The sequence below is a fragment of the Eleutherodactylus coqui genome, chromosome 4 (assembly GCF_035609145.1).
Source record: "Eleutherodactylus coqui strain aEleCoq1 chromosome 4, aEleCoq1.hap1, whole genome shotgun sequence".
Lineage (NCBI taxonomy): Eukaryota > Metazoa > Chordata > Amphibia > Anura > Eleutherodactylidae > Eleutherodactylus > Eleutherodactylus coqui.
In genome coordinates, this window is record NC_089840.1 from 277,515,591 (window position 1) to 277,586,845 (window position 71,255).

Sequence of the window (71,255 nt, forward strand, 5' to 3'; positions counted from 1 at the left end):
GCTCTGTTTCCGAGCGCAAAGCGGCTGCCTTTATGGTTTGCAGGGAACTTCTCAAGATGCATAGCAGAGGAATGGTGACGCTAATGATTGCAGCATCGCCGCTCACCACCAGGGTAGACTGCTCAAAGTTTCGAAGGACCTAGCAGATGTCTGCCAACCAGGCCCACTCTTCTGAAAAGAATTGAGGAGGCTGACTCCCACTGCGCCGCCCATGTTGGAGTTGGTATTCCACTATAGCTCTATGCTGCTCATAGAGCCTGGCCAACATGTGGAGCGCAGAGTTCCACCGTGTGGGCACGTCGCACAGCAGTCAGTGCACTGGCAGATGAAACTGATGTTGCAGGGTGCGCAGGGTGGCAGCGTCCGTGTGAGACTTGCGGAAATGTGCGCAGAGCCGGCGCACCTCTCCGAGCAGGTCTGACAAGCGTGGGTAGCTTTTCAGAAACCGCTGAACCACCAAATTAAAGACGTGGGCCAGGCATGGCACGTGCGTGAGGCTGCCGAGCTGCAGAGCCGCCACCAGGTTACGGCCGTTGTCACACACGACCATGCCCGGTTGGAGGCTCAGCGGCGCAAGCCAGCGGTCGGTCTGCTCTGTCAGACCCTGCAGCAGTTCGTGGGCCGTGTGCCTCTTATCTCCTAAGCTGAGTAGTTTCAGCACGGCCTACTGACGCTTGCCCACGGCTGTGCTGCCACGACGCGCGACACCGACTGCTGGCGACGCGCTGCTGCTGCTGACACATCTTGATTGCGAGACAGAGGTTGTGTTGGAGCAGGAGGAGGAGGAGGAGGGGGGTTTAGTGGAGGAAGCATACACCGCCGCAGATACCACCACCGAGCTGGGGCCCGCAATTCTGGGGGTGGGTAGGATGTGAGCGGTCCCAGGCTCTGACTCTGTCCCAGCCTCCACTAAATTCACCCAATGTGCCGTCAGGGAGATGTAGTGGCCCTGCCCGCCTGTGCTTGTCCACGTGTCCGTTGTTAAGTGGACCTTGGCAGTAACAGCGTTGGTGAGGGCGCGTACAATGTTGCGGGAGACGTGGTTGTGCAGGGCTGGGACGGCACATCGGGAAAAGTAGTGGCGACTGGGAACTGAGTAGCGCGGGGCCGCCGCCGCCATCATAGTTTTGAAGGACTCCGTTTCCACAACCCTATACGGCAGCATCTCAAGGCTGATAAATTTGGCTATGTGGACGGTTAACGCTTGAGCGTGCGGGTGCGTGGCGGCGTACTTGCGCTTGCGCTCAAACACTTGCGCTAGCGAGGGCTGGACGGTGCGGTGCGAGACATTGCTGGATTGGGCCGAGGACAGCGGAGGTGAGGGTGTGGGTGCAGGCCAGGAGACGGTAGTGCCTGTGTCCTTAGAGGGGGGTTGGATCTCAGTGGCAGGTTGGGGCACAGGGGGAGAGGCAGCGGTGCAAACCGGAGGCGGTGAACGGCCTTCGTCCCACCTTGTGGGGTGCTTGGCCATCATATGTCTGCGCATGCTGGTGGTGGTGAGGCTATTGGTGGTGGCTCCCCGGCTGATCTTGGCGCGACAAAGGTTGCACACCACTGTTCGTCGGTCGTCAGGCGTCTCTGTGAAAAACTCCCAGACCTTAGAGCACCTTGGCCTCTGCAGGGTGGCATGGCGCGAGGGTGCGCTTTGGGAAACAGTTGGTGGATTATTCGGTCTGGCCCTGCCTCTACCCCTGGCCACCGCACTGCCTCTTGCAACCTGCCCTGCTGCTGCACACCAGGTGGGGTCAGTCACCTTATCGTCCTGCTGCTCTTCCTTCGAATCCTCTGTGCGCTCCTCCCTCGGACTTACTGCCCTTACTACTACCTCACCGATAAACAACTGTGTCTCATCGTCATCGTCCTCCTCACCCACTGAAAGGTCTTGAGACAGTTGCCGGAAGTCCCCAGACTCATCCCCCGGACCCCGGGAACTTTCCAATGGTTTGGCATCAGTGACGATAAACTCCTCTGGTGGGAGAGGAACCACTGCTGCACAATCTGAGCAGGGGCCCGAGAACAGTTCCTGGGAGTCTTCCGGCTCCTGAGCATGTGTCATTGTAGTGGAGTGAGGAGGCTGGGAGGAAGGAGGAGAAGCAGACAGAGGATTCGGATTTGCAGCAGTGGACGGCGCAGAACTGTGGGTGGACGATAGGTTGCTCGAAGCACTTTCTGCCATCCACGACAGGACCTGCTCGCACTGCTCATTTTCTAATAACGGTCTCCCGCGTGGACCCATTAATTGGGCGATGAATGTGGGGACGCCAGAAACGTGCCTCTCTCCTAATCGCGCAGCAGTTGGCTGCGATACACCTGGATCAGGAGTTCGGCCTGTGCCCACACCCTCACTTGGCCCTCCACGTCCTCGGCCGCGTCCACGTCCTCTAGGCCTACCCCTACCCCTCAGCATGCTGTATTACCAGTGATTTGATTTCACAGGCAGGAAATAAATTGGCGCAAGCCTGCAGGCCAAATATACTTTTCTCCCTTTTTTGTAAAAGGAAAGGCCCACTGCGTCTATTCACTGACTAATAAGTTTAATAACTGTGTTGTGCCCCTGCAAATGTGTCACAGAACTTTAGTGTTGCAGAGTTATTAACTACAGCTGAGCAAGGAATTTCACAGGCAGGAAAGAAAGTGGCGCAAGCCTGCTGTAAAACGTAGCTGGCTGCGCATGAATTTTTTACTATCTCCACCCACCACACACGTACACAGAACGCTGAGGACTGACAGAGGCAGGGCACATAGAATTTTTCCCTTTTTTTAAAAAAGAAAAGGCCCACTGGCACTGACTATATTCAATCAGATAAGAAATCAGTTCCACAGAAATGCAGTTATATGAAGTGCAGCAGAGCGGTGATTTTTCCCAGGAAGGCAGGAAATAAATTGGCGCAAGCCTGCTGTTAAACGTAGCTGGCTGCGTATGATTTGTTTACTATCTCCACTCACCACACACGTACACAGAACGCTGAGGACTGACAGAGGCAGGGCACATAGAATTTTTCCCTTTTTTTAAAAAGAAAAGGCCCACTGACTATATTCAATCAATAATAGAGATGAGCGAACGTACTCGGATAAGCACTACTCGTCCGAGTAATGTGCCTTATCCGAGTACCGCTGTACTCGTGCTGAAAGATTCGGGTGCCGGCACGGAGCAGGGAGCTGCAGGGGAGAGCGGGGAGGAACAGAGGGGAGATCTTTCTCTCCTTCTCTCCCGCCCGCTCTGCCCCGCTCCCCGCTGCGACTCACCTGTCAGCAGCGGCAGCTCCCGAATCTTTCAGCACAAGTACAGCGGTACTCGGATAAGGCACATTACTCGGACAAGTAGTGCTTATCCGAGTACGTTCGCTCATCTCTAATCAATAATATATGTCTTCTGGCCCTGCCTACACAATTCTCTCCCTGTAGTATTACTGCCGGGCGCAATGCTCTGCACAGCCGATTTTGAAAAAAAAAAAAATGCAACACTGCTAACAGCAGCCTGGACAGTACTGCACACGGATAGATGTGGCCCTAGAAAGGACCGTTGGGGTTCTTGAAGCCTACACTAACTCCTAACACTCTCCCTGCCTAACCACCACTTCTGTCCCTGGACTATTAATGCGGGGCGCAATGCTCTGCAGACAGCCGATTTTGAAAAAAAAAAAATTGTGCAACACTGCTAACAGCACCCTCCACAGTACTGCACACGGCTAGATGTGGCCCTGAGAAGGACCGTTGGGGTTCTTGAAGCCTACACTCACTACTAACACTCTCCCTACAGCAGCTCCGGCACCAGCAGCACTGTCCCTCAGCTAACTCACAAGGCATCTGAGGCGAGCCGCGGGAGGGGCCGACTTTTATACTCGGGTGACATCTGATCGCCCCAGCCACTCACAGCAGGGGGGTGGTATAGGGCTTGAACGTCACAGGGGGAAGTTGTAATGCCTTCCCTGTCTTTCAATTGGCCAGAAAAGCGCGCTAACGTCTCATAGAGGAAACTGAAAGTAACCGGAACATCGCGTGGTACTCGTTACGAGTAACGAGCATCCCGAACACGCTAATATTCGCCCGAGCATCAAGCTCGGACGAGTACGTTCGCTCATCTCTAGTCCCAACTCGATTATTCAATTCTGTGCGCAAAAGAATTAGCGTCCAAATTTTATATACGGAATGTAATTTTCTCACTTTCCGGTGTCATAGAAACGTGAAATTTGGCAGGAGCATTGATTATGTCATAATTAGGAAAAGCTAATGGGTCCCAACTCGATTATTCAATTCTGTGCGCAAAAGAATTAGCGTCCAAATTTTATATACGGAATGTAATTTTCTCACTTTCCAGTGTCATAGAAATGTGAAATTTGGCAGGAGCATTGATTATGTCATAATTAGGAAACGCTAATGGGTCCCAACTCGATTATTCAATTCTGTGTGCAAAAGAATTAGTGTCCAAATTTTACGTACGGAATCTAATTTTCTCACTTTCCGGTGTCATAGAAACGTGAAATTTGGCAGGAGCATTGATTATGTCATAAATAGGAAAGGCTAATGGGTCCCAACTCGATTATTTAATTCTATGAGCAAAAGAATTAGCGCCAGAATTTTATGTACGGAATGTAATTTTCTCACTTGAAATTTGGCATGAGCATTGATTATCTATATATATAAAGCTGAAAGCCCTCACTGACTCACTCACTCACTGACTTGCCAAAAGTTCTCCAACTTCCCGATGTCGTAGAAACATGAATTTTGGCACGAGCATAGATTTTCTCCAAAATAGGAAAAGTAATTGGGTCCCAAATCGATTATTCAATTCTAGCGCAAAAGAATTAGCGTCAAAATTTAACGTACATAATCTAAATCTCTCACTTCCCAATGTCATAGAAACTTAAAATTTGGCACGGGCATTGATTATGTCATAAATAGGAAAAGCTATTGGGGCCCAACTCGATTATTCGATTCTATGCGCAAAAGAATTAGCGTCCAAATTTTACATACGGAATGTAATTTTCACACTTTCCGGTGTCATAGAAACGTGAAATTTGGCAGGAGCATTGATTATGTCATAATTAGGAAAAGCTAATGGGTCCCAACTCGATTATTCAATTCTGTGTGCAAAAGAATTAGCGTTCAAATTTTACGTACGGAATCTAATTTTCTCACTTTCCGGTGTCATAGAAACGTAAAGTTTTTGCAGGAGCATTGATTATGTCATAAATAGGAAAAGCTAATGGGTCCCAACTCGATTATTCAATTCTGTGTGCAAAAGAATTAGCGTCCAAATTTTACGTACGGAATCTAATTTTCTCACTTTCCGGTGTAATAGAAACTTAAAATTTGGCACGGGCATTGATTATGTCATAAATAGAAAAAGGTAATGGGTCCCAACTCGATTATTTAATTCTATGCGCAAAAGAATTAGCGCCAGAATTTTATGTACGGAATGTAATTTCCTCACTTGAAATTTGGCATGAGCATTGATTATCTATATATATAAAGCTGAAAGCCCTCACTGACTCACTCACTGACTCACTCACTGACTCGCCAAAAGTTCTCCAACTTCCCGATGTCGTAGAAACATGAATTTTGGCACAAGCAGAGATTTTCTCCAAAATAGGAAAAGTAATTGGGTCCCAAATCGATTATTCAATTCTAGCGCAAAAGAATTAGCGTCAAATTTTAACGTACATAATCTAAATCTCTCACTTCCCAATGTCATAGAAACTTAAAATTTGGCACGGGCATTGAATATGTCATAAATAGGAAAAGCTAATGGGTCCCAACTCGATTATTCGATTCTATGTGCAAAAGAATTAGCGTCCAAATTTTACGTACGGAATGTAATTTTCTCACTTTCCGGTGTCATAGAAATGTGAAATCTGGCACGAGCATTGATTATGTCATAAATAGGAAAAGCTAATGGGTCCCAACTTGATTATTCAATTCTATGTGCCAAAGAATTAGCGTCCAAATTTTACGTACGGAATGTAATTTTCTCACTTTCCGGTGTCATAGAAACGTGAAATTTGGCACAGGCATTGAATATGTCATAAATAGGAAAAGCTAATGGGTGCCAACTCGATTATTCAATTCTGTGCGCAAAAGAATTAGCGTCCAAATTTTACGTACGGAATGTAATTTTCTCACTTTCCGGTGTCATAGAAACGCGAAATTTGGCACGAGCATTGATTATGTCATAAATAGGAAAAGCTAATGGGTCCCAACTTGATTATTCATGTCTGTGTGCAAAAGAATTAGCGTCCAAATTTTACGTACGGAATGTATTTTTCTCACTTTCCGGTGTCATAGAAGCGAGAAATTTGGCACGAGCATTGATTATGTCATAAATAGGAAAAGTTAATAGGTCCCAACTCAATTATTTAATTATAGCGCAAAAGAATTAGCGTCAAAATTTTATGTACATAATCTAAATCTCTCACTTTCCAATGTCATAGAAACATGAAATTTGCCATAAGCATTGAATATGTCATAAACAGGAAAAGTTAATGGGTTCCAACTCGATTATTTAATTCTAAGTGCAAAAGAATTAGCGTCCAAATTTTATGTACATAATCTAATTCTCTCACTTCCTGATGTCATTTTATATAAAGGAAATGTCGCATGGTTGCCTCCCCGTGGTGTTTCCTGGGTAACTCAGAGAACTATGCAAAATGGTGAACATATGTTTTTCCGGTATCTCTAAAGAAACCACGACTTCATAAGATTTTCCGTTTGAACACCAGATAAACACCAGTATCTAACTAACTCGGGCGAAGCCGGGTATATCAGCTAGAATATATATATATATATATATGTATATATATATAGCACCCCACATGTACATTACACACATATACATATATAGCACCCCACATGTGCATTACACACATATACCTATATATCACCCCACATGTACATTACACACAAACACACACACATATATATAGCGCCCCACATGTACATTGCACACATATATATAGCACCCCACATGTACATTACACACACACATATATAGCACCCCACATGTACATTACACACACACACACACACACACACACACACACACACACACACATATATATAGCATTCCACTCTCTCTACATAGAATTTCTTGTTCCAATAGAAATCTTTAATCTCCCCTTCTGCATCTGCACATAGTAAGTTACAAGCTGACATAGGAGCTGCTCTTCGGTCGCATGTCTGAGCCTTCTAGAGAACCTCCTTTTCTGGATTTCATTGATACCCAACTAGGTGTAGTCTCCAAAAGAAGCCAAATAAGTTTGGCTAATTCATCATTTATCACATCCAAAAGGTGCATCAGTCAATGACAGAATATACCCAGAGCTTTGCTCGATAGTGTATATATCATTTGATGCAGCAGTTACTTGAGTGTGTAAGTTTGGTAGGGGGACACTATTGAATCCGAATTTAGGCTTCTCCTGGTTCATTCTGAGAGCTTTTGTTTGGTAGGGTGTTATTGGGAGGGGGTCATATTTTGCTGATCAGTGTTTGTCTATGGGTTGCTCGACCTTCAGTTTGGTTTTGGAGTGGGTGGTGAGAGATGTAGCGGGCACTAGTTTGCTTATCTACTATTTGGACAATTTTCTATGTTTGCACCTGACAAGTTCGTAAGTACATTCTACTCTGTTATTGACTATACAATAGGTGGCATAACGTTTTAGAGTTTCATTAGCTATTAGTATAAACTCCAAGACACCAACCTCTGGTAGCTGTATGCAGTCCTCTGCAGTCCCTGGAATGGTTAGTCTGACATATGGACTGATGGTAATAGATGGCTGCAGATCAGGTAAGGTTAAATAGTAAATCAAGGTGAGTTTCTTTTCAGTTGTTGGAATGGCTGGGAGCTACATTAGAGGGTATTTGTTACTATGTTTGAGGTAGTTTTTATTTCGCTTGGCTTTTTCGTTAGCTGGGGGAGATCTTTGGGAGAATGATGTAATCTCCTTTGGTGATCGCATTGAAATTTAAGTTTGAGAAAACAACCATGAAATGTGTCCAGTATTGGGAATTTCGTACCGCTATGCGGCTTGTGCTTTGTGTGGGCGTTCACTGTTTTTTGCCAACATGTGGCCACTGTATTTAGCAGCCATGCAGCTGCGGCTAGTTTTCTATAGAAGTTTTTTTTTCGGAGTTCCTCCAAGGCCAACCGGACGTGGTTACGATGTTCTTTCAAATTGTCCGAAAAAATAAGGATGTCATCAAGGTGGGCCACCACAAATTGATCCAATAGGTCTCAAAATACATTGTTAATAAAATGTTGGAAGGTGGCAGGAGTATTACACAGTCAGAACAGCATGACTAGATATTCAAAGTGTCCATATCTTGTTCTGAAAGCCGTTTTCCATTCACCCCTGGGGTGGATCCGCACTTGATTATATGCACCTCTGAGGTCCAATTTAGTAAAGATCTTTACTGCCCGCAGCCTCTTAAGCAGTTCTGGAATTAACGGGAGAGGATAGTGATTCTTAGTAGTCATCTTGTTAAGATCATGATATGCATGGTCAAATAGTAGAATTTTTTTTAACGAAGAAAATAGACGCTTCCGCCAAGGAGGAAGAGTGCTGCATGAAGCACCTTTTAAGATCTTTATCCAAATATTCCTGAAAGCCTTTTAATTCTGGTTTAGAAAGGTTGTAGATATGCCAAAACAGAATAGAACATCCTGGGAGCAGCTCAATAGGACAATCATACGGCCAATGAGGGCGCAGTTGATCAGAGTGCTTTTTGCTGCAGACATCGTTGAACAACTAGTATTGTGGTCACAAATTCTTGTTTTCTAGGGGGCACTCTTGAGGTCTTGACCCTGACTGGGCGTGGGCAGTTTGGATTGACAATTCTTCTTACAACGCTCTGAGGGGAAGTGATAGTTCTTGATTCCCAGTTGATGGTCGGGTTGTGAGTTGAGAACCAAGAAATTCCTAGGATGACTGGAAATTTTGAACAGGAGATAAGATAAAAATGGATCATCTAATGATGCTCTGGCTCTATGTGAATATTCACTTCACTTGTCTCCTGAGTAACAGACCCAAAACCAATGGGGATCCATCCACCGTTTCCATGTGAACGGGTTCTGTTTTATCTCTGGTTGCAATATGGTTGTCCAAGCATATTGGCAGTCCATGAATTCCCTCTTGCTTCCAAATCTAACATGGCAACATGGCAGTGCCTAAGATGTTGCGGCTCCCCATAGTTATCTTGATAGGGATAATGAAGTGGGGGGGATGGATTGTCTTTTTGGGCAATGGATGGGATGGCTGGCAGAGCAGTATCCGGTCTTTTCGGGATTGCAGGTGGAATTATGGTCTTGGCATGCGTTAGAGCGATGGTCCTCTGAAACTTATTAGGGTAGTTCATAATATAATGGCTAGACCCTCTGCAATGCAGGCATAAATTCTCAGAGTGGTGCCTCTCTTTCTCTGCTATTGAGAAGTTTATGGATAGTCTCAATCTGCATTGCTTGAGGTGAAGAGTCCGTCCTTGGTGGGTAGACTGAACAAATAGGATGGGTGGTATCCGAATAACTGTAACTTCTCCTTTCTTTCTCTTTGCACAGCGGTTGGATGCATCGAACACTTGATCCATAGGCAAGATAAAGGTGCGAAGGTTATCAAGGAAGGTGCTGTCAATTTCCACATAAGGAGAGGCCCAAGCAAGTACTTCACTTTCCAGCAGGTTAATAATAAACATCACCTTTTTTCGGCCATTGGTAAACTCCACGGGTCTCATGTGGAAGTAAATGTGGCATTAGTTGAGAAACCTCTGTATCGGCAGCGGTCCCCATCAAATCTGGATGGTATGCCGACATCAGCATCTAAATTGTATAACTCATCTACCTCTTTTTCTAATGCCGAAACGTTCCCCTGATACATGCCACAGAACTCTTGTAATTCCATGACTTGTTTCCTTAGGTGGCTACAATGGACTTAATTGTGGGCATGTTTATTCTGTCATGAGTCTAGCGCAGGACTGGAATCTCGTGTTGTGGCCACTTACTGGAGGGTAGTGTGGTCCAGGATTAGCCGAGGTCTGGTAAACAAGATGGTGGTGCAATACAGCAGGTTTAGGCAGAACAATATTCAGGTGGTATAACCGAGGTCTGGTACACAAGATGGCGGTGCAGTACAGTGGGTTTAGGCAGAATAGTCAGGCAGTATAGCCGAGCTCTCATACAGAGGATGGCGATGCAGTACAGCGGATTTAGGCAGAAGAATAGTCAGGTGGGATAGCCGAGGTCTGGTACACAGGAACAGTCTTCTCTAGTAGGGAGCAGGTAAAGATGGAGCAGGTTTATAGGCTGAGGTACTGAGCACAATAAACACACAAGGCAGTAGGGAAGGGGGCCAGGTTTATATAGGAGTCTAATTGGGGAAGTACAAGACACGAGGTAGACTAGACAGGGAAGACATGGAGCCAAGACAAGGAACGGGGAACACAAGAGTAGGAATCCAGGGAGCTATCCTGCATGCTGAATAGCTCAGTATGAAGGGCTACGGCTCGGGGTGCAGGAGGTGGCAGGTCCTGACACATGGCAGCCATGGGCCTCCTTATTAATATGGCATGGTGAGAGGCATCATGGGAGGTGGAGCAGTAGTGGAGGACCCACTGGTCTGCTTGTTGCTGCTTGTATCAGACATGATTATATGCCGCCACAGACAGCTCAAACAGACAAAATGGCAGTGTCACTTATGTGGAACAAAACTGAAGAGAGGTGACAGAGGAGCACGGTGGGAATGCTGGGAGAATTCTAGTAGTGATAACCGATCGCAATGATAAATAATCAATATTTAGGGCTCTCTACATGTACATTACACACATATACATAGTAACATAGTATGTTGGGCTGAATGAAGACAATGCCCATCTAGTTCAGCCTGTTTCAACCTTCCTACCACCCTGTTGGTCCAGAGGAAGGCAAAAATAATCCCAACAAGCCAATTGAGCTCATTTAGAGGAAAAAAAATCCTTCCCAACTCCATAATGGCAGCCAGAGTAATCCCTGGATCAACATTTGAAAGTTCCTACCTGACTCCATGTAAGGAGAATCTATGTGTTTATCAAAGAGAAGACCCTCCCAGATTTCGTATAGAGTCTGGACCCAGGAGAAATACAAATCACACCAGCCTGTGCGGTATCAGATGATTTCTAATTTATTCTAAGGTGTATGCAGTTTATATACCATAAATGACATCACAGGAAAAAGTACATACCTCCAAGATTAATAAGAATATATGATAGGCTGAAACTAAAATGATTAACATAAGTTACATTTTTTTGTTCAAAAAGTATTTTATTCCGGATTTTCAATTTAGAAAACATACATTTAACTAAGATGAGCACAATTAATGTAATATGGATTATTGTCAAATACTTAAAATAAACGTGCTTTTACAACAAATAATTGAGTATGTTCTCATTTTTCTCATCTCTCCTATGGCAGATCTTCGCTGCCCAAACATATTAACTCTTAAACCAAGACAAGGACAGGACTAACAAACACATATAACTGGGGAGAGGGGGGGGGGTGGGATGGTAGAAGGTGGGGGGGGGGGGGGGAGGAAGGGAACGGGTGGATTTCTGGAGAGCGGTCAGGGGTGCTGGAGTAGATCACGGGGGGGGGGGGGGCACATCCAGGTTCTGGGACGCCCCCATGTTTTCTATAGCCGTCCCGACTCCACCCAAGTTTTAAATTTCTCAGAGGTTCTAAAATCGATCCACGTCTGCCAGGTATGGTAGAAATTCGCCTGGGTGTCGCCCTCCTCTGCCCCCAGCTCATCAAAGCGCATGAGGTCGTTTAGTTCCTCCACCCACATTGCTCTAGAAGGAGATGTCGTGGTTTTCCAGAGTCTGGGAATAACTCTTCTGGTCGCGAGTATGAAAAACTTAATTTGCTTTTCTTTACATTCTTAATTGGGCCTGGGAGGACTGAGAGCAGAGCCATCTCCTGAGTTAGATTTAATCGAGTCTTGCAGATGAAGTTATATAGCTCTATCGTTTCCTTCCATAGGTCAGCCACTCCGGGACAGCTCCACCAGATGTGGGACATATTTCCTCTGCCTGCCTTACATCGCCAACAGCAGGGTGATGTCTGCGGGAAGATTTTGTGGAGATGGTCGGGGGTCCTATACCATTTGGATAGAATTTTAAAATTTAGGTCCTGGGCTTTACACGCCGGGGACAATTTATGACACAGGAGCCAGGCTCTCTCCCACTCCTCCTTTGGCAGTCCACGCCCCAGTTCTCTCTCCCAGGCCTCCACATATGTAGGTTTCTGGGCCTCTGCCTCTCGATCCAGCACCATCTTATATATAGATGAAATCCTATGTCTCTGCGGGGTCGAGGACACCGCCATTTGTTCGAAGGGGGTGAGGGAGCTCGTGAGGCTCACCCGAGGGACCAGGGACCCCACAAACCCTCTTAGTTGAAAGTATTGTAACCAGGCGGCAGGGCGTGTTTCCCCCTCTCCCAAGATCTCAGACAGGGTCTTTAAATTCGCGTTGGACATAACATCTCTAATTCTCGGCATTGGTGAAGTGTGCATACCTAGTATTGAAGATCCATCTAGCGTTGTCTTAAATTGGGGATTGGATATGAGGGGGGTTAAAGGCCCCGGCACTGAGACTAATCCATTTTTTTGACCAAAGTCTGCCCAGGTCCGGCATAGCTGATCAATAAACGGGGAGATGTTGGGTATTGCATTTATCAGTTTAGGTGGGATCCATGCTACTCCCCGCAGGGTTCCCGGAACCAGAGCGTGTTCCGCCGCTACCCAGAGCTTCTGGTTGTCCTCTTTAAGCAGGTCTAAAATACAATTTGAGAGGCATGCTTTGTAGTAGAGGGTAAAGTTGGGTAGCCCCAACCCCCCTTTTTCCTTTTGTCTGGTGAGTAACGAGAAGCGCATACGTGGCTTCCTTCCTCTCCACATGAACGCAGTAATCAGGGTTCGGAGGCGTTTTAAGTAATAGTTTGGTAGTTTTACCGGGACCGTCTGGCATAAATACAGAAATTTCGGGAGGGAGTCCATTTTGATAACATTGACCCTACCACTCCAGGACAAGAACAGTGGTTTCCATCTGTTGAGATCCTTTTCCAGCTCCGTCAGATATGGGAGAAAATTAAGTTTAAGGGTCTGTGTGGTATCTGACGGGAGCTGAATTCCCAGGTATTTTATTGAGGAGTGTCTCCATCTGAATGGAAACTGTGTCTCCAACTGTGTTGCCTCAGCTTGTGGCAGGGTCACGTTCAAAATCTCAGATTTTTGTGCATTTACTTTGTAATTGCTTATTCCGCCAAAACGTCTAAACTCCTCCAGGACCACGGGAAGCCCAACTCGTGGATTGGACAGATACAAGAGCAGGTCGTCCGCAAACAACGCCATCTTATGCTCGATGTTCCCTGTCTGGATCCCTCTGATTGAGTCGTTTTGGCGGAGCGCATTTGCTAACGCTTCCATTGTTAGCACATAAAGGAACGGGGAGAGGGGGCAGCCCTGTCTAGTCCCATTAGATATTTGGAAGGCATTCGACAGGGCTCCATTAACTCTGATTCTAGCAGAGGGATTGCTATATAAGGACATAATTCGGTCTTTCGTCTTCGGTCCCACCCCTATTTTATCCAGTGTGGCCGAGAGGAAGTGCCAGCTGACCCTGTCGAATGCCTTCTCTGCATCGACCGCCAGGAGGCACAGAGGTTCCCCGGAGGCCTTTGCCCTGGCTATCAGTGATAGGGATTTTACCGTGTTGTCCCTAGCTTCTCTGCCCGGGATAAAACCCACCTGCTCTCCATGAATCAGTAGTGGGATGGTGTTTTGCAAGCGTGTGGCAATCATTTTCGCGAATAATTTAATATCTATGTTGAGGAGGGATATGGGTCTATAGTTGTCACAAACCGAGGCGTCTTTCCCCGGTTTGGGAATAACTGAAATGTGAGCTATTAGGGATTGTGGCGGGAAGGAGCACTCCCTCCCCACCGCGTTGAAGGCTTTAAGAACTAGAGGTGAGATCTCTTTTTGGAAGGCCTTGCAAAACCTGGCTGTATAGCCATCTGGCCCAGGGCATTTGCCTACTTTTAGTTCTTTGATGGTTTCTTCGAGCTCACTCACGCTGAAATCTTTGTCTAAGCTCCCCGCTTCTTCTGTTGTCATTCTTTTGGGGGCATTAAGGGTCAAATATGCCTCTGTCTCTCCGTCTATACTTTGATCTTCACGCTGTGTTGAGTCTTTAATATTGTATAGTTTGGAATAATACTTTTTAAATTCCTCAACTATGTCCTTTGTTGCGTGTACATGTCTTCCCCCCTCTGCCTGTATTTTGGTGACATGTGCGGGAGATGTTCTAGGGTGGAGGGTTCTAGCTAGCCAACTTCCACATCTATCTCCGTATTCAAAGGCCCCTCTACGTAACTTGTCTCTATATGCTAGAGAGCGTTGATCAAGGATTTTAAGGATCTGCTGACGTATGGAGGAGATTTCCGCTTTAAGAGTGTCGCTTTGGGATTTTTTGTTGGCCTCCTCTTTGGCTTGTAAATGTGAGATAAGTTTACGTAGGCTCGCTGAGTTTTCCTTTTTAAGCCTAGTTCCATGGGAGATTAAAATTCCCCTAATGACGCATTTTAATGCCTCCCACTGGATGGGGGCCGGTGTTTGGTCGTTTTTATGGGTCTCTATGAACCCTGCGATTGTTTCTTTAATGTCGGTGACACACAAGTTGTCTCGGAGCAAGTTGTCGTTAAGCCTCCACGAGGTGTTTCCCGGGCGGCCCGCACGTTCCATGAACCCTCCGTATACCGGAGCGTGATCGGACCAAATAAAATCCCCCAGGGAGCACCTTGGGGACCAGTCCAGCAAGTCCTGCAAGACCAGGAGCATGTCAATGCGGGTGTACGTGTTGTGGACTGCCGAGTGAAACGTGTAGTCCCTGGTCCCTGGGTGAAGGATCCTCCACAGATCCACTAAGTGTAGATTGTTTAGGGTTTTTTTAAGTAGATGTAGTGCGGATCGGGGTACAGAGGTCCTACCTGATGAAGAGTCCATCTCTGGGTTCAGAACCAGGTTCCAATCTCCGCCCAGGATAATTTTGGATCCACTTGCAAATTTGGCTAGGGTCTTCAGCATCCCGACGGCGGTTGACACCTGCTCCTGATTAGGGAGATAAATGTTAGCCAGAGTAAATATCTTATCATTCACTTCTAGTTTTAGAAAGACAAATCTGCCCTCTTGGTCTATAGCGGTGTCAATCACACTGTGTCTAAATCCTCTGTGTAAGGCAATTGATACGCCTCCTGCTTTTTTCGTGGGGTGGGGGCTATGGTACCAGGTGGGGTAGAGTCTGGAACTGCATGATGGAACCCAGTCTATTTTAAAATGCGTTTCTTGGAGCATAACTACCTGTATTCTTTTCTGGTGGAAATGGCGCAATATCTGGCTCCTCTTCTGAGGGATGTTCAGGCCCTTGGCATTATATGTGCTGCATGTCAGGTCAGCCATGTTTATCCTCAAAAGGGAAGGGCCCTTCCATTTGGCTCTGACCCCTTTCTCCAGTAAGGGGGGACTTGGGAAGGAGGGGGAGGGGAAACACACAAGGTAAATCATATAAAATCAAGAACAAGGTCAAATAAACATTATCAAACTGAAAATCTATCCTCACACGATAGTTAGCGAGGGCTAACCGAGCCTTCGCCATAAGCTATATTAGCAAGAACTAGCAGATTTACGGGTTGTCGCTCCCAACCCCTATGACTCTGAACTTTTAGTATTGCTGTTGAACCTCAAAACCCCCGTGGACCCCAAGAAAGTCCCGAACTAGCTTTTCTTCCATCCGTTTCTCCTCTCTCCGGTGTATGCGTGGCCTGTGTTCGGTGTGAATTCTGTCAGGTTGGTTTAAGTCCCTTGGGCCCTTGGGGTTCTCGGCTCTCACCTGGCCTCTCTCTTCTGCGGCGAGCTCTACTTTCCACTGTCTGCCATTCGCTTCTTGGTGGTGGAGTCGGGAGGGAGGACGGCTTGGGCCAGTCCGGTAGAGACACTTGCGGTAGCTCAAAGGTACCTAGGAAGTTGGGTAGGTCGCCCAGACCTCTGAATATGGCTGATTTGCCTCCTTTGTTGGCGTGAAGCTGAAACGGGAAGCCCCACCTGTACACAATTTCTTTTTCTTGGAGTAATGTGAGCAGTGGCTTCAGGGCCTTTCTTAGTTGGAGGGTGCGACGTGATAAGTCCGTCAGGATCATTAGCGGGGCCGCTTTGTAGGACAAGTCGTTGTCTTTTCTCGCTTGTTGGAAGATTTGTTCTTTCAGCTTGTAGTAATGTACTCAACATATAATGTCTCTCGGTCTTTTTGGATCGGATGATTTTGGGCCTAGGGCCCGATGAATTCTGTCAATCTCCACTTCCGATTCCGGCGGCCTTTGTAGGAGCTTGTTAAAGAATTCTCTTGCCCATTTCTCCAGCTGGGTGTTGTCAACTTCCTCCGGAAGACCTCTAATTCTTAAGTTGTTCCTACGATGACGGTTTTCCAGGTCGTCAATCATATGAATAGTTCGGAGATTTGCTGGGAGTGCTGGGAGAGCTCGAGCGCGTGATCATTCACAGTATTAGAGACTATTTCTTGCTCCCCCTCTATCTCTTCTAATCTCTGTCCCACATGCCGGATATCCTGTTGTAGGACTGCAATGTCCTTTTTATGCGAACTTTCCATCTTTTGGAAGAGGTCGTTTATTTCGTTCTTGGTGGGAAGCGCACGAAGATGTTCCTTCCAATCCCATTCCTCAGGTGGGGTGTCAGGTCTCGGGTGGTGGGAGTTGCGGTTACTTGCGGTTCTCCCCTGTTTCACGCTGGCAGGCATCACAGTGCTCATGGTAAGCTCTGGTGATGCAGGTGTGGGCGCTGGTGGACTGGGGCTATCTGCGGCCTGCGTCTCCGACACTGTCTCCCATCTCCTGGAGCTGCTTATATTGGTCCCTTTCTGCATAAGTCTCTGTGGCAGGGGCTGCTGCGGCTGGGGGGGGCTGCCCTCTCCTTCACTACTGGGTTGCAGGGCCCTCACTCCCCTGACTACTTCTGCCTGGGGCTCTTCTGATTACCCTTCCTCTGGGGTCTGGGGTGGGTTATGGAGCTGCCTGGCCGGGTGCATGTGGGCTGATGGTGTGGTGGAACAGCTCTTACCCCGTTCTGCCGCCGGCTTCTCTTCCTCTGCTGCCGCTTGGTCCGCCTGCTTACTCCTCTCTGCTGTTCCTGTTGAGCGGTCCTCTCCGTGGTGTAACGCGGGGGACTCGCTCTCTTCTGCCGCTCTTCTTACTGAGCCGCCAGCGGCTCTACTTCCGGGTTTGCCCTCCTCTCCTCTGTCGGCGGTGCCATGTTGGCCGCGGCACCGCGCTCCCCACTGTCTCTCATGCCGCGGAGGAAGCCTTCCAGTCCTCCCCTCAGGTGGGTCGGCGTCCTCTTGGGATGGTCTTGTGTTATTCTTCTCACCATCTGCCTGGTGAGAGGGGTCTTGGGGTCCTCTTGGGTCGGGTTCTGGTGCTTGGGGCCGGGAGCGATGTGAGGAAGCGTCTCACTCGCTCATCTGCTAGCCACGCCTCCCTAAGTTACATTTTTTAAGGTGTTACTATAAAATACAATGAGACCGTTATGAGTTCAGTGAAAAGGAGTGCAAGAGGGGGTCTGAGAGACTGTCTTATCTTCTGTCTGTCCCAGCACCATGCACAGCTATAGAAAGCTTTTGTTTAACCGCTTCACTACTTATACTAGCATCATCCTATATTCTTCTAGTCTACAATCCAATAAAAGAACAATTAAGTGATACATTGATCTACAATTTTCTTAACACTCCAAGGCCTGGATCAACAACCCGCTGGTCATCTAATGGCTATATCCTGTAATATCATAGCACTCTAGAAACACGACTAGTTCTCTCTTAAACTTCTCTATGGATTTTGCCATCACCACATCCTCAGGCAGAGAGTTCCACAGTCTCACTGCTCTTACGATAAAGAACCCCTTTCTATGTTGGTGATGAAACCTGCTTTCTTCTAGACGTAGTGGATGCCCCCTTGTTACCGTCGCAGTACTGGGTATAAACAGATCCTGGGAGAGATCCTTGTATTGTCCCCTCATGTATTTATACATAGTTATTTGGTCACCCCTTAGCCGTCTTTTTTCCAGAGTAAATAATCCCAATTTTGATGCCTCTCTGGGTATTCCAGTCCCTTCATTCCATGTATTAGCTTAGTTACCCTTCATTGAACCCCCTCCAGCACTGTAACATCTTTCCTAACCACCGGTGAACAGAACTGTACACAGTATTCCATGTGGGGCCTGACAAGTGCCTTGTATAGTGGGAGGATAATGTTCTCGCCCCTCGCCCCTATACCTCTTTTAACGCACCTCAAGACATTACTTGATTTTCCAGCAGCTGACTGGCATTGGTTGCATCTCCCTTCGTGTACATTATACACTTATATAGCTTCCACTGTCTCACACATGCGCTTGGTTCTGCACTTCCGTCCCACACATGTACTTGGCTTTGCTCCCCCGTTTCACACACGTGCTCAGCTCCGCTCCTCCATCTCACACACACTCGGCTCCGCTCCTCCGTCTCACACACGCTCGGCTCTGCTCCATCCACTCTCTGAATACATCCTCCCACAGCAGAGTCCTGCATCCACTGAGCGGAGAGACCTGGTCATGTGACCACTTGTCTCCTCCCACACACTGATCACATGACAGTGACATCATCACAGGTCCTGTAAGCACAGAACAACCCCACGGCTCCTGTCCAGCTGCAGGTAGAGGTATGTGGGGTCACAGCTTCCCCTTGTGGAGACCCCGGAGAGGTGCAGGAGATGAGCGGCCATGTAATGCTCCTCTGGGGAGTCTGGGATGTACATAGGAGATGGTACAAGGCCTCTGCAGCGCCCCCTATTGGCAGGCCTGTAACATGACTGGGAATAGAAGCCTCCGGAAGGCAGAGAACATCTCCAGCTACAATCAGGATTATTCGGCCTCCACTACAAATTCGCTTTCTACAATCCGTACAAAATCCCCCCAGAAGAATATAAATAAGTGACACAACTGATAGAACGAGCGCTTTCCCCAAATCCCCACAAAATGCCCCTTTTTCTGCCTCCTGCGGCCCCAGAATCCCCCATGAGGTCTTTAGTCCTGGGAGCCCCTTCTGCTGAGCGGCTGCAGACGGACAGCAGCTTCTGCCGGCGCTCCGGAGGAGTCTTACCCCGTTCCTCGCGGCCGCCGGCTCACTGATGCTCTGGGGTTTGGGAGGTGCAGCCGCCGTCTCGTCGCTCCAGAATCTTCCGTCTTCTGAAACCAGTAAATCCCCCAGAACTTCTCGGCTCGCAGCTCCCGGCTGGATGTGCTGTTTGTAGCATTTAGCGGGAAGCGCTGGACACGTTTTGGCCGCCCGATCCTTCTTCAGCGGCCGGACTCCTACAAATCACTGGGGAAGAAATAGCGGATAACATGTTGTATCTGCATAGCGTCATAAATCCCCCTGGTTAACCCCTTCCTGCTCCGGGGCTTATATGTACACACTGGGTGAGAAGGGGCTCCTGTGATTGAAGGAACAGTTACACCCTATGGATGGTGCCGGCTCAGAAGTTGCTTCCCCATCATCCGCAGCTGAAGCCAGCTACAACTGACTGCTGGCCTCAGCTGCAAAAGCCGGGATCGGTGAGAACATCAATGCCAGCAGTTAACCCCTTACATGCCCTGATCAATGTTTTTAAACAATCACTTTTTTATTGTATAGTAAACTTATAAAAAGCATCAGAAAACACCTGATCCAGGTAACTAATGAGCTGTTGGACTTGCAGGTCCTACGGGATACATAGTTATCGCCAAACTTTAGAAGAAAACAGGAAAGGGAAGAGGAGAACCATTAACGAGAGGACTTACATGAATGAGCTAAGTTGAACGTGACTCTTGGACATGTGTTATTCAGCATTTTTATGCTAGCTTTGTTTCTCTTGCTATTTTTACCAAGGCGACCAGAATTTCAAAAAATTATCTCTTGTACCCGACTCCCAGGCAGCGATTTCCACAAAGCAGAGCAGCTATGGCATCCTATCTCTCCATTGGGCGTCTGATGGGACCTCTTTCTGTCTCCAGTAGAGTAGGATGAGGAGTTTCGTAGCCAGAAGGTTTTAATGCTTGGACATTTCCACTATGTGTAGGATTGTCCCCCCTTGTGCTTCGCACCTCCAACAGATATCAGACTGTGTAAGATTACCTCTGTATAAAGTGGTGGGTGTTTTGTACCAGAATTTTATAGGAGTTCTCCTGAATGCGAACGCATCTAGAGAATCCATGCAAATCATTCAATATTTACTTAGCTTCATCTTTGCTGAATTTGGCACCCAGGTTTCTCTCCCATTCGCTGAGGAACCACAGTTTGTCAGAAGAGGATTTTAGAAGAACTTTCCTTGTATGGGTGTGTTACTCCTTTCTTGGGTTGGGTCAGGAGAGAAAGATAAATCTTGAAGCAGAGATGGTCTCTTACTTTTCTGTGACAAGTCTTCTGGAATTTCCTCAAAGAGTTGTGGCTGTCCACTGCTCCTACAAAATTGGGTGGGCTGTTAGGGATAAGTGTGTTATTTTGATTTAAGTTAGTTATTTTGGTACCTTTAATGATGTTATGGATTGCTAAGGCATTAAGTTTTGACCATGAGGCAGTTGTGTTTAGTGGACTATTAGGTAGAATGGAGGGAATCATTGAGGCAGGGGTCATTGGAAGGAGAGTAAGGTGATCTAACGACACCAGGAGTAGGAATCTTAAGACCTTAATCGTGCCTCTTGTATTTGGGCTAAGTACTTGAGATTTCCTTGGGAAGGAATCATTGGACCATAGAAGAAATTGATTATCTGGTCCAAATAAGGATTTCTCTAAATTGGTCAGGGGTAAATCTGACTTGGGGTCTACCAAAGAAATCCATCTGGATATGTGTATCACATTATAACATAAATGTAAGTTTGGAAGGCCAAAAACTCCTTTAGGTCTTTTTTGCGATATGTGCTCAAAGGCTTAGCGTAGCTTGTGATTGTTCCAGACAAATTTCCTAAGGAGTTGATGTATCTGGGAGAAAAATAAGCCAGGCACTTCTATTGGCCTCTGAGACTTCTCCAGAGCAGTACCTGACCTACCCCAAACTATCCGGGCAATCCCTGACACACAAAACCTCAGGCACTAAAAATGCACCTTTTCAGAGAGGCATACCATATCCCCTAAACCAAACCCCTCTGTACTCTGCCTGATAACATGCTCCCTGTCCTATTGATTGCAATCCCTGCTAGCCACAATCAACTGCCCCCTGCAGTCACAATTTGACCATTGTCCATGTGTATAGCATCTCGCACTCTACAGCTTGCCATATCTTGCACAGCTCCAGACCCTTTACCTTCTGTATCGCCTCATTAAGCAAAGTCGCTAGAAAAATCTGTAAGGCTGGTTTCACACGGGCGACAAAATCGCATGATTTTCTTGCGATGCAACAGTGCCACAATTCGCATGTATGTAAAGACCATGCTTTCCGATAGGTACCTTCACATTAGTGATGTTTTGTAGGCTTGAACATTGGGGGGGGAAAAAATTGTGGGATGCTAAGCATTACCACGATTTGCAATATTTTGTAGCCCATGTTTCCCTATGGAGCCTTCCTATGTGTTGCATCGCACAAAAACGCGGTTTTTGTGCAGTGCGATGCAACTTTTATAACGGGAAATCCTACCGTAAAAGCCCTAAACTAAGCCCTAGCTGCATAAAAAAAGAATACATTCCCCCTCAGGCACTGTCAGCTCCCCGTGTGTCTCCCCTGAAGCATCAGCAGACTTGCTTGGAGTTTTCTGTCATCACTTCTTGGATTGGAGGTTCAAATTCCCCACCTCCAGGAAGTACTGGCTGTGATTGGTTCTAAAGCACCGCGGCTAAGCCAATGAGAGACAGCGCCTGAGAGGTGATGTATTCTTTTTTTTTTATGCAGCTAGGGCTTATATTGCAAGTCCCCCCCCCCCCCCCTCCGAAAATCCCGGCAATATAATGCTACAAAGTCGTTCAAATTTGTAGCACCATGTGCGACACGAAATTGCAATGTTGCCACGAGAAAATGCAGCAATATCTCACAGAGCACCAATGCAAGATCACTGTAGTTTTCTAGCGGCGATATCGCGTTGGCCATGTGAAAGAGGCCTAATGCTTGGACACATCAGTGGCAAAAGAAGGCCTAACCACCAAAGGACACAATGGCTTGATACTGTAAAAGCTGATACTGGCATGGATATCAACCAACTGAAAGAAGCAGCACAAAACCAAAAAGCATGAAGAGAGCCTTTAGAGTCGCTGAGCATCCGGAAACGGCTAACAACAACAGCAAGCTTTAGGAGGTTTAGTTGCTGGAGCTGAGTTTTAAGAAGGGTGTGTAATTCACGGCAAACAGGAGAGCAGGGTTAGAGGTTAAGACAATACCCAAATACTTAACACTTGAGGGGCCATCTGAAGGCATAATGCGTCTGCAGCATTGTAATGGTGTAGTCTGATTCTGAGAAGTTCAGAGCTTCTGATTTTAAAGTTTTTGGCAAAAAGGTCAAAAATCTCAAGATTAGCTACTGTTATAGATGTTGGCGTGTGGTCTGATATTGTAATCAAACCAATGTCTGCTGTGGTGACGTTTTGTATAAATTTCCCTAAAATTAAAAAATAGTCAATTCTGTGGAAAGTGGAGTGAATATGCGAGAAGTAGGGGTGCTCTCTCGCTTCTGGGTTCAAATTCGTCGATGTATCTTGAAGGTTTTTGCGGGGTCTAAGAAGTATTTGAGGAGGTGTCTGTTGAAGGTTCAATTGCCAAATTTAAATCCCCTCTGACTACCACCAGGCTCTCTGCAAAATCTGTGAATCTAGCGTGAATATGGACTAACCAAAGGATCTGTTTTTTTGTTTTGGGGCATAAAGATTGGCCAAAGAAACTTTTTTATGGGTGATCGAATCCTTCAGAAAAATATATCTGCCGTTGGGGTTCATTTCTGTAGGTGTAGGTAGAGAAGGGATATTTTTCCCAATTGCTATCAAGACACCTCTTGATGCTGAGGAATGTGTGTTGTCGGACCACTGATTAAAATTAAAAGTAGGAAGTTTGGGTATATGATGAAAGGGAGTCTCTTGAAGAAACAGCTCCTCTGAATTGAACTTCAGAAGCAAAAAAATGTGGTTCTCTTTTTGGAGGCTGTTCATCCCTCTGATATTTAAGTAAATGTAATGGCAGCCATAGTATAGTGAGTATGGTATGCTTTTATACAGGATATCCATTAGTGTCATCCAAAGCCCTAGGCAGTCTTTCTCGCTGTGAAAACACTTATGTACAAAATGTACCACATGTTGTGATGAAGTAAGGAAGTTGCGAATGCCCAGGCAGAAGGTTAAACAGATCTGAGAAGAACCCCTAACCAACACCCCAAATGGAATCGGGAACATGGGGTAGTCCGTAAAGCTCCATATCCTGCCTGCGTATGTGGGTGGATGTGCACTATAGTGAGTGGGAAAGCCCCAGAGACTTTACGATTGTTTAGTTTATCAAATTGTGTAAATTCTAAGATACTTAATAAGCATTTTCTAACAGACCGTAGGCACTTATAGCTAAAAACCTGCAAGTCAATCAGTTTAAATTACAGTTACATGAGGAAGTGTAGTATTGAAGGTATAGCTGCATCCCGCCACTTGTGCTGCCTCTAGGCACCACCATGGAGCAATGGGTCTGAGGGTATGGGTACATTGCTGATAGGAGGCCAGGCAACTGAGAAAACCTGGGTCCGCCCATTGCCCATCTAGCAGGACAAGGCAGGACTACACTGCAGAGAAGCTTCCTAACTTACAGACCTGAATGTTGCTCTGTCAGCTGAGGTCTCCTCCTTCTCTGAATTTGAGGGATGTCACCGGAGAAGATATGTGGTCACCTCTAAGGTCTATGGGAGGGAGAAATCAGGACGTGGCCCCAGCCGAGGAGAAACAAGGTAGTAGCTAGAAAGGAATAAAACTGTTAGTTAATAGTCTATCTATGTTTTCGGGTCTTGGTCCTGGTATTAAGTTTCCAATTCTCCGGCTTTTATAATTTTGGAATCTGGTGTTGGATTTGGATTGGCATCCATGTGGGAATGTCAAGTGGAGGGATACCCAGTTTCTTCCAAGTGATTTGAAGGTCATCTGGAAATCTGATGGAGATCTGTTAACCGTCCCTAAATGTGACTAGGCCAAACAAGAAGAGCCATTTCACGGGAAGCCTCCTTGCAGAGCCTCTGTCAGGGGTTGAGTATGTGGCTTTTGGCCAGTGTATATGGAGCGATATCTTGGTATAATAAACTCTTGTTGTTTTCTAATAGAATTTCCTGACATTCGCGGGCCTTTTGAAGAATAGCTGAGGTGTCCACGTAGCTAGGCAAGCCGCAGATGACATCTCGGGGTGGTTCTGAGGGTGAGGGTCGAGGGCCCTATGGATGCGCTCAATTATGCTGTGAGCTCTCTGCTTCCCCGGTAAGAACTGGAAAATTTGTGAGGCAGCAAATGTAAAAGTTTTAGTTGCTGTGGTTTGGGGAAGGCCTCTAAAGCGGATATTTTTCCATCTGCTTCTGTATTCTTTGTCTTTCAATGATAACAGAGCTTGGTTTATATGGTCTTATTGTGCTAGTAAATTGATCTGGGATAGCTTTACTGTGTCGTAGGAGTTCCTGGTAAGAGTTCTCCAATTCTTTGACTCTTTGATCAATATGTTTGACATCCAGTTTAATATCAGCGAGCTCTATCAGAAACGGGAAAAGGATTGGGCCAATATTTTTATAATAAATGAGCAGGAAATTGGGCCATGGTCTAGGTCTTCATTTTGCTCGGAAGTAACTGAGGTGCATTTCATGTCTGAGTCTTCCAAATCCTGATCAGGTATGTCCGACTGGCCTGGGGTTAGTTCTCCATGTCCCTTGCTTCTGGACAACTGCAGGATGTCACAGGATGGAGATTTACAATGTTTTTGTAAAAAAAAATTAAAAAATTCAAGCTGCTGGACTCCACATGAAATAATAAAAAATAGAGTATGTTCATCTCTACTCAGCCCCCCAGGGCTGAGTAGAGATGAATTCCTGGCATCAGTGCTAATATCCTCGGTGGCATGATGCCAGGAGCTTGGGACGATGATGCTGTGGACTGTGGTTGCAGCAGTCACCTGACTTTCGCCACACGGTATAACTGTAAGCGAGCACTGGGGCAGTGGTAGCCACTCAGCTACATCCAGCGAGGTTGAGTAGGAGTGAGTATACTCTATTCTTTATTTTACGTGGGGCCCAGCAGGTAGAATATTTTTTTTTTTGTGAAAGTGAGTTTCAGTTGACCATATTGCAGACATATTTCCGCATTTGTGATACGGACGTGTGTTCCGGCCGACCATGGGTTTGCGAACCTAAATCAGAGCATCATAGGTCCCAATAATGCTCCAAGGTTGGATCAATAAACCCAGCAGTAAAAATCACATTATTTGCTTAGTTATTGTATTTGTCATCTTTAGGTACATGCACATGGATGGGATGGCCAAGTGCTCACGATTTGGGGCGCAACTTTTTAAATGTCTGTGCGTATGTATCCTCAGAGCAGAATTACATTGGCGCATGCAAGATTGGTCTACTTAACTCTGACCGATATGAACTTATAACCTGCATTCTTGCCTGTGAGTGCGATGTGTGTTTTGTGTAAAAAGGCAGCGCTGCACATGAGATGTTCACATGTGTGAAAATAACACGTTGTTCAAATAGTAAAAATGTAAAAACCACCGTGCCTCATATAAACATCGCTCAGCACGCCAGTGTGGTGCAAATTGTTTTAGTTCCATAGAAAATAATGAGCGATATCACCCAAAATAGGAAGGTGCTGCGATCTCTCTATCTCTAACTTTTGGTCCAAGAATATAATACTCGCTTGTGTAAATTAACCCATCTAAATTTTTTTTTACATGGGATTTCTATGCATCTCGCAACGCACAAAAAATCGTACTGAAAATCGCCCATGTAAATACACGCATAGGCTGTATTCACACGAGTGCAAATCTTGCGCAAGTTCTGTGTGTTGCAAGATGCACAAAACTCGTGCAATGCTCCGAGGTAAAACGTAGCTGCATGTCCTATTTTTTTCCCTCGAAACAGATTGCCCATTATTTTCGATAAGACAGTAAAACACATCGCATGCAAATGCAATATGATGTTTTCCACTGAAGGCAAGGAGAAACCCTTGCCGATCCTCTGACCCACACAAAACAAACGCCGGATTGTTCATGCTTTTGCATGAAAAATGCCTCGCATTGGCGTGAAAAACACACATTGGCAAGCATGATATTGAACCGTATGAATGTATTCATAGCAGTAATACAGAGATTTGGGGTGGTTTACATTGTCTCGTCTTCTCTCCATTCAGGATCCTCGGCTGATATCTTCTATATCAGATAATATTCCTGATTGACCCAACAAGGATGGATAGGAAGAGGGACAAGAGGGCGGAGAGTATATTCACCCTCACCCTAGAGATACTCTTCCAGCTTACAGGAGAGGTGAGAAATTCTGGGGATGACGTCACGTTCCATCATTCTTATCTCTGTCAGTCTCTGGTCACATCTGCCGATTCATCATAAATGTCGGGAAAATAATAGAGCCGGTTGTTCTGGTAGAATGACAGAAACCCAACAGATCTACTATAAGGCAATTGGAGGTTGTTGGGGGTCATTATTGTCTGTCATCTAACAGAACCAAAACTCTGATCATTTTGTTCTTCTGCTCCTGTGACTGAGTAGAACAACGGAGATAATGAACACAGATGTGAGGAGAATCTTACTAATTGTAGGCCATAACTGGAGACATGAAGGACTCTGGGAATGTCTGCAGGGATATTTATGGATGTATCTCCCCATAAACAGGATTACATGGTAGTGAAGAAAACTTCTAGTGATGGCTGTCAGGCACCGGTGTCTGATGGATGGGGAAGACCCCTGACCCCAATCACAGAGCCTCCACTTCATCCCCTGATACTGGAGGAGATCAATGAGCAGAAGATTCTAAAACTCATCAACAAGATGATTGAGCTGCTGACTGGAGAGGTGACGCTGCTGGGAATGCTGGGACATTATACAGTAACGCTATGGTGGTATAAACTGTCTGGGTGATGACGGTATCATTGTGTTGTCAGGTTCCTATAAGGTGTCAGGACGTCACTGTCTATTTCTCCATGGAGGAGTGGGAGTATTTAGAAGGACACAGGGATCTGTACAAGGACGTCATGATGGAGGACCACCAGTCCCCCCCATCACCAAGTAATAGACAGGACTAAATCCACACGGCCTTTATTATTTGTATGTAGAGAATGAATTCAGTGGCTGTCTGTGTTTTCTGCAGGTAGATCCAGTAAGAGAACAGCAGCGGAGAGATGGCCTCGTCCTCTTCTTCCACAGGATGATCAGGTAGATGGAGAGAAGGTCTCATGAAATCTCGCCTCTGGTCTGTAGGACGGCTGGAAAGGTCTTCTGTTCAGTCTTATTACATGATTGATACTTGTGTAATGAGAAAGCTGGAGATGGCAGGATTACAGCCGACCGCAGACATTAGATCTCTGCATCTTATCACTATTTTCTGGTTCTGGAGACTTCTAGTTGTTATAAAGAAGCAACAGGTTGGAGTTATACAGGAGACCTGCAGCTATTTGGCCCAGATCACTACTGCTGTCATGTCATTCCGGCTCCCCATACTAATTAATGACCTTTTCTGGCCATATAAAACCTCCCACACGACTTCTCCAACTGTGTGATGACTTTTACAATATTTATTTCACAGCTGGTGAATCCGGATGAAGATCTGCCCCATATTGATGCTACAGAGACAGATGTGAGGGGGGATCAGCCGTGTAAGGAGGGGATCCCTACAGATGACCCCCCAGGTGAGACTACATGTAGAGAAGAGTCTGTGTTTTCAGCTGTATATTCCCTTATTCAGCCAAAGACAATGTTAAGCATTTTTTTCATTATTCGCTACTCAAAAAAATTAAGGGAAGCATTTCAATCACATGAAGTGTAAAACTTTCAGTCTCGCACATGGAGAATCCAAAAAAGTTCTTTTTTAATCTATGTTAAAAATACGGACACAACCCAGAGAAAGAATGTGCACCCTATGACACTTTTTGGACCAATCTTAGTCTTTAATCACAATATATGCGAATCTTCCCTGAACAACCATTTCTGACAATGAAGTCACTCCACATCATACAATCACAGATCTGTGGGCGGCCCATGTACCAGCCATCTAGTAAAATACCTGCATACACAAATAATACCATCCAGCAGGAAATTAATTGAGACCGGGGATGTATCACTGGATTGGTGCATTGGAAATGTGGTTCTAATATACAAAAAAGGGTCAAGAAGAGAGCCTGGTAACTACAGGCCAGTAAGTCTCACTTCAATAATTGGAAAAATGTTCAAGGGGCTTCTGAGAGATGCAATCCTGAATACCTCAAGGAAAACAACGGTATAACTCCTCATCAGCATGGGTTCATAAGAAGTCGATCATTTCAGACTAATCTGATCAGCTTCGACAATGCAGTAAGTTGTAGACTGGACCTGGGAGAGTCTATTGATCTCCTATATCTGGATTTCTCTAAAGCATTTGACACCATGCCGCATAATAGGCTGATATATAAAATGAGACAGCTCAGTCTGAGCGAAAACATGTGTATCTAGGTAAAGAACTGGCCCTGAGATAGAAAGCAGAGGGTGGTTGTTAATTGGTCATACTCTCATTGGGCCACCATTGCTAGTGGGGTGCCACCGGGTTCAGTACTAGGCCCCATTCTGTTCAATATATCAATGATCTGATAGAGGGGCTGCACAATTAAACATCAATATTTGCAAACGATACAAAATTATACAAGATAATTAATACAAAGGAGGACAATAGGCAGCTTCAAATGGACCTAGATAAGCTGGGAGCTTAGGTAGAAAAATGGCAAGATAAGTTTAACATTGATAAATGTAAGGTTATGCACATGGGCAGGAGAAATGGATGTTACAAATATACACTTCAGTAGTTTGGGCTGTGTGTTGATGAATCAGTCAGTCATTCAGTCAGGACATTTCATTTCATATGTACAAATGTCATAAACTATCAGTATAATTGTAATGTTCAAAAACATTAAAATCTGTTTTATTCTTGGCAGATGACGACACCAGGAGCTCAGAGGGATATTTGATATCAACGGATTGTGAAGTGGAAGATCCTGGTGTCACACAGGATACATATGAAGAGCCTGCCATTATCTCAGATATACCCTCAGTCCTTCACAGCAAAGATCTATCCTCTGGTTCTTCTAAACAGGTTCCATCTTCTGATTCATCACAGACTGCTAAGCAAAATAAAATTTACAGAATGGATGTTAGGCATCAAAGAGTTCACACAGAAGAGAAGCAATATTCATGTTCTGATTGTGGGAAGTATTTTAAACGGAAAGTAAATCTTGTTAAACATCAGAAAATTCACTCAGGGGAAAGCCTATTTTCATGTTCTGAATGTGGAAAATCTTTCACACGTAGATCTGTTCTTATTACACATGAAAGAATTCACACAGGAGAGAAGCCATTTTCATGTTCAGAATGTGACAAATGTTTTAGAGTGAAATCATATCTTGATGTACATCAGAGAATTCACACAGGGGAGAATCCATTTTCATGTTCAGAATGTGGGAAATGTTTTAAGAGTAAAGCAGATCTTGTTAAACATCAGAGGATTCACACAGGGGAGAACCCATATTCATGTCCTGAATGTGGGAAATGTTTTAAGCAGAAAGTAAATCTTGTTAAACATCAGAATATTCACACAGGGGAGAAGCCATATTCATGTTCTGAATGTGGGAAATGTTTTAAACAGAAAGTACATCTTGTTATACATCAGAATATTCACACAGGGGAGAGGCTATTTTCATGTTCTGAATGTGGGAAATGTTTTAAGAGTAAAGCAGATCTTGTTAAACATCAGAGAATTCACACGGGGGAGAACCCATATTCATGTCCTGAATGTGGGAAATGTTTTAAGCAGAAAGTAAATCTTGTTAAACATCAGAGGATTCACACAGGGGAGAAGCCATATTCATGTTCTGAATGTGGGAAATGTTTTAAACAGAAAGTACATCTTGTTAAACATCAGAATATTCACACAGGGGAGAAGCCATATTCATGTTCTGAATGTGGGAAATGTTTTAAACAGAAAGTACATCTTGTTATACATCAGAATATTCACACAGGGGAGAGGCTATTTTCATGTTCTGAATGTGGGAAATCTTTCACACAGAAATGTGTTCTTAATACACATGCGAGAACTCACTCAGGGGAGAAGCCATTTTCATGTTCGGAATGTGGGAAATGTTTTAAGCAGAAATCACATCTTGTTAAACATCAGTATATTCACACAAGGGAGAGGCCATTTTCATGTTCTGAATGTGGGAAATCTTTCACACAGAAATCTGCTCTTATTACACATGCGAGAATTCACTCAGGGGAGAAGCCATTTTCATGTTCGGAATGTGGGAAATGTTTTAGCCTGAAATCATATCTTACTATACATCAGAGAATTCACACAAGGGAAAAGCCATTTTCATGTTCTGATTGTGGGGGATGTTTTAACCAAAAATCAAGTCTTGAGGAACATCAGAGAAGTCACCCAAGGAAGAAACCATTTTGATATTCTGAATGTTTGGAATATTTAACTTGGAAGTCAAATCCTACTGACTATTAAAAAGCTCAAATGGGAAAATCCATATTACGGTTTTGAATTTGGCAAATCTCATCCATTAAACAGCAAATAACTTATCAGGCAATAAGCCATTTTCTTTTATTTAATTGATAAATAACCACTGTGGTTTACCTTTGAGGTACAGGGCAGCCCACCAGACTTATATATGGCGTCACCAATAGGCTGCTAGTCAGTATGGTGCACTACATGTACCAGAAGGTCTGACACCCTGCATTTACTACTCTATGTAGGAGTATTGGGAGGTTGTGTGAGTGGCTGTTTCATCACTGTCCTCCACAGGTGTAATTTACTCCCTAAGGCTGGATTCCCACGAACGTATATCGGCTCGGTTTTCATGCTGAGCCGATATACGTCGTCCTCATCTACAGGGGGGGAGGCTGGAAGAGCCAGGAGCAGGAACTGAGCTCCCGCCCCCTCTCTGCCACCTCTCTGCCCCTCTGCAATATTTGCAATGAAAGGATGGGGGCGGGGCTAAGTTCAGTGAATTAGCCCCGCCCCGCCTCTCCCCATTGCAAATAGTGCAGAGGGGAAGAGAAGAGGCAGAGAGGGGCGGGAGCTCAGTTCCTGCTCCTGGCTCTTTCAGCCTCCCCCCACCCCTGTAGATGAGGTCGACGTATATCGGCTCGGCGTGAAAACCGAGCTGACTCGTGTGAAACCAGCCTAAGGGTGACTACCCACTACCGTTCTTTTTCACTGTGTAATTTGCAGTGTTTTTTTCTCCAGGGGTCTATAGTAATGTTAAAATTGCATCACACAAAATCGTGATTTCTTGGTAAATTGCGATTTTGCTGCCATGCATTTTTAACATTAGAAAGCCCCATAGACACCTGGAAAGAAAAACCGCAGCAAACTTGCAAACGCTAGTGGGTAGTCCCCCTCATTTGGTAGTTTGGCTGTCTGCATGCTGAGGGATAGGTGGTGTACATGCCAGCCCTCCCGTATCAGTAAGTATATGGCCGTTCTCAAAGATTGTTTGTCTGCTTTTAGATTTCCCTTTCAGTGATACTTTTATTAATAAATACTACTAAGAAATCCAACATTAAGTCAAAGCAAAATTACATGTAATACAAGATGATTAAGTCAACTAGAACTCAGATGGCACATCTATACTGTACAATAAGAAGAATATAGACTATTTCACATTAATATATAAACTTGTTACCAATGACTAATAAATGTGTAAAACCTTACATGCTTGTCTTCTATAAATGGTAAGCTATCACCTCAGACCTCTGGAGATGAGAGGGGGAAGGGAGGTGTTATGTGTAGAAATAGTGAAGAGAGAAGTGTAAGGATCCCGGACTTTGTGGGACTAGTTGGTACAAAAAGATAATTTCATTGGAGTTAATCAAATATATTACTATAGACTACAGAGTCTCCCCTCCATCCATCTCATCACTGTAGTTATGTGTATCACAATATACAGGCATGATGTTTCCACTGCTCCTCATCAGGAACAGCCATCAGTAATACCCCAGGGGCAGATGATGCTGGAGGTGGCCACCTTACAAAGAAGATTAACTCAGTCCAGAAGGTACAAATTCTGGAACTGGACCATTTTAGCAGCATGAGTTCAGCGCCGTCTTCTGTTATCAATGACATTGTGATGTAGGAACTCTACCGAGGCTAAAAAGGCCTAAAAGTGTGAAGAAACTGATTGAGTTCCAGGTGCATCCAATTCAGAGTCACTTTACTGCTGCAAAGGCCGTAATACAAAACTAATCTCTCTGGAAGATTCTCCTCGCTCATTACACCATGAGATAGTCAGCAGATGCAGCACCTGGTGTGATTCTATAAAAGAGTCAGCTGGGCTCTGTAGTTCCACCATCAAAAGGAAACACATTGAGGTCTCCTGTGCGGATCACCTACCCTGAGGATGTGTAGAACACAGAGGAGCTCTGCGCCGGGTATCGGGGGAAGAGAGGGTAATTATACTACACAGAGCAAACATGAAGCTCATCAGAATAACAACCATGTAGGACATCGGTTTACTGCCTGGCCCTGGGTCTGACCCTGCTGGCTTCCTCTTCAGTGCAGGATCCTGGTTATCGTGTTTCCTGTTGGTGATGGAACTGCAGAGCCCAGCTGTAGAGAGATCTTATAATACAGGTGATTGAGCGCCCCAGTAATATTTGGGGTTTGAGGCAGCATCGATGCACAATGCATATTTGGATAAATATATCTTTAGCTGCAGTGGAAATATTTGTTTCATCAGCTCTGCTCTCTCCCTGCTATGGGGAAATCCTGAAGCCCTGTGGGGCATCTTCTCTCCTCCTGGAGCAGCTGATGTAGTAAATGGGCAATGTTCGCGCACCTGATGATCGGGTCTTCTGCACATGAAAAATTGCCTGTTCACACGAGTTTTAGCGCAGTATAGGCACAATTTTTTGCACACCTATACTGCACTAAAACAGCGCTCGTGTGAACAAGGCCTAAGTGTGCGGTCCAACACATCAGCAAAATAGTCAGCAGAACTGATATAACTATTCCCATCACCATCATGAAATAAAATGGCAAAATCCTCCCAGTGATTTCCCTCGTGCTCCAATATCATTTATGGTAGTTTGTGCGATTTAGTAGCAGATGGTCAATATTAAGGTCCGTGTTTCTGACAACTGGTAAAATACGTGTTTAATTATCTGTTCAATAGATTATTTTTGCCAAGTTTCTATTTCATGAGCGCCCTGGGTAGGTTTCACAATACATACAAACTTTGATCCCCCTTAGGGCTAATGCCCACGACTGGATTTGTGGCACATGAAACATGGCAGTGTTACACCGCAGCTATTAGGTTGTATTGAACCTAATAGCTCAATGTTCCAAATAGGACTGGGGTTATTTCACGCTGTGGCATGTCCTATTTGCCGCGGGAACACGAGTGGCCGACTTCCATTGTAGCACAGTGGAAGTATAGTGTGAATACACTTCACCGGCCGCGTCACATGACACTGCCGGCGTTTCATGCGAGACTCGCAAAGCAGATCTGGGAGGTGAGTATGGGGTCTTTGGGGGGGCGCCGTGACAGACTCTGCTGCGGTATTCTGCACGGACGCGGGCATTAGGCCTTGGGGAATGAATTTTAAAAACTCCTTTCTTAGTGGATCTCTACGTTATACAGAGAAGCTGCGGGCCAAATTACATGTTTCTGACTCCAGTAGTTTCGGCTCTGCGGTGATGTATCCGTCAGTCATTCTATATATATATATATATATATATATATATATATATATACAGGAGAGGTGCACAGGGTGCCGACAGTTTATTGTTTCCTGCTTGTTGGGTTCTATAGTAGATTGGGGAAGTAATCAATAAAACATTGTGAGGGTATTACACACTGCAATACGCCACTGCAGTGAATGGTGGGCACAAATACGTCAGGAGTATGCAGGACACCTGCTTATCTGTACATCATTTCAGTGAGCCAGTCTACGGTATTTTTTGCATGCGTAAATATGCAGTGTATTTTTGCACCTAAAATACATTACACACATATATTTTATATATATATATAGCACCCCATAAGTACATTACACACATATATAGCATCCCACATGTAGCACCCCAAATATGTGTGTGTGTATATATAATGTACATGTGGGGTGCTATATATATGTGCGTAATGTACATGTGGGGTGCTATATATATGTGCGTAATGTACATGTGGGGTGCTATATATGTGTGTGTGTGTAATGTACATGTGGGGTGCTACATATATGTGTGTAATGCACATGTGGGGCGCTATATATATATATATATATATATATATATATATATATATATATTATATATATATATATATATAGCGCCCCACATGTACATTACACACATATATAGCGCCCCACATGTACATTACACACATATATATATAGCGCCCCACATGTACATTACACACATATATAGCACCCCACATGTACATTACACACATATATAGCACCCCACATGTACATTACACACATATATAGCACCCCACATGTACATTATATAGCACCCCACATGTACATTACACACATATATAGCACCCCACATGTACATTACACATATATAGCACCCCACATGTACATTATATACACACGAACATATATATATATATATATATATATATATATATATATATATATATATACATATATATCACCCCACATGAACATTACACACATATATATAGCACCCCACATGTACATTACATACACACAAATATATATATGTATATATAGCATCCCACATGTACATTACACACATATATATAGCACCCCACATGTACATTACACATATATATATATTTATATATATATAGCACCCCACATGTACATTACACACGTATATATAGCACCCCACATGTACATTATATACACACATATATATATATATATATATATATATATATATATATATATATATATATAGCGCCCCACATGTACATTACACACATACATATATAGCACCCCAACATGTACATTACACACATATACATATATAGCACCCCACATTTACATTACACACAAATACATATATAGCACCCCACATGTATATTACACACACACACACACACACACACACACATATATATATAGTAGCACAGCGGGGGTTAAAGAGCACTCCAAACCGTCACTTTTCTTTACTTTAGGTTTATTTACACAGTCTTTAACAGGCAACATAAACGTAACTGGGTCTCCAGTTAACCAGTAAATGATAGCAACAACAAAAAAGTCTCTGTTCAGGTTTAACCCTCCTCAGTCCGGAGGTAACGCAGGTAAACTCCTCAGCTGAGGAGACCATACAAGTTCTTTAAAGGTGCACAGACCTGTGGATGTCCAGAGCGCAGCTGGTCCGTATGCCCTCGCTCTCTCAGGCTCTTGTCCCAGGGCAGGTGTATCCACAGGGGTCCTGCTGGATGCTTGCAGCGCCTCGTCCACAGTGCCTCGAGGCTCTCACTGGAAGGCACAGAGTACATCCAGTCTGTATCTCCCAGACACACATCTCTCTCTACCTTCCACCTATCTCCTTAAATGGCCGGCTGGACAGGTGGTAAGATCTGGCCTGGAATGGAAGAGGACCGGACTACCTCACAGAGGCTAATAACCTCTGTGACACATACCTTCCACTCCAGACCATTCCCTGTTACATACCTACCCCCTCTGCCCCAAGCCATCCGGCTGAGCACCAACTGCAACTGCACAGTAAATCCTAGACAGGGCATCTGCATTACCATGTAATTTTCCCGGCCTATGTTCCACCTCAAAGTCAAATTCTTGTAAGGTTAAGAACCATCTTGTCACCCTGGCATTATTCCCTTTATTTCTATACATCCACTTCAAGGGAGCATGGTCTGAGATTAGTTTAAACTGCCTGCCCAGGAGGTAGTATCTTGGGGAGTCTAATGCCCATTTTACCGCTAACCCTTCCTTCTCAACTATGGCGTAATTTTTTTCATACGGGGACATTTTCCTGCTTAAGAACAGCACGGGATGCTCTTCTCCGTTAATCTCTTGGGACAATACGGCCCCCAGCCCTACTTCCGATGCGTCCGTCTGGACTATGAACTCTTTTGAGAAGTCGGCCGCTTCCAATATGGGCTGTCGACACAATACCCGTTTTAGCTGTTCAAACGCATGTTCCACTTCTGGTGTCCACTGCACCATTACCGACCTGTTCCCCTTGGTAAGCTCTGTCCGCGGGGCTGCAATCGTGGCAAAATTTGGGACGAAGCATCGGTAGTAGCCCATCATACCTAAAAACGCCCGCACCTGTTTTTTTGTTAGGGGTCGTGGCCAGTCCTGAATAGCTTCCACTTTATTAATTTGGGGTTTAACTAGCCCCCTACCCACTATGTAGCCCAGGTATTTGACCACTTCCATTCCCACTGCACATTTTTTTGGATTTATCGTGAACCCCACCCTCCTGAGGGAGTCTAATATTGCCTGAACCTTGCTGAGGTGGCTTTTTCCAGTCCCGGCTAAATATTATGATGTCGTCTAAATACGCTGCTGCGTACTTCTTATGGGGAGCTAGGATTTTGTCCATCACCCTCTGGAATGTTGCGGGGGCTCCTTTTAGTCCAAAAGGCATGGTCACATACTGGAAACACCCTTCTGGGGTTGAAAAAGCCGTCTTTTCTTTTGCGTCAGCCGACAGGGGAATCTGCCAGTACCCTTTTGTAAGGTCCAGTGTAGTCTTATACCGGGCTGAGCCGAGTCTGCCATCAGCTCGTCAACCCGGGGCATTGGGTACGCATCAGATTCGGAAACTTCATTAAGCTTCCGGAAATCATTGCAAAAGCGCCATTCCCCTGACGGTTTCGGCACTAAGACTATGGGGCTTGACCATCCACTTGTGTATTCCTCAATGACCCCCATTTCAAGCATCCTTTTTACCTCCTGGGACACAACTTCCCTGTGGGCTTCAGGGATTCTATAGGGTTTTATATTGACCCTTACGTTAGGGTCTGTCCGGATCTCATGTTCCAGGACCCTAGCGCGACCGGGTCGGTCGGTAAACTGATTCCTATTCCTCTGCAAAAATTCTTTGCTTTCCTGTCTCTGGGATTTTGACAGGGTTCTGCTATAATCACGTCCTGGATATTACCCTCCGGCTCCGTGACCAAGCAGGGAGAACCCAGTGAATCCCACTCCTTCCAGGGTTTTAACAAATTTACATGGTAGATTTGAATGGGCTTTCTCTTACCTGGTTGGAGGACTTTATAATTGACCGTCCCTACTTTTTCCACCACCTCGTATGGTCCCTGCCACTTGGCAAGAAACTTACTTTCTACGGTGGGGACTAGCACCAGCACCCGATCCCCTGGGTTAAATTGTCTGACTCTAGCTGCCCGATTATAGACATTAGCCTGCCTTTCCTGCGCTTGGAGGAGCTGTTCTTTTACTAATGGCATTATCTTGGCAAGTCTCTCCTGCATTTGGGCCACATGTTCAATGACACTTTTATGTGGGGTGGCTTCACTCTCCCATGTCTCTTTTGCTATATCCAGTAATCCACAGGGTTGTGATGCGTACAATAGGTCAAAAGGAGAGAACCCCGTGGAGGCCTGTGGTACCCCTCGAATGGAAAATAATAAGTACGGAAGCAAACAGTCCCAATCTCGGCCACCCTTTTCTACCACCTTCTTTAGCATATTTTTTAACGTTTTATTGAACCTTTCCACCAACCCATCTGTCTGGGGGTGGTAGACGGAGGTGCGCAATTGCTTAATCCGCAGCAACTTGCACAGTTCCCTCATCACCTTCGACATTAATGGGGTCCCCTGGTCTGTTAGGATCTCCTTGGGAAGCCCCACCCGAGTGAACTTCTGGAACAATTCTTTACTGATACATTTAGAGGAAGTGTTCTTCAGAGGTATTGCTTCTGGATACCTGGTGGCGTAGTCCACGATTACAAGGATATATTGGTGACCTCTGGCTGACTTCACCAGGGTTCCCACCAAATCCATAGCGATTCGCTCAAATGGTATTTCTATTATTGGTAATGGTACCAACGGGCTTCTCAAGTGTGAGATAGAAGCAGATATCTGGCACTGGGGACAGGATCTACAGAAATCCTCTATTTCTTTATGGCACCCCAGCCAAAAAAAACCTCTGTAGAATGCGTTCCTGTGTTTTTTCTGCCCCTAATTGACCGCCCAGTATGTGATTATAGGCTAGGTCAAGGACCGTACACCTATATCCACCAGGTATCAGAAGTTGTTTTATCACTTCATTATATACTTTCGTTACCCGATATAACAATTCATTAATCAATTCAAAATGAGGAAATCACACCTCACCCCCTGCCTCTTGGGGCACACCATTAATCACAGAGATATTTTCTTGTGCATTCTTTAAAGTCAGATCATTAAGCTGTGCAGTCCCAAAATTATCCCTGTTCACCTTAAGGTCAGGTACCTGGGGATCCGGAGTGGGTTCCTCAGAATCAGTCAGTCCTGCAAAGGGAAATTCGTTATGCTGATGCTGAACACCTCCCGTGGTGCTCGATGCGCCGACTCCGCAAGGCCGCGGCACCTCCGCCCACAGTTCCCAAAACAACGGGAAATCCCTCCCAATTATCAGTGGGTAGAGTAATTTGTTAACCACCCCCACCTGGTGTACATAGCTTCCACACACTGTGCCTATGGTAACCTGGGCAGCCGGGTATTCTTTAGTGTCCCCGTGTATACAGACCACCCCCAATCTGCCCCGGGGGTCCAGTCCAGTGGCGATGGTTGAGTCCAGCAATTAAATCATGCTCCCTGAGTCCAGCAAGGCCGACACTTCCACACCATTCACTGTCACTTGACACATCTGTGGCTGGGTGTCTCTGTCCACCCCTGTAGCGCAGGTAGAATGTGCCACCAAAGAACAGTCCCGACTATAGGAGCATTCCATGGGTTCAACCCGAGCTGGACAATGAGCGGCGATATGCCCAGGACATTGGCACTCCCAGCACGTAACGGGGTTGACCGGGTTTCTTTGTACGGGCTCCAAACCTCTCTGGTTCCTTTGCTTCCTTTCTGAAATGGATTTGGCGCTGTCTCTCCGAGCGTCTGCAGGACGACCAGGAGGCCTCACAGCCGCCGCTGTCTCTTCCGCTGCAACATACCGTTCGACCAAGCCCACCAGGTTGTCGATACTCTCGGGATTTCCCTGGGCCACCCATCGTTGGATAGGCCTGGGCAGAGTCTGTATAAACCGGTCCATCACAACCTTCTCTACTATGTGTGTAGGCGAGGAGGTTTCCGGCTGTAGCCATTTTTGGGCTAGGTGCAAGAGATCAAACATTTGTGACCTGGAAGGTTTGTCTTGGCCATACTTCCAGTGATGGACTCGCTGTGCCCGGACTGCCATGCTCACTCCCAGGCGAGCCAAAATCTCAGTTTTTAGCTTATTATATTCCCCGGCATCCTGTTGGGGCAAGTCATAATATGCTTTTTGCGGCTCCCCAGTGAGATATGGGGCTATAACTTCCACCCATTGTTCTCGTGGCAGTTTTTCCCTCACTGCCACCCTTTCAAAGATGGCCAGGTAAGCTTCCACATCATCCTCCGGGGTCATTTTTTTGTAACTACCCCCTTACAGTTTTTAATATGTCCATGCTAGTGGATGACTTCTCCTCTTTTCTTTTAGTCTCCATTAGCATCGCCATCTGACGAATCAGCAATTGATTTGTTTCTTGCTGCTGTGTGCTAGCTACTACTAGCTGATTAATTAACTCCTCCATGGCTATGGTCACAGTTTGTTTTTTTCTCAGGGAGTCTACTACTGTCAGTGCCGTGAGCTGTTTTATTAACTCCTCCAGAGCTATGGAAACAGTTCGTTTTTTCCCCTCGGGGAGTCTCTTAATGCCCGCATCCTCCACCACTTGTAGCAGAGCAGGGGTTAAAGAGCACTCCAAACCGTCACTTTTCTTTTCTTTAGGTTTATTTACACAGTCTTTAACAGGCAACATAAACGTAACTGGGTCTCCAGTTAACCAGTAAATGATAGCAACAACGAAAAAGTCTCTGTTCAGGTTTAACCCTCCTCAGTCCGGAGGTAACGCAAGTAAACTCCTCAGCTAAGGAGACCATACAAGTCCTTTAGAGGTGCACAGACCTGCGGATGTCCAGAGCGCAGCTGGTCCGTATGCCCTCGTTCTCTCAGGCTCTTGTCCCAGGGCAGGCGTATCCACAGGGGTCCTGCTGGAGGCTTGCAGCGCCTCGTCCACAGCGCCTCGAGGCTCTCACTGGAAGGCACAGAGTACATCCAGCCTGTATCTCCCAGACACACACCTCTCTCTACCTTCCACCTGTCTCCTTAAATGGCCGGCTGGACAGGTGGTAAGATCTGGCCTGGAGTGGAAGAGGACCGGACTACCTCACAGAGGCTAATAACCTCTGTGACACATACCTTCCACTCCAGACCATTCCTCTTACCCTGTTACAATATATATATTTATATATATTATATATAGCACCCCACAAGTACATTACACACATATATATAGAACCCCACATGTACATTATATACACGCGCACACACACACACACACATATATATATAACACCCAACATGTACATTACACACATATATATAGCACCCCACATGTACATTACACAAACACATACTGTATATATAGCATTCCACTCTCTCTACATAGAATTTCTTGTTCCAATAGAAATCTTCAATCTCCCCTTCTGCATCTGCACATAGTAAGTTACAAGCTGACAAAGGAGCTGCTCTTGGGTCGCATGTCTGAGCCTTCTAGAGAACCTCCTTTTCTGGATTTCATTGATACCCAACTAGGTGTAGTCTCCAAAAGAAGCCAAATAAGTTTGGCTAATTCATCATTTATCACATCCAAAAGGTGCATCAGTCAATGACAGAATATACCCAGAGCTTTGCTCGATGGTGTATATATCATTTGATGCAGCAGTTACTTGAGTGTGTGAGTATGGTAGGGGGACACTATTGGTGAAGACCGATATTGAATCCACATTTAGGCTTCTCCTGGTTCATTCTGAGAGCTTTTGTTTGGTAGGGTGTTATTGGGAGGGGTCATATTTTGCTGATCAGTGTTTGTTTATTGGTTGCTCGACCTTCAGTGGGTGGTGAGAGATGTGGCGGGCACTAGTTTGCTTATATACTATTTGGACAATTTTCAATGTGTGCACCTGACAAGTTAGTAAGTACATTCTACTCTGTTACTGACTATACAATAGGTGGCATAACGTTTTAGAGTTTCATTAGCTATTAGTATAAACTCCAAGACACCTACCTCTGGTAGCTGTATGTAGTCCTCTGCAGTCACTGGAATGGTTAGTCTGACATATGGACTGATGGTAATAGAGTTGGGACACTATTATATTGGCTGGGCGATGCATCCACTGCAGCCTGGTTGATAAAGAAAGTTAATCCTTTAATAGCGGCTTTGGCTTTTGATTTTAAAATTATGGCGTTGAAGGACGTGACAACATTTCAGTTGACCAAGTCCTGAAGGGCTTCAGATTGGGTAAGGTTAAATAGTAAATCAAGGCGAGATTCTTTTCATTTGTTGGAATGGCTGGGAGCTACATTAGAGGGTATTTGTTACTATGTTTGAGGTAGTTTTTATTTCGCTTGGCTTTTTCGTTAGCTGGGGGAGATCTTTGGGAGAATGATGTAATCTCCTTTGGTGATCGCATTGAAATTTAGGTTTGAGAAAACAATCATGAAATGTGTCCAGTATTGGGAATTTTGTACTGCTATGCAGCTTGTGCTTTGTGTGGGCATTCGCTGTTCTTTGCCAACATGTGGCCACTGTATTTAGCAGCCAAGCGGCTGCGGCTAGTTTTCTATAGAAGTTTTTTTTTTCGGAGTTCCTCCAAGGTCAACCGGACGTGGTTACGATGTTCTTTCAAATTGTCCGAAAAAATAAGGATGTCATCAAGGTGGGCCACCACAAATTGATCCAATAGGTCTCAAAATACATTGTTAATAAAATGTTGGAAGGTGGCAGGAGCATTACACAGTCAGAACAGCATGACTAGATATTTAAAGTGTCCATATCTTGTTCTGAAAGCCGTTTTCCATTCACCCCTGGGGTGGATCCGCACTTGATTATATGCACCTCCGAGGTCCAATTTAGTAAAGATCTTTACTGCCCGCAGCCTCTTTAGCAGTTCTGGAATTAACGGGAGAGGATAGTGATTCTTAGTAGTCATCTTGTTAAGATCATGATATGCATGGTCAAAGAGTAGAATCTTTCTTTTTAACGAAGAAAATAGACGCTTCCGCCAAGGAGGAAGAGTGCCGCATGAAGCACCTTTTAAGACCTTCATCCAAATATTTCTGAAGGCCTTTTAATTCTGGTTCAGAAAGATTGTAGATATGCCAAAACAGAATAGAAGATCCAGGGAGCAGCTCAATAGGACAATCATACGGCCAATGAGGGCACAGCAGATCAGAGTTCTTTTTGCTGCAGACATTGTTGAACACCTGGTATTGTGGTAGCAAATTCTTGATTTCTTGATTTCACTCTTGAGGTCTTGACCCTGACTGGACGTGAGCGGTTTGGATTGAGAATTCTTCTTACAACGCTCTAAAGGGAAGTGATAGTTCTTGATTCCCAGTTGATGACCGGCTTGTGAGTTGAGAACCAAGAGATTCCTAGGATGACTGGAAATTTTGAACAGGAGATGAGATAAAAACGGATCATCTAATGATGATCTGGCTCTATGTGAATATCCAGTTCACTTGTCTCCTGAGTAACGGGCCCAAAACCAGTGGGGATCCATCCACCGTTTCCATGTGAACGGGTTCTGTTTTATGTCTGATTGCAATATGGTTATCCAAGCATATTGGCAGTCCATGAATTCCCTCTTGCTCCCATATCTAACATGGCAACATGGCAGTGCCTAAGATGTTGCGGCTCCCCATAGTTATCTTGATAGGAATAAGGAAGTGGGGGGGATGGATTGTCTTTTTGGCCAATGGATGGGATGGCTGGCAGAGCAGTATCCGGTCTTTTCGGGATTGCAGGGGGAATTATGGTCTTAGCATGCGTTAGAGCGATGGTCCTCTGGAACGTATTAGGGTAGTTCATAGTATAATGGCTAGACCCTCTACAATGCAGGCATAAATTCTCAGAGTGGTGCCTCTCTTTCTCTGCCATTGAGAAGTTTATGGATAGTCTCAATCTGCATTGCTTGAGGTGAAGAGTCTGTCCTTGGTGGGTGGACTGAAGAAATAGGATGGGTGGTATCCGAATAACTGTAACTTCTCCTTTCTTTCTCTTTGCACAGCGGTTGGATGCATCGAACACTTGATCCATAGGCAAGATGAAGGTGCGAAGGTTATCAAGGAAGGTGCTGTCATTTTCCACATAAGGAGAGGCCCAAGCAAGTGCTTCACCTTCCAGCAGGTTAATAATAAACATCACCTTTCTCCAGTCATTGGTAAACTGCATGGGTCTCATGTGGAAGTAAATGTGGCATTAGTTGAGAAACCTCTGTATCGGCAGCGGTCCCCATCAAATCTGGATGGTATGCGGACATCAGCATCTAAATTGTATAACTCATCTACCTCTTTTTCTAATGCCAAAACGTTCCCCTGATACATGCCACAGAACTCTTGTAATTCCATGGCTTGTTTCCTTAGGTGGCTACAATCGACTTAATTGTGGGCATGTTTATTGTGTCATGAGTCTAGCGCAGGACTGGAATCTCGTGTTGTGGCCACTTACTGGAGGGTAGTGTGGTCCAGGATTAGCCGAGGTCTGGTACACAAGATAGTGGTGCAATACAGCGGGTTTAGGCAGAACAATAGTCAGGTGGTATAACCGAGGTCTGGTACACAAGATGGCGGTGCAGTACAGCGGATTTAGGCAGAAGAATAGTCAGGTGGGATAGCCGAGGTCTGGTAAACAGGAACAGTCTTCTCTAGTAGGGAGCAGGTAAAGATGGAGCAGGTTTATAGGCTGAGGTACTGAGCACAATAAACACACAAGGCAGTAGGGAAGGGGGCCAGGTTTATATAGGAGACTAATTGGGGAAGTACAAAACACGGGGTGGACTAGACAGGGAAGACATGGACCCAAGACATGGAACGGGGAACACAAGAGTAGGAATCCAGGGAGCTATACAACATGCTGAATAGTTCAGTATGAAGGGCTGCGGCTCGGGGTGCAGGAGGGGGCAGGTCCTGACACATGACAGCCATGGGGCTCCTAATTAATATGGCATGGTGAGAGGCATCATGGGAGGTGGAGCAGTAGTGGAGGACCCACTGGTCTGCTTGTTGCTGCTTGTATCAGATATGATTATATGCCACCACAGACGGCTCAAATGAACAAAATGGCAGTGTCACTTATATGGAACAAAACTGAAGAGAGGTGACAGAGGAGCACAGCCGTACACGGCGGGAATGCTGGGAGAATTCTAGTAGTGATAACCGATCACAATGATAACTAATCAATATTTAGGGCTCTCTACATGTACATTACACACATATACATAGTAACATAGTATGTTGGGCTGAATGAAGACAATGCCCATCTAGTTTAGACTGTTTCAACCTTCCCACCACCCCGTTGGTCCAGAGGAAGGCAAAAATAATCTCAACAAGCCAATTGAGCTCATTTAGAGGAAAAAAATCCTTCCCAACTCCATAATGGCAGCCAGAGTAATCTCTGGATCAACATTTGAAAGTTCCTACCTGACTCCATGTAAGGAAAATCTATGTGTTTATCAAAGAGAAGACCCTCACAGATTTCATATAGAAGTCTGGACCCAGGAGAAATACATATCACACCAGCCTGTGCGGTATCAAATGATTTCTAATTTATTCTAAGGTGTATGCAGTTTATATACCATAAATGACATCACAGGAAAAGTACATACCTCCAAGATTAATAAGAATACATGATAGGCTAAAACTAAAATGATTAACATAAGTTACATTTTTTAAGGTGTTACTATAACATACAATGAAACAGTTATGAATTGAGTGAGAAGGAGTGCAGGAGGGGGTCTGAGAGACTGTCTTATCTCCTGTCTGTCTGTCCCAGTACCATGCACAGCTATAGAAAGTTTTTGTTTAACCCCTTCACTACTTATACTAGCATCATGCTATATTCTTCTAGTCTACAATCCAATAAAAGAACAATTAACTGATACATTGATCTACAATTTTCTTAACACTCCAAGACCCGGATCAACAACCCTCTGGTCATCTAATGTCTATATCCTGTGATATCATAGCGCTCTAGAAACACGTCTAGTCCCCTCTTAAACTCCTCTATGGATTTTGCCATCACTACATCCTCAGAGAGTTCCACAGTCTCACTGCTCTTACAGTAAAAAACCCCCTTCTATGTTGGTGATGAAACCTGCTTTCCTCTAGACGTAGCGGATGCCCTCTTCCTACCGTCACAGTCCTGGGTATAAACAGATCCTGGGAGAGATCCTTGTATTGTCCCCTCATGCACTTATACATGGTTATTTGATCACCCCTTAGCCGTCTTTTTTCCAGGGTGAATAATCCCAGTTTTGATGCTTCTCTGGGTATTCCAGTCCCTTCATTACGTTTATTAATTTAGTCGCCCTTCTTTGAACCCCCTCAAGCACTGCAACATCTTTCCTGAGCACCGGTGTCCAGAACTGTGCGCAGTATTCCATGTGGGGCCTGACAATTACCTTACATAGTGGGAGGATAATGTTCTCGCCCCCTAAACCTCTTTTAATGCACCTCAAGACATTATTTGCTTTTGCAGCAGCTGACTGGCATTGATTGCATCTCCCTTTGTGTACATTATACACATATATAGCTCCCACTGTCTCACACATGCGCTTGGCACTGCTCCTCCGTCTCACACACACGCTTGGCACTGCTCCTCCGTCTCACACACACGCTTGGCACTGCTCCTCCGTCTCACACACACGCTTGGCACTGTTCCTCCGTCTCACACATGCACTCAGCTCCGCTCCTCTATCTCACACACACTCGTCCCTGTTCCTCCATGCTCGGCTCTGCTCCCCCATCTCGCACACACTCGGCTCCACTCCTCCATCTCACACACGCTCAGCTCTGCTCCATCCACTCTCTGAATATATCCTCCCACAGCAGAGTCCTGCATCCACTGAGCGGAGACCTGGTCATGTGACCCCTTGTCTCCTCCCACACACTGATCACATGACGGTGACATCATCACAGGTCCTGTAAGCACAGAACAACCCCACGGCTCCTGTCCGGCTGCAGGTGGAGGTATGTGGGGGTCACAGCTTCCCCTTGTGGAGACCCCACGGAGGTGCAGGAGATTAGCAGCCATGTAACGCTCCTCTGGGGAGTCTGGGATGTACATAGGAGATGGTGCAAGGCCTCTGCAGCGCCTCCTATTGGCAGGCCTGTAACATGACTGGGAATAGAAGCCTCCGGAAGGCAGAGAACATCTCCAGCTACAATCAGGATTATTCGGCCTCCACTACAAATTCGCTTTCTACAATCCGTACAAAATCCCCCCAGAAGAATATAAATAAGTGACACAACTGATAGAACAAGCGCTTTCCCCAAATCCCCACAAAATTACCCTTTTTCTGCCTCCTGCCACATGCCCTGATCAATGTTTTTAAACAATCACTTTTTATTGTATAGTAAACTTATAAAAAGCATCAGAAAACACCTGATCCAGGTAACCAATAAGCTGTTGGACTCGCAGGTCCTCGTCAGAACAGTAAAAGAAATAGCTTTAAGTCCATACATGACCGTAGCAGAGCAGTCTGAATTCTCTGTAGAGCAGAGTATATTACGGGATACATAATTATTGCCAAACTTTAGAAGAAAACAGGAAAGGGAAGAGGAGAACCATTAACGAGAGGACTTACATGAATGAGCTAAGCTGAACGTGACTCTTGGACATGTGCTATTCAGCATTTTTATGCTAGCTTTGTTTATCTTGTTATTTTTACCAAGGCGACCAGAATTTCAAAAAATTATCTCTTGTACCCAACTCCCAGGCAGCGATTTCCTCAAAGCAGAGTAGCTATGACATCCTATCTCTCCATTGGGCTTCTGATGGGACCTCTTTCTCTCTCCAGTAGAGTAGGATGAGGAGTTTCGTAGCCAGAAAGTTTTAATGCTTGGACATTGCTACTATGTGTAGGATTGTCCCCCCTTGTGCTTCGCACCTCCAACAGATATCAGACTGTGTAAGATTACCTCTGTATAAAGTGGTGGGCGTTTTGTACCACCTAGTGAGAATTTTATAGGAGTTCTCCTGAATGCGATCGCATCTAGAGAATCCATGCAAATCATTCAATATTTACTTAGCTTCATATTTGCTGAATTTGGCACCCAGGTCTCTCCCCCATTCGCTGAGGAACCACAGTTTGTCAGAAGAGGATTTTAGAAGAACTTTCCTTGTATGGCTGTGTTACTGGTTTCTTGGGTTTGGTCAGGAGAGAAAGATAAATCTTGAAGCAGAGATGGTCTCTTACTTTTCTGTGACAAGTCCTCTGGAATTTCCTCAAAGAGTTGCGGATGTCCACTGTTCCTACAAAATTTGGTGGGTTATTTGGAATAAGTGTGTTATTTTGATTTAAGTTAGTTAGTTCGGTACTTTTAATGATGTCATGGATTGTTAAGGCATTGAGTTTTGACCATGAGGCAATTGTGTTTAGTGGACTATTAGGTAGAATGGAGGGAATCATTGAGGCAGGGGTCATTGGAAGGAGAGTAAGACGATCTAACGACACCAGGAGTAGGAATCTTAAGACCTTAATCGTGCCTCTTGTAATTGGGCTCAAGGTTTCCTTGGGAAGGAATCATTGGACCATAGAAGGAATTGATTATCTGGTCCAAATAAGGATTTCTCTAAATTGGTCAGGGGTAAATCTGACTTGGGGTCTACCAAAGAAATCCATCTGGATATGTGTATCACACTATAACATAAATGTAAGTTTGGAAGGCCAAAAACTCCTTTTGGTCATTTTTGGGATATGTGCTCAAAGGCTTAGCGTAGCTTGTGATTGTTCCAGACAAATTTCCTAAAGAGTTGATGTATCTGGGAGAAAAATAAGCCAGGCACTTCTATTGGCCTCCGAGACTTCTCCAGAGCAGTACCTGACCTCTGGAACGCACTACCCCAAACTATCCGGGCAATCCCTGACACACAAAACCTCAGGCACTAAAAATGCACCTTTTTAGAGAGGCATACCATATCCCCTAAACCAAACCCCTCTGTACTCTGCCTGATAACATGCTCCTTGTCCCATTGATTGCAATCCCTGCTAGCCACAATCAACCGCCCCCTGCAGTCACAATTTGACCATTGTCCATGTGTATAGCATCTCGCACTCTACAGCTCGCCATATCTTGCACAGCTCCAGACCCTTTACCTTCTGTATCGCCTCATTAAGAAAAGTCAGTAGAAAAATCTGTAAGGCCGGTTTCACACGGGCGACAAAATCGCATGATTTTCTTGTGATGCAACAGTGCCACAATTCGCATGTATGTAAAGACCATGCTTTCCAATCAGTTTCTTTTCATTAGTAATGTTTTGTAGCCTTCAACATTGCGAGGGGAAAAAAATTGTGGGTTACTAAACATTACCACGATTTGCAATGTTTTGTAGCCCATGTTTCCCTATGAAACGCGGTTTCGTGCAGTGTGATGCAACTTTTACAGTGGGAAATCCTACCATAAAAGCCCTAAACTAAGCCCTAGCTGCATAAAAAAAAAAGAATACAACCCCTCTCAAGTGCTGTCAGCTCCCCGCACGTCTTCCCTCAAGCATCGGCAGACTTGCTTGAAATTTTCTGTCATCGCTTCTTGGATTGGAGGTTCAGATTCCCCACCTCTAGGAAGCACTGGCTGTGATTGGTTCTCTCTATGGCTTGATACTGTCAAAGCTGATACTGGCATGGATATCAACCAATTGAAAGAAGCAGTACAAAACCGAAAAGCATGAAGAGAGCCTTTAGAATCGCTGAGCTTCCGGAAACGGCTAACAACAACAGCAAGCTCGTTGGAGCAGGTCCCTCACCCCTACTGTTTCCATCAATTGATTACTTCATGTAGCCGTGGCTTTGTTTGTTCTCCCCTGCTTTGTAAGCACTGCGGAATATGTTGGCACTATATAAATAAAGATTATCATTATTAGCACTGCTTGTAATGTGTATATAATATAAGGCAGTATATAAGTAGAAAGTCGTTGTTTCCTACCCATCCATAATAAAAATAGGAGGTTTAGTTGTTGGAGCTGAGTTTTAAGAAGGGTGTGTAATTCACGGCAAACAGGAGAGCAGGGTTAGAGGTTAAGACAATACCCAAATACTTAACACTTGAGGGGCCATCTGAAGGCATAATGCTTCTGCAGCAATGTAATGGTGTAGTCTGATTCTGAGAAGTTCAGAGCTTCTGATTTTAAAGTTAGAAAGTTTGGCAAAAAGGTCAAAAATCTCAAGATTAGCTACTGTTATAGATGTTGGCGCATGGTCTAATACTGTAATCAAACCAATGTCTGCTGTGGTGATGGTTTGTATAAATTTCCCTAAAATTAAAAAAGTCAATTCTGTGGAAAGTGGAGTGAATATGCGAGAAGTAGGGGTGCTCTCTCGCTTCTGGGTTCAAAATTGTCCATGTATCTTGAAGGTTTTTGCGGGGTCTAAGAAGTATTTGAGGAGGTGTCTGTTGAAGGTTCGATTGCCAAATTAAAATCTCCTCTGACTACCACCAGGCTCTCTGCAAAATCTGTGAATCTAGTGTGAACATGGAATAACCAAAGGATCTGTTTTTTTTTTGTTTTTGGGCATAAAGATAGATGATCGAATCCTTCAGAAAAATATATCTGCCATTGGGCTCCATTTCTGTAAGTGTAGGTATGGAAGGGATATTTTTCCCAATTGCTATCAAGACACCTCTTGATGCTGAGGAAGGTGTGTTGTGCATGAAATTGGGCCATGGTCTAGGTCTTCATTTTGCTCGGAAGTAACTGAGGTGCATTTCATGTCTGAGTCTTCCAAATCCTGATCAGGTATGTCCGACTGGCCTGGGGTTAGTTCTCCATGTCTCTGGCTTCTGGACAACAGCAGGATGTCACAGGATAGATGGAGATGGAGATTTACAATGTTTTTGTAAAAAAAAAAATTAAAAAATTCAAGCTGCTGGACTCCACATGAAATAATAAAAAATAGAGTATGTTCATCTCTACTCAGCCCCCCAGGGCTGAGTAGAGGTGAACTCCTGGCATCAGTGCTATTATCCTGGGTGGCATGATGCCAGGAGTTTGGGACAATGATGCTGTGGACTGTGGTTGCAGCAGTCACCTGACTTTCGCCACACGGTATAAATGTAATTGTTAGTCTATCTATGTTTCAGGGTCTTGGTCCTGGTATTAAGTTTCCAATTCTTCTTTTATAATTTTGGAATCTGGTGTTGGATTTGGATTGGCATCCATGTGGGAATGTCAAGTGGAGGGATACCCAGTTTCTTCAAAGTGTTTTTAAGGTCATCTGGGAATCTGATGGAGATCTCTTAACCGACTGTGGCTAGGCCAAACAAGAAGAGCCATTTCACGGGAAGCCTCCTTGCAGAGCCTCTGTCGGGGGTTTGAGTATGTGGCTTTTGGCCAGTGTATATGTAGCGATATCTTGGTATAATAAAATCTTGTTGTTTTCTAATAGAATTTCCTGACATTCGCAGCCTTTTGAAGAATAGCTGAGGTGTCTACGTAGCTAGGCAAGCCGCAGATGACATCTGGGGGTGGTTCTGAGGGTGAGGGTCGAGGGCCCTATGGATACGCTCAATTATGCTGTGAGCTCTCTCCTTCCCCGGTAAGAACTGGAAAATTTGTGAGGCAGCAAATTTAAAGGTTTTAGTTGCTGTGGTTTGGGGAAGGCCTCTAAAGCGGATATTTATCCATCTGCTTCTGTATTCTTTGTCTTCCAATGATAACAGAGCTTGGGTTAGATGGTCTTATTGTGCTAGTAAATTGATCTGGGATTGCTTTACTGTGTCGTAGGAGTTCCTGGTGAGAGTTCTCCAATTCTTTGACTCTTCGACCAATATGTTTGACATCCAGTTTAATATCAGCGAGCTCTATCAGAACCGGGAAAAGGATTGGGCCAATATTTTTATAATAAATGAGCATGAAATTGGGCCATGGTCTAGGTCTTCATTTTGCTCGGAAGTAACTGAGGTGCATTTCATGTCTGAGTCTTCCAAATCCTGATCAGGTATGTCCGACTGGCCTGGGGTTAGTTCTCCATGTCTCTGGCTTCTGGACAACAGCAGGATGTCACAGGATAGATGGAGATGGAGATTTACAATGTTTTTGTAAAAAAAAAAATTAAAAAATTCAAGCTGCTGGACTCCACATGAAATAATAAAAAATAGAGTATGTTCATCTCTACTCAGCCCCCCAGGGCTGAGTAGAGGTGAACTCCTGGCATCAGTGCTATTATCCTGGGTGGCATGATGCCAGGAGTTTGGGACAATGATGCTGTGGACTGTGGTTGCAGCAGTCACCTGACTTTCGCCACACGGTATAAATGTAAGCCAGCACTGGGGCAGTGGTAGCCACTCAGCTACATCCAGCGAGGTTGAGTAGGAGTGAGTTCTTTATTTTACGTGGGGCCCAGGAGGTAGAATTTTTTTTTTGTGAAAGTGAGTTTCAGTTGACCGTATTGCAGACATATTTCCGAATTTGTGATACGGACGTGTGTTCTGGCCGACCATGGGTTAACGAACCTAAATCAGAGCATCATAGGTCCCAATAATGCTCCGAGGTTGGATCAATAAACCCAGCAGTAAAAAGCACATTATTTGCTTAGTTATTGTAGTTGTCATCTTTAGGTACATGCACATGGATGGGATGGCCAAGTGCTCACGATTTGGGGTGCAACTTTTTAAATGTCTGTGCGTATGTATCCTCAGAGCAGAATTACATTGGCGCACATGCAAGATTGGTCTAATAAACTCGGATATGAACTTACAACCTGCATTCTTTCCTTTTTTGAATTTAAAAAAAGGCATTGCTGCACATGAGATGTTCACATGTGTGAAAATAGCACGTTGTTCAAATAGTAAAAATAGAAAACCACCATGCCTCATATAAACATCGCTCAGCACGCCAGTGTGGGGCAAATTTTTTTAGTTCCATAGAAAATAATGAGCGATATCACCCAAAATAGGAAGGTGCTGCGATCTCTCGATCTCTAACTTTTGGTCCAAGAAAATAATAATCGCTTGTGTAAATTAACCCATATAAAAAAAATTTTACACGCGATTTGTATGCATCTCGCAACGCACAGAAATTTGTCTCATCTTCTCTCCATTTAGGATCCTCAGTTGATATATTCTATATCAGATAGTATTTCTGATTGACCCGACAAGGGTGGAGAGAAACCGGGACAAGATGGCGGAGAGTATATTCAACCTCACCCTAGAGATACTCTTCCAGCTTACAGGAGAGGTGAGAGATTCTGGGGATGACGTCACGTTCCATCAATCTTATCTATGTCAGTCTCTGGTTACATCTACAGAAGAGGATTTACTGCAGATTCATCATAAATGCCGGGGAAAATAATAGAGCCGGTTGTTCTGGTAGAATGACGGAAACCCAACAGATCTACTATAAGGCAATTGGAGGTTGTTGGAGGTCATTATTGTCTGTCCTCAAACAGAACCAAAACTCTGATCATTTTGTTCTTCTGCTCCTGTGACTGAGTAGAACAATGGAGATAATGAACACAGCTGTGAGGAGAATCTTACTAATTGTTGGACATAACTGGAGACTAGAGATGAGCGAACGTACTCGTTACGAGTACTTGCGCACCCGAGTACCGCCATTTTCGAGTACTTCAGTACTCGCGTGCAAAGATTCGGGAGGCGGCGTGGCGGCACGGGGGGTAGCAGTGGGGAGTGGGGGGGAGAGGGAGAGAGAGAGGGCTCCCCCCTGTTCCCCGCTGCTACCCCCGCACCGCCACGCCTCTCCCCGCCCCCCGGCGCCCCCCGAATTTTTGCGCGCGAGTACTGAAGTACTCGAAAATGGCGGTACTCGGGTGCGCAAGTACTCGTAACGAGTACGTTCGCTCATCTCTACTGGAGACATGAAGGGCTCTGGGAATGTCTGCAGGGATATTTATGGATGTATCTCCCCATAAATAGGAATACACGGTAGTGAAGAAGACTTCTAGTGATGGCTGTCAGGCCCCGGTGTCTGATGGATGGGGAAGACCCCTGAGACCAATCATAGGGCCTCCACCTCACCCCCCGATACTGGAGGAGATCAATGAGCAGAAGATCCTAGAACTCACCAACAAGATGATTGAGCTGCTGACTGGAGAGGTGACGCTGCTGGGAATGCTGGGACATTATACAGTAACGCTATGGCGGTATAACTTGTCTGGGTGATGACGGTATCATTGTGTTTTCAGGTTCCTATAAGGTGTCAGGATATCACTGTCTATTTCTCCATGGAGGAGTGGAAGTATTTAGAAGGACACAAGGATCTGTACAAGGACATCATGATGGAGGACCACCAGTCCCCCCCATCACCAGGTAATAGACAGGACTAAATCAATATGGCCTTTATTATTTGTATGTAGAGAATGAATTCAGTGGCTGTCTGTGTTTTCTGCAGGTAGATCCAGTAAGAGAACAGCAGCGGAGAGATGTCACCATCCTCTTCTTCCACAGGATCATCAGGTAAATGGAGAGAAGGTCTCATGAAATCTCCCCTCTGGTCTGTAGGACGGCTGGGAAGGTCTTGTGTTCAGTCTTATTATATGACTGAGACTTGTGTAATGAGAAAGCTTTAGATGGCGGGATTACAGCCGACCGCAGACATTAGATCTCCACATCTTATCACTATTTTCTGGTTCTGGAGACTTCTGGTTGGAATAAAGAAGCAACAGGTTGGAGTTATACAGGAGACCTGCAGCTATTTGGCCCAGATCACTACTGCTGCCATGTCATTCCGGCTCCTCATACTAATTAATGACCTTTTCTGGCCATAAAAAAACTTCCACACAACTTCTCCAACTGTGTGATGACTTTTACAATATTTATTTCACAGCTGGTGAATCCGGATGAAGATCTGATCCATATTGATGCTACAGACACACATGTGAGGGGGAATCAGCCGTGTAAGGAGGGGATTCCTATAGATGACCCCCCAGGTGAGGCTACATGTAGAGAAGAGTCCGTGTTGTCAGAGTTTTCAGCTGTATATTCCCTTATTCAACCAAAGACAATGTTAAGCATTTTTTTCATTATTCGCTGCTCAAAAAAATTAAGGGAACATTTCAACCACATGAAGTAGAAAACTATCAGTCCCGCACATGGAGAATCCAAAAGGTTATTTTTTAATCCATGTTAAAAAATGGACACAACCAAGAGAAAGAATGTGCACCCTATGACACGTTTCGGGCCAACACTTAGTCTTTATTCATAATATATGTGAATCTTCCCTGAACAACAATTTCTGACAATTGAGTCACCCCACATCATACAATCACAGATCCATGGGCGGCCCATGTACCAGCAATATAGTAAAATACCTGCATACACAAATAATACCATCCGTCAGGAAATTAATTGAAACTGGGGTTGTATCACTGGTTTGGTGCATTGGAAATGTGGTTCTAATATACAAAAAAGGGTCAAGAAGAGAGTCTGGTAACTACAGGCCGGTAAGTCTCACTTCAATAATTGGAAAAATGTTGAAGGGTATTCTGCGAGATGCCATCCTGGAATACCTCAAGGAAAACAACGGTATAACTCCTCATCAGCATGGGTTCATAAGGGGTCGATCATTTCAGACTAATCTGATCAGCTTCAACAATGCAGTAAGTTCTAGACTGGACCTGGGAGAGTCTACTGATCTCATATATCTGGATTTCTCTAAAGCATTTGACACAGTGCCGCATAATATGCTGATATATAAAATGAGACAGCTCAGTCTGAGCGAAAACGTGTATCTGGGTAAAGAACTGGCCCTGAGATAGAAAGCAGAGGATGGTTGTTAACTAGTCATACTGTCATTGGGCCACCATTGCTAGTGGGGTGCCACAGGGTTCAGTACTAAGCCGCATTCTGTTCAATATATCAATGACCTGATAGAGGGGCTGCACAGTAAAACGTCAATATTTGCAAACGATAGAAAATTATACAAGATAATTAATACAAAGGAGGACAATATGCAGCTTCAAATGGACCTAGATAAGCTGGGAGCTTAGGTAGAAAAATGGCAAGATAAGTTTAACATTGATAAATGTAAGGTTATGCACATGGGCAGGAGAAAGGGATGTTACCAATATACACTTCAGTAGTTTGGGCTGTGTGTTGATGAATCAGTCAGTCATTCAGTCAGGACATTTCATTTCATATGTACAAATGTCATAAACTATCAGTATAATTGTAATGCTCAAAAACATTAAAATCTGTTTTATTCTTGGCAGATGACGACACCAGGAGCTCAGAGGGATATTTGATATCAGTGGATTGTAAAGTGGAAGATCCTGGTGTCATACAGGATACATATGAAGAGCCTGCCATTATCTCAGATATACCCTCAGTCCTTCACAGCAAAGATCTATCCTCTGGTTCTTCTAAACAGGTTCCATCTTCTGATTCATCACAGACTACTAAGCAAAATAAAATTTACAGAACGGATGTTAGGCATCAAAGAGTTCACACAGAAGAGAAGCCATATTCATGTTCTGATTGTGGGAAGTATTTTAAACGGAAAGTAAATCTTGTTAAACATCAGAAAATTCACACAGGGGAAAGCCTATTTTCATGTTCTGAATGTGGAAAATCTTTCACACGTAGATCTGTTCTTATTACACATGAAAGAATTCACACAGGAGAGAAGCCATTTTCATGTTCAGAATGTGGGAAATGTTTTAGACTGAAATCATGTCTTGATGTACATCAGAGAATTCACACAGGGGAGAATCCATTTTCATGTTCAGAATGTGGTAGATGTTTTAAACAAACAACGAGTCTTTTACAACATCAGAGACTTCACACAGGGGAGAAGCCATTTTCATGTTCTGAATGTGGGAAATGTTTTAACAGTAAATCGGATCTTGTTAAACATCAGAGGATTCACACAGGGGAGAAGCCATATTCCTGTTCTGAATGCGGGAAATGTTTTAAGCAGAAAGTAAATCTTGTTAAACATCAGAATATTCACACAAGGGAGAGGCCATTTTCATGTTCTGAATGTGGGAAATCTTTCACACAGAAATCTGCTCTTATTACACATGCGAGAATTCACTCAGGGGAGAAGCCATTTTCATGTTCGGAATGTGGGAAATGTTTTAGCCTGAAATCATATCTTACTGTACATCAGAGAATTCACACAGGGGAAAAGCCATTTTCATGTTCGGATTGTGGGGGATGTTTTAACCAAAAATCAAGTCTTGTGTTACATCAGAGAATTCATACAGGGAAGAAACCATTTTCATGTTCATAATGTGGTAGATGTTTTAACCAAATATCAAGTCTTGATGAACATCAGAGAAGTCACCCAAGGAAGAAACCATTTTGATATTCTGAATGTTTGGAATATTTTACTTGGAAGTCAAATCCTACTGACTATCAAAAAGCTCAAATGGGAAAGTCCATATTATATGGTAGAATAGCATTAATTATGTTCTGCCATTTTGAGAGTGTCGGGGGGGCGTCTATCCATCCAACGCAAAGCTATTGCCTTGCGGGCGTAGAATAGCGTCTTAGTGAGGAGTATTCTGTCGTGGTATTGCCACTGCTCCTCGTCTAGGATGCCCAGTAGGCACACTGCTGGGTCTTGTGGTACTGGTATACCCATCAGTTGAGTCAAGAACTCTGTTACTTCTCCCCAGTATGCGTGAATGTTAGAGCAACTCCATATTAGATGGTTGAAGTTTGCATTAGGGGCTCTGCATCTATGACATTGGTTTGTGGGAATCCTCTTCATTTTATGCAGTCTGGTCGGGGTCAGATAGCACTGGTGCAGTATATATAATTGTGTCAGTTTGTTGTTTGCTGCTGGTGACACCGCAGTGTACGTGGACATCGCGGTTTCCCAGTCCTCATTAGTGAGAGTGGGGATGAGCTCTTTCCATCTTTCCACCACTGTCATTGGCGTTTCAGGGATCTTGGATTGTAACAGGTGGGTGTATAGTGCCGATATTAGTCCTTTGGGCCCCTGGGTACACAGTATGCCTATTAATGGGTACTGAGAGAAGGGCTGTCTGGGTTCTGGGAATTGTGCTGTTAAGGCGTGCCTAAGTTGTAGGTACCTATAGAAGCCCGTTCTTGGAATTTGGTATAGCTGTTGTAGTTGTTCAAATGAAATTAGCCCTTGGTCGTTGTATAGGTGCTCTAGAGTAGTGATTCCTAGATTTGTCCAGAATTGTTTATCTGGCAGGTTCACTAGGTGTGGTAGTGCTCTGTTGTCCCACAGAGGGGTCTCCAGAGGGGTGCCATTTCGTTTGGTCAGTAGCTTACATGCTTGCCACACATTAGTCACCAGTCTGTGGATGGGTAGCATCTGCTTGGTCAACAGTTCTGGTCTTTCCAGGAGAATCCAAAGAGATGTTTCCGATAGGAAGAACATCAGGTGGCGTTTGGAGTTGGGGAGGGAGGAGCCCGACAGCCAGTGATGGATATATCTGAGCTGTCCTGCTAAATAATAGAGCTTGAAGTCTGGTAGCGCCATTCCTGCCATTTCTTTAGGTCGCTGTAGTGTGTCCATTCGGAGTTTGGCTCTGGTATGTCCCCAAATATATGATATTAGGGAGTTGGTTTTTTAAAGAATTTTTGAGGTATTGTTGTTTCTGCGTGTTCTAGGCAGTACAAGTACTTGGGGAGTATTATCATTTTTATGACATTTATTCTGCCTGCTACCGACAGTGGCAGAGCGCTCCAGGATTTCCGTTTTAATTGTAGGGTTGTCAGTAGGGGGGTGATGTTTAGATCAAGACTCAGGGTATGGTCTCTGGTGATATAGACCCCGAGGTATTTGAACTGGGGGGTAACCTGTAGGTTACAAAATACTTCCCCCGTCTGCCATCCCTCTGGCCTTAAAGGCATATATGCGGATTTCTGCCAATTTATACGCAGGCCTGAAAAATTTCCAAATTGGTCTATTAGGGTGATGGCTAATGGTAGGGTGTTCTTGGGGTCTGACATATATAATATTATGTCGTCAGCGTATAACCCTATCTTATCTTCTCTGGGTCCCACCTGGACACCTCTATACAAGGCGTGTTGTCGGATTCTCAAAGCCAGGGGTTCTATGGCAATTGCGAACAGGAGAGGGGAAAGTGGGCAGCCCTGTCGGGTCCCCCTGTGCAGCAGGAAGGAGGCGGAGGTCAGGACATTCACTACTACCCTAGCCGTCGGTGCCTTGTATAATATAGAGATCCATCTAACAAATGCATCCCCGAATCCAAACCCCCGTAGGGTCTTCATCAAGTATGGCCATTCAACCGAGTCGAATGCCTTGGCTGCGTCTAATGAGGCCAGGGCCCAGTCCGATCCCCACCTCCACCCCACCTGCGTAATCACTTGCGTTCTTCTAATATTGTCTGACGTGGACTTTCCGGGTATGAACCCTGTTTGGTCTGGGTGTATAATGTCTTTTATAGCTTGGTTTAGGCGTGATGCTAGTATTTTAGTAAGGATTTTGTAATCTATGTTCAGTAATGAAATAGGCCTATACGAACTACAGTCTTCTGGGTTTTTTTCCGGCTTTAAGATGAGGAATATGGTGGCTTCTAACATTGATTCTGGGAGCTGTTTTTTATCGAATATATATTCATATAGGGAGAGTAAGTGTGGGGTTATTTCTTTTTTGTATTGTTGATAGACTTCTATCGGTAGGCCATCCGGCCCTGGGGTTTTGTTCTTTGCCATGTCGTTTATTGCTTCCTCAATCTCCTCGATTGTTATGGGGGAGTCTAGTAGGGTCTTATGGTCATCTTGTAATTCTGGGAATATCGTGTCCATTAAATAGAGTTCCAGGTCCCCGGGTGAGTAGTCGGTCCGTGTTTGGTATAGATCATTGTAGTATTGTTGAAATCTGTTCAAGATCTCTTTTGGGTCAGTGGGTATTATTCCTTGGTCTGACTTGACTCTTAATACAGTCTGGGGTGCAGATTCAAAAAAGGATTGTCGGGTGTAGAAAAGGCTCCTCTGGGCCTTTTCTTTTAGGTATATTAAGTAGCTCCTGCCCGTTTGGAGCCATCTGTCTTTTTTGATGTCTGTTGGATCTGCAATATATTCTCTCTCTAGCTGCTGGCATTGTTCTGCTAGTAATTCTTCTCGTGAGGTGGCTCTTTTTATAAAGGAGATTGAGGATCTGAAACATCTCCTGAGATAGGCCTTGAATGCCTCCCATACTAGCATCTTATCTGAGTGTGCCTCGTGTGCCTCATAATAGATTTGAATTTGGTCTGGTATGCGGTCATTAGGGCCGAACAACGAGAGCCAGAATGGGTATATTTTAAGTCTTTTGTGCATAGTCAGACTTGGGTTTTTGAGGGTCAGGCGGATTGGTGAGTGGTCCGAGGTTCCGCGGGGAAGGAACTCTATAGAGTTGACTTTGGGAAATATTGAAGGGGATCCGAATATATAATCAATTCTACCCCCTCCGAGCACCACCCCCGAGTCTGTCCGCAGAGGGATCCATCACCATGTTCATATCCCCCATGCAAAGCCGCAATGCATTTTTAACATTAGAAAGCCCCATAGACACCTGGAAAGAAAAAAACGCAGCAAATTTTCAAACGCTAGTGGGTAGTCGACCTCATTTGGTAGTTTGGCTGTCTGCATGCTGAGGGATAGGTGGTGTACATGCCAGCCTTCCCGTATCAGTAAGTATATGGCCGTTCTCAGAGATTGTTTGTCTGCTTTTAGATTTCCCTTTCAGTGATACTTTTATTAATAAATATTACTAAGAAATCCAACATTAAGTCAAAGCAAAATTACATGTAATACAAGATGATTAAGTCAACTAGAACTCAGATGGCACATCTATACTGTACAATAAGAATATAGAATATTTCACATTAATATATAAACTTGTTACCAATAACTAATAAATGTGTAAAACCTTACATGTTTGTGTTCTATAAATGGTAAGCTATCACCTCAGACCTCAGGAGATGAGAGGGAGCTGGTAGGTGTTATGTGTAGAAATAGTGAGGAGAGAACTACACCAAGGAAACCGGACTTTGTGGAACTAGTTGGGACATCGTCTGGTGTTCAAAAAGATAAATTCATTGGAGATAATCACATCTAACCTATTGCAGCACTAAGACCGACTACAGAGTCTCCCCTCCATCCATCTCATCACTGTAGTTATGTGTATCACAATATACAGGTACGATGTTTCTATTGCTCATAATCAGGATGAGCCATCAGTCCTATCCCAGGGATAGCCGATGCTGGAGGGCGACCACTTTAAAACGGATATTTTTGATATAACTTACCGTAAAATCTCTTTCTTGTCACGTTCATTGGGGGACATAGCCAAACCATGGGATATAGCCACTGCCACTAGGAGGCGACACTAAGCAAAAAGTGTTAGCTCCTCCCACCAGGCTATATCCCCCCTGCAGGCACTTAGCTAATTAGTTTGTTTGTATGCAAGCAGTAGGAAACAGCCAGTGAGAGTACACAAAAAAATAATTTACATTTTAACGTAAACCAGGGAAAAACATACCAGACTTCTGGATATATCTCTCGTCATCTGTGACCCGAGACCAAAGGGCTCCGCCCTGCTATAAAGAAATTAATCCTTGGGAGGGTGCTGTGTCCCCCAATGAACGTGACGAGAAAGAGATTTTATGGTAAGTTATACCAAAAATATCCGTTTCTCGTCCGTATCATTGGGGGACCCAGTCAGACCATGGGACGTACAAAAGCAGTCCCAGAAATAAAAGAGTGGGAAATTCCCAGAAAAAAAGGTCCCCAGCAGTCAGGGGACTGCCGCCTGTAGAACCTTTCTGCCCAGGGCAGCGTCCGCTGATGCATATGTATGGACCCTATAAAATTTTGCAAATGTATGCAGGGACATCCAAGTGGCTGCCTTACATACCTGCAATGCTGAGGCTCCATGCTGAACCACCCAGGAAGCCCCCACCGCCCTTGTAGAGTGGGCCATTATCCGGAATGGTGGTGACCTCCCCTTGGCTCGATAAGCCTCTGTCACTAGCGACCAAATCCACCTCGAGATGGTCACCTTTGAGGCTGCAGAACCTTTATGCGGCCCCTCCGGGATTACGAACAGCGTCTGTCTTCCGGAAGTCTTTGGTCGTTGTCACATAAATTTGCAAGGCCCTCACCAAATCCAGTCGGTGCAGCAGTCTCTCCCTCGCATGTCCCGGTGCTGTGCAAAAAGATGGAAGTACAATATCTTTGTTAAGGTGAAATGCTGATACTAGGGTAGGAAACCCGGAACTGGTCTCAGCACCACCTTGTCTTGGTGGAAAGTCAGGAAGGGGGGTTTGACCGATAGTGCCGCTAATTCGGATACCCTCCATATTGATGTGATTGTCACCAAAAAGACCACTTTCCAGCATAGCAGTCTTAGGGGTACCTCCCTGAGTGGCTCAAAAGGGTGTGATAGCAAAGCATCCAGCACCAAATTCAGATCCCATGCCGGAGTAGGCGACCTGAACGGGGGTGAAGTATGTGCAACCCCTTGAAGAAAGGTCCGCACCACCAACCTACTAGCGATTGGTCTCTGGAAGAGCACTGAAAGAGCCGATACTTGTCCTCTTAATGAACCTAGCTTCAGCCCTAATTCCAGTCCAGCTTGTAGAAACGCTAAAATGTTTGCTAGTGAAAAACGCATGGGATGTATATGGCGTTCTTCACACCAGCTGATGAAGCGTCTCCATACGCGATAATAAATTCTCGATGATGTTGGCTTCCTGGCTTGGACCATAGTTTGGATAACTGCTTCCGAGAATCTCCGTTTCTTTAATATCGCGGTTTCAACGGCCAGGCCATAAACAAAGCGACCTTGAATTTGGGTGGAAGATTGGTCTTTGTGATAGTAAGTCCTCCCATTCTGGGAGTGGCCACGGAGCGTTGGCCAACATCTCGATTATGTCTGGATACCATGCTCGCCTCGGCCAATCCGGACCCACCAGGATTGCTGATCCTCCTTCCCTCTTGATCTTCTTTAGTATCCTTGGAATGAGTGGAAGAGGAGGAAACACGTATGGTAGTTTGAACCCTGCCCACGAGATCAGTAGGGCGTCCACTGCTACCACCTGAGGATCTCTTGAACGTGCCACGAAAGGGAGAACCCTGTAATTTAGTCTGGAAGCCATCATATCCACATCCGGAGTGCCCCAGCGTTGACATATCGCTTGAAAGACCTCCGGATGCAGCTGCCACTCGCCGGGGTCCACTGTCTTACGACTGAGAAAATCTGCTACCCAATTTTCTACGCCTGGGATGTGAACTGCCGATATGGACTGCAGATGTTTCTCCGCCCAGCTGAGTATGCTGGATACCTCCGTCATTGCTCTCACACTTCTTGTGCCCCCCTGCCGGTTGACGTATGCCACTGCCGTGGCATTATCTGTCTGGACTTTCACATCCTTCCTGTTGAGTTGTGGTTGGAAATACTGCAGTGCTCGCCGGATAGCTCGCAGCTCCAGGACGTTTATTGGTAGCCTTGCCTCGTCTTGTGACCACCTCCCCTGGGTGGAGTGTCCCTCCAAGGTTCCGCCCCAGCCATAACAACTGGCGTCCATGGTCAGTATCCTCCACTGTCCTGTAAACAGTGACCGACCCCCCTGGATTTTCCTGAGACTTGTCCACCATCTCAGGGCAAGGCGAACCTTTGGTGTTATGGAGATTCGCTGGTCTAACGTCCACTGCGACTTGTTCCAGTGTGCCAGGATGAAATGCTGGAACTCCCTGGAATGAAACTGTGCGGACGGCATGGCCTCGAAGGAGGCTACCATCATGCCCACTACTCTCATGCAATACATGATGGTCGTTTGCCTCCCTTGAAGTAGCGGACGCACCTTGTTGACCAGTGTTACTGCTTTCGCTTGCGGCAGGTGAATCTGGTGCTTCTTGGTGTTGAACACGATCCCCAGAAATTCCAACTGTTGAGATGGTACTAGACAGGATTTCTCGTGGTTTATGACCCAACCGAATTCCTCCAAAGTCTGAAGCTTGATTCTCAGACTCTCTAGATTGCCTTCCTGGTCTGGAGCCTTCACCAGTATGTCGTCCAGGTAAGGGATGGCTTTCACCCCCCTCGCATGGAGTAGTGCCATTACCGCTGCCAGCACCTTTGTAAAGACTCTCGGGGATGTCGAGAGCCCGAACGGCAGCACTACAAATTGGTAATAGCTCCCCTGGACCTCAAAACGTAAAAACTGCTGGTGAGAGTCGCGAATTGAAATATGCAGGTACGCGTCCCTGATATCCACTGGCGCCAGGACCTCCCCCGGTTCCATAGACGCTATTACCGACTTGAGGGACTCCATCCTGAAATGTCTTGCTTTGACGTAACGATTTAGCCTTCGTAGGTCGAGGACCGGTCTGACCCTGCCATCTTTCTTGGGGACTATGAAGAGATTCGAATAAAAACCCATACTGCACTGACAAAATAGCACCGGCACCACCACACCCTGCGCCAATAGTTGTCTTATTGCCTGGCGCAACTGCATTGCCTTCCCTGGGTCTTTCGGTATCCTGGACCTGATAAAATGCTCCCGTGGACATGTTGCAAATTCGATGGCGTACCCTCATGAGATGACCTCCTGTACCCAGGCATCGGTCACGCGGGTTAACCATACCTCCTGGAACCGGAACAGCCTGCCCCCCACCCTGTGAATAGCCCCTCATGCTGATACTCCTGTCCTTGCGCCCCTAGGTGCCTTGGAGCGAGCTTGCCAGGCTGGCCTGGTCTTACAGGAAGGATTCTTCCTCTGCTCTGCTGGGGGCCTCTTTGACTGTGTCCACTGTCCTGTTGTAGGCCGGGATGTAACCTGCGGAAAGGAACGAAAAAAGGATTTCTTCCTAGATGGCGCCTTTCTTGATCTTCCAGCCCCCTGCGGGAGTGACGTACTCTTCCCGCCCGTAGTGTCCTTGACTAGATCGTCGATCTTTGGGCCGAACAATCTCTTGCCCTCAAAGGGCAGTTTCGTCAGAACCGCTTTAGATGATGCATCCGCTGACCAGTTTTTCAGCCATAGCGTCCTTCGTGTAGCCACAGATGCTGCCGATGCGCGTGCAACAAATTTGGCTGTATCCAAACTCGCCGCGCAGACGAATTTTCCTGCTTGAATGATATTTTCAGTGGCATCCAACACTTCACTGGGCGGGGCGCCTGCCAAAATATCTTTGCGCAGCTGTTTTGCCCATGCCACCGACGCCTTGCTCACCCAGGCCGAAGCGAAAGTGGGTCACAAGGCGGTGCCTGCCGCCTGAAAAGTTGTCTTTGCCAATGCATCAAGTTTCCTGTCCTGCGCGTCGGTTAGAACCGCAACCTCGGCTGCAGGTAACGCCGTGCTCTTTGATAAGAGTGATACTGGCGGGTCCACCACCGGAGGCACCGACCAGTTTCTGACTAGATCTTCTGAAAAAGGATACACTATACCCCAGGATTTACCTAGCTGCCTGAAACGTTTGTCCGGACTCTCCCATTCTTTCCCCAGGACTTCTTCAAAATCCTTATGCAAAGGAAATGTTTGACGAATGCGTTTCTGCCGTTTGAATGATACGGTAGCTTGTGGTACCTCGACTGGAGTCTCGGCTACCTGCAGCATGTCCCTAACTGCTACCACCAAGCTGTCCATTAAAGTGGCCAGCCTGGACACCTGTTCATCATCTAGGTCTGACAGTGATGACACAGCGGACCCTTCGTCCTCTTCCAGATCGCTACTACCCCCTAAAAAACGGTGCGGGGGCTGATCTTGGTCTGCAGCCTGAGAGGCTGAGGAGCATGAGGCACGTGAGGGGTCTGGCTGAGACCTAACCGGCCTCCCTGTATGCCGAGACTGCTTAGAAGCTTCCCTGGACCTATGATACGTCCGGGATGCTTCCCTGGAACCATGAGAAGCGAGAAACGACTCTCTAGAGTGGCGCAACCTCAAGGATCTGGACGACCTCCTGGACCGACGAGACCTGTGGGAAACCCTTTCAGAGCTGCGGGATCTCCGCCTCTTGTGTGACCTTCCCTGCGAACGCTCCGGGGAGGACACCTCCGAATCGGATCCCAAACGGCGCAATATTGCTGCCGACGAGCTGGCTAGCCCTGACACTGCTGCGGCCAGGGATCTAGTCCATTCAGGCTTGGTTACCTGCTCTACAGGGGCGGCGGGGGGCACCGGGGTCCCTGGAGCCGATCGCACTGGGTTACAGGCTACACAGCGGGATTCTGCCTGACCGCTGGGGAACTTGGCGCTGCACAACATGCACGCATAATACTTTGCCCTCCGTAAAGCCTGACTGGAAAACCCTCTGGTCTAGGGTCAGACATAACGCAATTCACACCTATAGATAACCGCAAGGGGAGGTGGGAATAGGGTAGGGTGTCTCCGTGTACTACTGTGAGCGAGTACCCGCAGGGGGGAACAAACACAGGGGAGAGCTGCCTTGGCAGGGCTTACCCCGTCCTGTGGCTGTCCTGGCCCAGCTGGAGCTTCTGGGTCCCGGTGACCCTCTCGGTGGTACAGACGCTGGAAGCTGCCGCCGCTGGAGACTGTCACTGCAGGAGACTATAACTGCTAGAGACTGCTGAGGTGGATGACAAGTGCTGCTGCAGAAAAAAACGCACTGCCAGGAGGTGCTTGCGGCTTTGAAGCAATGCTGGTAGCCGCGCTGTAGTAAATGCCAATGGCAAGAAGTGGGCGACTCACTGGGGAGCAGTGCCTGCAAGAGCTGGGGAACTACTGTCCTATTACTGTGAGCGGCCATTTTCCCTGCTGGCTGCCTCCTTAAATGTCCCGCGCCTGAAGTGGGTGTGGCCTGCCCCGGAAGTCCCGCCGCATCACTGGAAGTGCCGTGTGCATCACCCAAAGGCATCCCCGCGGCCGGCGCCCCCCCCCTCGGGGCGCCGCAGCTCACTCTGCAGACTGCGGTGTACAGACCAGCCGCGGGAGCGTGCGTACCGCCGCCTCCCGTGGCCGCCCACAGCCGCACTCCGATGGCTAGTAGCAGCATCCTCCCCCTCCCAGCCTTGCCGGTAAGAACCCAGCCCCCAATTCCCTAATGTACAGAAGGGGAAGGGGGGGGAAAGGAGGGAGGGGGGCATATACACATGCCTGGGTGAGGTAGAGGTGGGGGGGAGAAGAAGTGAGAAGGGTGATTTAAGGAAAAAAACACCTGAAACATTCCAATATGGTGGGGGTCCTCTGAAGGGGGTCCTGGCAGCCACTCCGTTCCATCCGGGTTCGCTTCTTCTTCCCTTCCATGCTCCAGCAGTGTTCCCCCCTGCGCTCGCCGTCTGAGATGGGCGCTGCTCCAGAGGAGGGAACCCTATTGCTGGCGGGCGCCGCCGCCAATGCACATAGGCAGGGTCGTGCCACCTTTTCTTCACTGGTTAGGGTGCCGCAGTGTGGTGGAGACACCACCTGCCTGCGCCCTCCCTGGGAGGACAGGAAAGCCAGGGAAAAGCCCCGACTCCCCGTATTCCCGCCCTAAAAGTCCTCCTGGACCTGACATGTCTGCCTCCTTGCAGAAACTAAGCTAAAAACTAATTAGCTGAGTGCCTGCAGGGGGGATATAGCCTGGTGGGAGGAGCTAACACTTTTTGCTTAGTGTCGCCTCCTAGTGGCAGTGGCTATATCCCATGGTCTGGCTGTGTCCCCCAATGATACGGACGAGAAAGAAGATTAACTCAGTCCAGAAGGTACAAATTCTGGGGCGGGACCATTTTAGCAGCATGAGTTCAGCGCCATCTTCTGTTATCAATGACATTGTGATGTAGGAACTCTACCGAGGCTAAAAAGGCTTAAAAGTGTGAAGAAACTGATTGAGTTCCAAATGTAGCCAATCCAGAGTCACTTTACTGCTGCAAAGGCCGTAATAGAAAACTAATCTCTCTGGAAGATTCTCCTCGCTCCTCATACCATGCGATAGTCAGGAGATGCTGCGTCTGGTGTGAACCTATACAAGAATCAGCTGGGCTCTGTAGTTCCACCATCAACAGTAAACACATTGAGGTCTCCTGTGCGGATAACCTACCCTGAAGATGTGTAGAACACAGAGGAGCGCTGTGCCGGGTATCGGGGGAGGAGAGGGTAATTATACTACACAGAGAAAACATGAAGCTCATCAGAATAATAACCATGTAGGACATCGGTCTACTGCCTGATCCTGGGGCCGACCCTGCTGGCTTCCTCTTCAGTGCAGGATCCTGGTCATCTTGTTTCCTATTGGTGGTGGAACTGCAGAGCCCAGCTGTAGAGAGATCCTATAATACAGGTGATTGGGCGCCCCAGTAATATTTGGGGTTTGAGGCAGCATCGATGCACAATGTATAGTTGGATAAATATTTTGTTAGCTGCAGGGGAAATATTTGTTTCATCAGCTCTGCTCTCTCCCTGCTATGGGGAAATCCTGAAGCCCTGCGGGGCTTCTTCTCTCCTCCTGGAGCAGTTGATTTAGTAAATGGGCAATTTTTACACACCTGATGATCGGATCTTCTGCACATGAAAAATTGCTGTTTCACACGAATTTTAGCGCAGTATAGGCACAATTTTTTTGCACACCTATACTGTGCTAAGGCCTCATGTCCACTTGAAAAATACAATCCGCGCAGAATCTGCAGCGGATTTCCTTTAAATGGTATTTTTTTTGCATGCAGATATCCGCACACATTGCTAGCAATGTGATAGCAATGTTGCCAATCCGCGGCAAAATGGAGCATGCCGTGTTTTTTCTCCCACGCGTGAAAAACGCAATTCTTTTAAAATGCCATCCGCGGGTGCAAAAATCAATTTAATGGACCGCGGATGGCCAATGATTCCCTATGGGCAAAATCCACTGCGGAATCCACAATTCCATTTAGCTAGTGGACATGAGGCCGAAGCGCTCATGTGAACAAGGCCTAAGTGTGCGGTCCAACATATCAGCAAAATAGTCAGCAGAACTGTTAGAATTATGCCCATCACCATCATGAAATAAAATGGCAAAATCCTCCCAGTGATTCCCCTCGTGCTCCAATATCATTTATGGTAGTTTGTGCGATTTAGTAGCAGATGGTCAATATTAAGGTCCGTGTTTCTGACAACCGGTAAAATATGTGTTTAATTATCTGTTCAATAGATTATTTTTGCCAAGTTTTTATTTCATGAGCGCATTGAATACGGTTTTACTATACATACAAACTTTAATCCCCCTTAGGACTAATGCCCACGACTGGATTTCTATTGAACCTAATAGCTCAATGTTCCAAATAGGACTGGGGTTATTTCACGCTGAGGGGGAATTCTGTGGTGTGAAATAACCCGCGGCATGTCCTATTTGCCGCTGGAACATGAGTGGCCGGCTTCCATTGTAGTCAATGGAAGCCGGCCATCACGCTATACTTCTGTATAGTGTGAATACACTTCCCCGCCCACCACCAGCCGCGTCACATGACACTGCCGGCGTTTCATGCGGGACTCGCAAATCAGGGAGATGGGAGGTGAGTATGTGGTCTTTGGGGGGGAGGGGGGGGCGCCGTGACAGACTCTGCTGCGGTATTCTGCACGGACGTGGGCATTAGGCCTTGGGGGCTGAATTTCAAAAACTCCTTTCCTAGTGGATCTCTACATTATACAGAGAAGCTGCGGGCCAAATTACATGTTTCTAGCTCCAGTAGTTTCGGCTCTGCGGTGATGTATCCGTCAGTCATTCTATATATATACAGGAGAGGTACACAGGGTGCTGACAGTTGTTTCCTGCTTGTTGGGTTCTATAGTAGATTGGGGAAGTAATCAATAAAGGATTGTGAGGGTATTACACACTACAATACGCTACTGAAGTGAATGGAGGGCAGAAATACGCAAGGAGTATGCAGGACACCTGCTTATCTGTACATCATTTCAGTGAGCCGCTCTACAGTCTATGTTCTTTTTTGCATGTGCAAATATGCAGTGCATTTTTGCACCTAAAAAATACATTACACGCATATATTATACTAGCTGATATACCCGTCTTCGCCCGAGTTAATTTGGTACTGGTGTTTATCTGGTGTTCATACTGAAAATCTTATGAAGTCGTGGTTACTTTAGAAATACAGGAAAAAAATATGTTTACCATTTTTTCATGGTTCTTAGCGTTACCCAGGAAACACCACGGGGAGGTAACCATGCGACATTTCCTTTATATAAAATGACATCGGGAAGTGAGAGAATTAGATTTCATACGTAAAATTTGGACGCTAATTCTTTGGCGCTTAGAATTGAAAAATCATGTTGGGACCCAGTAACTTTTCCAATTTATGACATAATCAATGCCTGTGCCAAATTTCATGTTTCTAAGACACCAGGAAGTGAGAGAATTAGATTCCGTACGTAAAATTTGGACGCTAATTCTTTTGAGCTAGAATTGAATAATCGAGTTGGGCCAGCTTTACTTTTCCTATTTCGGACATAATCTATGCTCTCACCAAATTTCATGTTACTACGACATCAGGAAGTTGGAGAATTAGTGGCGTATCAGTCAGTGAATCAGTGAGTGAGTCAGTGAGGGCTTTCGTCTTTATATGTATAGATATAGCACCCCACATGTACATTACACATAAATATATATCGCCCCACATGTACATTACACATAAATATATATCGCCCCACATGTACATTACACATAAATATATGGCGCCCCACATGTACATTACACATAAATATATAGCGCCCCACATGTACATTACACACATATATATAGCACCCCACATGTACATTACACACATATATATATATATATATATATATCGCCCCACATGTACATTACACATAAATATATAGCACCCCACATGTACATTACACATAAATATATAGCGCCCCACATGTACATTACACACATATATATAGCACCCCACATGTACATTACACACATATATATATATATATATATATATCGCCCCACATGTACATTACACATAAATATATAGCACCCCACATGTACATTACACATAAATATATAGCGCCCCACATGTCCATTACACACATATATATAGCACTAGAGATGAGCGAGCGTACTCGGAAAAGCACTACTCGCTCGAGTAATTTGCTTTATCCGAGTATCGCTGTGCTCGTCCCCGAAGATTCGGGTGCCGCTGCGGCTGACAGGTGATTCGCAGCGGGGAGCAGGGGAGAGCGGGCGGGAGAGAGGGAGAGAGAGATCTTACCTCCGTTCCTCCCCGCTCTCCCCTGCAGCTCCCCGCTCCGTGCCGGCACCCGAATCTTCAGGGACGAGCACAGCAATACTTGGATAAAGCAAATTACTCGAGCGAGTAGTGCTTTTCCGAGTACGCTCGCTCATCTCTATATAGCACCCCACATGTACATTACACACATATATAGCACCCCACATGTACATTACACACACATAAATATATAGCACCCCACATGTACATTACACATAAATATATAGCGCCCCACACGTACATTGCATATATATATAGCTCCCCACATGTACATTACACATAAATATATAGCGCCCCACACGTACATTGCATATATATATATATATGGAGCCCCACATGTACATTACACAGATATATATAGCGCCCCCCACATGTACATTACACACACATAAATATATATATATATATATATATATATATAATAGCGCCCCACATGTACATTACACAGATATATATAGCGCCCCACATGTACATTACATATATATATATACATATATATATAGCCCCCCACACATACATTACATATATATATAGCTCCCCACATATACATTACACAAAAATAAATGGCCCCGCCCACATGTACATTACATATATATATATAGCCCGCCAAATTGTACATTACATA

The 71,255-nt window shown here is 45.5% G+C and overlaps 1 pseudogene; it reads left to right on the forward strand.

Annotated features, from left to right (window-relative positions):
- The first annotated feature begins 18,746 nt into the window (after positions 1 to 18,746).
- Positions 18,747 to 60,359, forward strand: LOC136626718 (zinc finger protein 585A-like; annotated as a pseudogene).
- The last annotated feature ends 10,896 nt before the right edge of the window (positions 60,360 to 71,255 follow it).